Consider the following 50,893-nt stretch of genomic DNA (forward strand, 5'->3'; position numbering starts at 1 on the left):
ATCTCTCGGGGCTGGGTGTGTGGGCTTTACAGTCTGTCAGTGATACTGGCTGGCTGCTTGGGATTTCAGAACTGTCAGTTTTAACCATTTTGCTACAGCAATATTTAAAAAAAAAAAAAAAAAGCTATAATTCCAAAGATACAGATCTCTTGTTCTGAAAGAAGAGGTTCATTGTCTTTTCTCTTTTTAATTATTATTAATAATTATTTTAATCTGAACACGAAAAAAAAAGTTCTGAAACTTTTGAGTTGCTTCTTCTCAATTTTTAATCCATTAACTGGTAGTCTTCAATTTGTTGATCACTTTTTTCTCTTTGACCCTTCTGTTTTGGAACCAGATTGTGACCTGTCTCTCTGACAGATTTGTAGTCGCCGATATCCTTCTCCGTTTGTCTTTGGTTATGAATTTATTTGTAGCGTATTCCCTTTCGAGTTCTTTTAACTGGACCTTTGTGTAAGGCACTCGTTTCTTTCTCCCACGCCTGTACGAGTTCGCATCCGAGGGATGCGAAACGACGTCTGGAACAGAAAAACCATGCAGGCAAGCGTTAGAAAATCGCTCGAACCGCTCAGGACATCTTCAAGTGGCACAGGGGTCAGAGTTACAGAGCACTCCTCCGCCTGCCCCGCTCCAGCCTAGCTACTTAAAGCCCGGCTCAGCACCGGGGATTCCTCTTTCCTGGCCGCCGCGGACAGCTTTTAGGCACGGAAAGGCTCACCTCTGTCAGCCGGACAAACAACAACAACAAACCCCGCGGAGCCCGGCGAGGGACTCTGGGGAGAATCGCGCGGGGGCTGCAGCGATTTACCCGGCCTGCGTGCTCCCGGGTTTAGGGCAAATAACACCGCAGACCTCCCCGCCGCCCTTTTCAGCTGTTTCCTCTCCCGGGGCCGGCGGCGGGGCCGGGCGGGCGAGGCGGGATGCGCCGTGCGCCGGCGGGGGGCGGGGGGCGGCACCGGGGCCGCTCCAGAGCCGCCGGGGCATGTGCGGGCCGGGCCGGGCTGGCTCCGGGGAGCGCGGGCGGGGCGGGAGAGGGTCGGCCCGGGGGTGATCCTGGAGCCCTGCCGGCGGGATACCCGGGAGGGGCGAGCGGGGGAGGGGGGGGGGGGGGGGGGGGCGCAGGGGGAGCCATGCAGGTGTATTACCCGGGAGGGTGGATTTCCAGAGGTGAGGCGGCTGGCTCTGCTCCTTGGGGCAGTACACTTGCCCGTTCCACCCGTTGGTGATGGCCCAGGGCTGGTAGCTGTCCATGGGGAGCAGGGGGTCGTGGCGCGGCTCGCCGGGGCCGCCGATGGCGGGCACCACGGGCATATCCAGGTAGCCGGGCACCGGCTGGTAGGGCCCGGCGGCGTAGCCCTGGTAGAAGGCGAACTCCTTGGCCCGCGACGTGAACTCCTCGCCGGAGACGGAGGTGTCCATGTACTTGTCGGCGAAGGTGGAGGCGGGCTGGGCGCAGGACTTGATGGCGTTGTGGTGGGTCATGCGGCAGGGGTAGTAGCCGCTGCCGAAGTAGCCGTAGGGCAGCGCGGCACCGGAGGAGCTCTGCACGGCGGCCGAGCAGGGGCTGCACTGCTTGACAGCGGGCTCGGCCATGCCGGCGGCGGGGGCCTCGCTGGAGGTGTAGGCGGCGGCGCTGGGGGCGGCCAGGGGCGCGGGGTGAGCCATCAGGTTGCGGCAGGGGTTGGCCGCCGCCGCCGCCGCGAAGTTGCTGCCGGCGTGAAATCCGTCCATGTTCTTATTGATCTCATCCAGGCTGTTGTCGTAGAGGAACATGACGGGCTCGATCCAGCGGGGGTGGAGGAGCACGGAGGCTGTCATAGCCCGCTCCGCATTGAGACTAGTGGCTCTTTTTTAAAAGCCCCAAAGACTGAAAAAAGAGATACTCAATCTCCGGGACTTGACCAAGGCTGACGCGCCAGTGTCGCGCCAGGCCGGCCCTCATTGGGCCGCCCGCCCCCACGTGATATGCAAAGCAGCTGATAAACATCTGAAGGAATAAAGTGGAGATAATTAAATAACGCAATAACCGCGCGGGGCCGGGTCCCGGCCCGGGGGCGCGGGCACGGGCGCGGGCACGGCGCGGTCCTGCCGCCGCGCGGGGCGCGGGCGCCGCGGAGGGGGGGGGGCGGGGGGGCCCGCCCGTCCGCCCTCCCTCCCTCCCTCCCTCCTCCCTCCACCCTCCTTCCTCTCTCCGGCCCTCCCTCCCCTCGCCACCGAGGCGTGAGCATTTTGGCCCCGTTGTTGCCGCGGCGCGTTCCTCGAGGTGCGGGGCTCCCCCCCGGCACCCCGCCTGATTTCTTCCCTGGGCCGCTTTGCGAGGGCCCTCCCCGCCCCCAGGGCCGCGGAGCCCCGGAAGCCTCCCTCCTCCTCTCCGGGGGGGCGGGGAGGAGGGAGATCAGCCGCACCCCCCCGACCCCCTTCCTCCCCCGGTCTGAAGCACCACCTCTCCCCGGGGAGAGCCGGCGGGGCCCCGGCCCGGAGGTGCGGGGAGCCCTCCGCAAGCTGCGGGCGGAGAAGCGATGCCCGGCCTCACGCCGAGCCAGATAAGGCTCTAGAAGCGGAGCCTCCCGGGGTCCTTTCTGGGTGTTTTCTTCCTTTCTTCCCGCCCGTCGAAAGCCCAAGACCCATCTTGCTCCTCTCGCCACAAAGCCTCAGAAATCAGATAAGAGGAACAGACCAGGAAATCCCGATTTTATTTATTATTATGTTCTAGGATGTGCTCGGGGAGCGGGAGGGTTAACTGGATCTGCATCGCAATCCCGCTGTATTATTTGTTGCTGTAATAATAAAAACCGGGGCCTACAACTCGGCTTGAATCTTTTTTGGCTGTAAAATATCACGTCGGCTTGTATAGTGTGCGCACGGACCCACGGCGCTTTTTTGTGCTGGGAAAAACTGGTTTATTGCCTGAAAAATCTTTTTCTTTGAAGGTCGTACCTCTCTGCAAGCGAAAGCTAGGAAAAAAAAAAAAAAAAGAAAAGAAAAAGCATTCCCTTTTCGTGATAAACGTGAGAATTTTTCATAGGGCGAATTAATTCCTGTTTTTACTATTCCCCACACCTCCCACCGGCGCGGATACGTTTCCCCCCAACATTCAGTTATTCCCACACAACCTTGAACTCAAACCGCTCCATCACTGAACTATCAATAAACTTGACCTAAATCAGCGTTCGTCTCATCGTTAACAGCTCTCAGCCCTCACGCGTGTGGACAAAACAGCCCCAAATACTCCCATCCTGAAAACTAAATTTTTTTTTGGTTGCAATCGCATGTTGCTTTGTTTTGCGCCTGACAGCTCGGCGTATTTATTGTCCTATTGTGCTTCCCATTGACGTTGGAGCATTGTTTTGCCCGCATGGCTACAAGCGCAGAGCAGTCCCGGGACGTACATTGTTACCGAGCAGGCTTTTCCTTGCCTGGCGCGGAGCTGCCAGCCATGAGAAACAGCCCTTTGGCGCCCACGGATTTTTTTTCAAGGTGCTTTTTCCATGCGATGGGTTGGGATACCTGAAGTCGCTGTCATTCCCCTGATCATTTGGCAGCATTTTAGCCGCTTTTTTTCCTTCATTGTAGCCAATAAAGAGTTCCCATTTTGACTTCGCATACTCTTTTCCGCATTCTTCCTCATGGCCAAAAGCAAATATTTATTCCCCGCATATTTTTCCTTTTCTTTCAGGCTCCAGTTTTGAAACCTGTGGATTCCCCCGGCCAAACACTGCTTGACTGGCATGAATTGGGTCGGTTTGTTTCCCTCTGGTTTCTCGAGGCTGCTTCTGAAAATCGAGTTGCAGCGGGGCGGGGGGAGAAGGGGGAAGGGAAGGCAGCTCTATGGGGCAGCGCTGTTTTACATACGGGTTAGACACGGCTAGAGGCCAAGGTCAAGTTGAAAGTTGCAGTCTAGCCAATGTGAGAACTGTCATTCACAGCCCGAAGATCTGTCTGATTTGTTAAAAAGCGGGTAGCCATGAAAACACTAATCTCCCCAGCTCGCCTCTCCCCCCCTCCCCAGCCAGCCCCCCTCTCCAAACTTTCCTCTCCCTCAGCCGCGGAGCGTTTCTCGCTTATCTGCCTCTACTTTTCAAGATCCTTTTCATAAGGAGGGAGAAGCCATGTGAAACCGTAGCCCTCAGCCCCGGTGCAAACTGTACAAGTGGTGGAGGGTTGGGGAGGGGGTGGGGGGGGAAACAAAGGGCGGGGGGAGGTATCCGGTCTGCTGAGTTTTGGTGGTTGTTTTTTTGTTTTGTTTACCCACTTGGGGCTGTTCCAGCCCTGTGTGCGAAAGGCAGAAGGGAGGTTAGATTAAAGGGCTCTCTTTTCCCCCTTCTCTGCATCTCTCCCTCGCTCCAGAGCTCTGTTTAATCATTAGGGAAGAGGGCCGTGCTTTTCACTGCTGATAAGAGCAGTGGTACAACTGTCCCCTTCCCCTGTTTGCCATGACGTGGGTGGGAGTCAGGGAATGGGACCGTTTCCTCAAAATAGGCAAAATGGCATCTGCAGGGTGCGTACGCAACACAAGAAAAAACAGTTATTGTCGGACACGGGGCTTTACGCCTTTGTTTTGCTTTCCGAATTCGACTGACTGTTAATAAATTATTGACACCGAGAGAGGAGGAAAGCCTCGTCAACTGTTTTAGATTCCTCCCCCCGCCCCGATACCCAATTTTTATTCCCCAGCTATAATTCCTTCCCGCCTTAATGGGTATCTGCCATTAAATATTAGAAAAGAACCGGGAGGGCTGAAGGCATCGAGCAGAACAGATGTTCTTCGAAAATCATGGACCCTGTAACGAACAGCAGGGATAAAAATATGCCCGAGCCTACCCCCCCGCCTCGAACATATACCATTCCCTACCAGTTGTGGAAAAGCTTTTATTTTTCGCAACGTTAAATCTTGGGATGCGCTGGATAAATTAACCAAAACTAAGAAAGAGATTACTTGAAGCCACTGATTGATTTGGCCATGCTCTACAAAAGCTTCATTTTGGAAAATTAGCTTGATAATTGAATGCTTCAACGCATGCAACCGACAAACCAATCGAGATTTCTTCCAAATATTTTTTTTTTCTTTTTCGCACGAAATACAGTTAGGATACAGCAAGAACAAACTTATGTTAGAGCCTCAGCATTTTCCAAGAGATTTGATGCAAACCTCCGAACTGCTTTCCATTTATATAGTGTGTAAAATATCTTGGAGAGAAATACATCTGTTAAATCGTTTCCTCTAAAACGAGTATTAATTCCTTAGGGAGCAAGAGGATGAACAACTATGATCAGTGGGAGGATTTTCAAAGGTGCTGAATCCTTGCAGAGCCAGGTAATGTCTCACTGAGTTTCCTGTTGGGCGGCAGTCACCCTTCGCAGTGCACGGCCATGCCCATCTCAGGTATTACAAAAAGCTTCAGTGGCATTTTCTTCCCTTGTCTACCCTGAGAGTGGTCGGATGCATTTAACCCACCTCGCAGGTGTAAGCAAGGGCAGAATTTGGCCCTTACAAGTGCTTTCACCAAGTCACTGTGTGTTCCTGACGCCAAGAAGCCAAAGATAGTCTTGCCACAGTGAGAACTGCGGGATTTTGGCCTTAAAAGAGAAAACATAAATTATTTGTAAATCTCTCCCTGTAACAGGAATATGGCCACTCATTTTCCTAAAGAGGCCTTAAAATTTCGCCTTTCTTAGAGAAACCAAAAGCACTTTCAGCTGAATGTCAGGTTTTGCAAATACGGAGTTTGTCAACAGAGTATCTAGAAGGCTGCTTTTTTTTTTTTTTTTTTTTTTTTTCCCTCCCCCTAAGCCAGCCTTTGTGTGATAACACACACACGCACCGTCCGGAGCCCTGCCGCGGGAATGCCCGACTGAGGGGAACTCTGATTTCTTGTAGGATAATCACAATCGTACGAATACAGATAAAAATCTGTCGCCCAAGGAATTCCACTCTTACTTCTCCATCCACTGCTTAGAGCTAATTAATGAGTATGGAGGGGGAAAAAAAATCGTGGCTGACTGCTGAAAATATATGTTTGTCACAGACCTAAATCCGTCTAAACCCGCTAAAAGATCTCAGTTGATAATGGGGGAGCTAGAGGGTGATCTTAGTTACTAATAATAATCTCCGTTCTTCAGATCCCAGGAGTCTTGGAAGACGCGGGAGTAAAGTGATAGCGGGAGCAAGAGCCTTAATCGAATTTGATTTTCATGAGCAAATGAAATTTACCTGCCAGAAGGTTAATTTGGAGCAGTACTGTCACCGCTGTTTTCTTCCACAATTTCTAAAGCATCAAGGATTGAGATAAACATTCCTGAGTCCGTTTTAAAGACACTTTGTATTTCAGGATATTCATGTGTTTCTAATGGAAGTAAGCAGCTTTACGAGCAGGGTTCGCAGGACATCTTAACTCTCTCCCTCCCACTGCGTGCTGGGGGGGGCTGAGATAATTGCAAAATAAGAAGTATTTGTAAAAGCAAATGCAGAAGGGGAAAAGTCCGAGAAGATTTGCGAAGAGCTTAATGTTGTATTTCTCTCAGGTATGAAAGGCGTCCTAAAAATCCTCAGGCGCACACTAGATACGGACCTACCTAGTTCAGTCCACCCAAACTCTCAAACTGCACCTCCTATAAATAAGGTGTGCTAGAAAATAATGTGATTGCTTTCACCCGAAGTGTGGGATACGGACTAGTCTTTATGGAGCGAGGTCTCAGAAGATCGCTTCGCTCTGTATTATTTTTTTCTGTTTCAGTTCTAGAAAACACGCTGGAGGTATTTAATGTAATTAACTGAAAAATGGGAATGATCCTGATTTCTGTCTCACGGACAAGGTCTCTTTCTGATTTTTTTTTTTTGTTTTGTTCTACTTCCCCCCCCCCCCCCCCCCCCCCCCGTAATATCTTCACAAACGTATTTCCAGGAGGGTGCAATAATTTTCTGTTTATATTTGGCGGGTGAAAGCAACAGAAGTCTGGCGCTTCGCGTCAGCAGAAAATATTTTTTCACAACTTAAAGTGTTGTGAAAATGCAGCGATGAAGAGAAGCCCTCGCAGGCTCTCTGTCAGCCGCAGGCTTCTTGAACGCAGTGATAGTTCCCCCTACAATTTCAATTAATTTTGCCATGCAAACTGAGACGGATTTCTTCGCCATCAGCTCTGCTCGCTCGCACAAAGGGAGCCAAGAACGCTTTTATTTCACTCGTAGTAAATTCTGATAAGCGAGGAGGCCAGGCTGGCCGTGCAGATGTCCACTGCAGTAGTTTATCGGGTCGGTTACATCTTCCAGTTAAAAAATGTTCTAGTATGAACGTGTGTAGATAACAAAGTGATACTCAGATTAATCTTCCTTGATTTTGTTGGGCTTATCCTTCTGTTTTCAGGATTTAGCATTTTGAGGGTAAATTAATTTCTCGCCTTATCTACCAGTAGGTCACGATTTTGGAAAAAAGAAAATAAAGGCAGGGTACAGTGAGCTGCAATGGCATATCCTCTCTATTTCTGCTGGGAGCTTGTAATAATTGCTACCACATGATCACATGGTGTATTGTTGCAGCCTGATTACAATTAAACTTATCCCTCCACCTTTTTCATTAGGGAAAGAAAAAAAAAAAGAAAAAAAGTTCTTCCTGAGCTTCAGGCCCACTTTGTGCTGTTTTATTTCCCTTTGAAAAGCTGTCGGAGAGAAGCCGAAGTCGCTCTTTTCTTTACAATGCGAGAGAAAGCGTTTCCACAAAGCCCTTCTCAACATAACATTCCTGTAATAGCGTGACATTTACACGGCGTCGGACCAGGAGAGCTCAGGGGCAGGAGTGGACGCTGCTGCTCTCTGCAAGAAGTTGCAGGGTCTTTTTTTTTTTTTTTTTTTTTTTTACCCCCCCCCCCAAGCCGTATCTTCACCTAGGGAAACAATAAGGCGCCTGTGCGCAGTGTCTAGAGAAAGAAAGGGGAAAGAGGAAAAAAAAAAAATCATACAGGAAACATTGGACATGTTTGCCTTTACTGGAAGACAGCTGTTTGAGTACATTCTCCAAGAGGGTTTTTTGGTTCCCTTTTCAGAAGTGGTTTTAGTGATTAAAACATTGACTTGATGGAGGCAGTTTATCTCTAATGTCTGGGTCTGTCTAACAGCTCTTTTTCCTCACTTTTCCTCAGATGAGACTGTACATACCCGGGGCTCTAATTGTGGCTGTCTTAAGAAATATCTTAAGAGATATGGGGACTCACCGCACCAACGGAAGGGGAGGGTGACTCTAGCTGGACGTTACCTGCGCCACGAGTGGAGATCTGTCCCGCGGAGAGGGAAAAAAAAACCCCAACCCCCCAAAACCCCCCAAAACACGCCGCATCTGGCAGAGCCCCGCAACTCTGCCCAAGGTGGTGGCGAGCGGGGCAGGGTTGGCGGCGGGAGGGCCATTCCCTGCCCCGTGGGCTCCTCCAGCGGGCTGGGTGCCCGTGGGGCTCCCCCGGGGGGTTCCCCGGGCCCCCCGCCGCCGCCCGGCCGGGCGCTGAGCTGCCGGCCCGCAGGCCCGGGCTGGGCCCTCCCGCGCCCGCCCGGCGCTGGGCCGCGGCTCGGCAGCCGCCCTGAGGCACACCTGCGGCCGGGCTGCCGGCTCCTAACCACCGGCCGCCCTGACGTCCCGCCTCGGGACCTTCCCACAGCTCCTTCCAGCCCCCGGGGCTCGCGTTTGTGTTCTTCGGTTTTGCGGTGTTTTTTGATTTTTTGTTTGTTTTTTTTTTTTTTTTTTACCCCTTGGCCCATTTCATCTGGCGCTCCCCGCTCCGCGGGCGCGGAGCGAGGCTTTTGCCGGCAGCGGGTGAGAAGGGAGGTGCGTGGCGGGGGGGAGGCGCGCACCCACGCAGGCAGCAGGCGCGCACACCCGAAACGAGTCCCGCGTCCCCTCGGCGCGGCCGGTGGGGGTGCGTGTGTGACCGCACACGTGCCTCCCGCCTGGCGACACGTTACGCTCATCCCTGCGCTGAGAGTCGTGGAGGGGAACGGAGGAGAGTGGGGCGCCCCTTGGCCACGTGATGGGGTTCCCATCAGTCCTCCTCCACCCCCAGTTGCGCCCCGCTTCGAGCTCGGCGAGAGCCGCCTTCTCTTCTCGCGCGGGTGGGACCCCGCAGGGGCAGCCCTGGGGACACGCTTCACCAGGAGTGACGCACCATCTGCGCGGATCTGCGATCAGATTCGGGCAGAAAGAGCCAGCTGGCCTCGGCCGAGTCCCCAGCACTGCTTAACTGCCCCTCGTCCACCTCGGGGGTGTTCCCACTACCAACCGCCTCCCGGCAGAAAGCTACTCGACACCGCGTTACGATCCCGCGTTCTCCAATGAGCTTTACATTTCACCAAGCACACGCATTTCTGTTAAAAATTTCTTCGGTAAAAAAACCCAACCCAACAACCCAACAGTAAACCCGGGGTCTAGAAAGTGCTTTCTAGCGCCTGGAGTACATTCCTCAGGTATATATAATACGTGCTGTCTTTAATAACGAAAGACATTTGCTACTCTTCATGTTAGATGGAACTAATGTCTTTCTATCCGTACCGTGAACACATTCTCTAAATAGGAATTATACAGTATTTTCCTTTAAACATAACACCGGCCAAATGCAGACTAGCTGATAACTTGCATCTCTGGGTAAGTATATTACTCCCTTTATTTTTGCTGAATCATGAATTTTTCCGAAGCTTATTGTATTTTATGTCTTCTTTAGATAAGCGGTTACATATGTGGCCCTGTTGAAGGCTAAATCCCATTCTTGCATACGCGACAGCTGACTTGTCCTTCCAAGACGCTTATTTCCTCTGGAATCGGCTTAAAGCGCTGCGGTCGAGATTCCTGGTTCGTCAGGAAAAGGGGGGAAAAGTGGGCTCGGCCCCCCGTTACCCCGCACACCCTGCGCTCCAGCACCTCCCACCTGCCCCTGCCTGGCCTTAGATCTTCTCGTCTGGGGTGCACCAGGTTGGGGTCCCTGAGGGTGGCGGTCAGCCAGACCATCGGCACCGCATGGTGATGCCACCCTGTGCTCCCACATCCACGCGCGGGAGTGGGCGTGGGGGCAGAGACTCTTCCACCCTCTCCAGGGCCAGGGGGACGGGAGGAAGGTTGCAGTGCTGGGAGCCTTCTGCGGGATAACGCGGGGAGCAGAAGCCAGGTTGGTGCCAAGGTGCTGGCGCGGAGCTGAGGGCACACGCCAAGGTTCCCACGCCCCGAAGACAATTCACGAAGTCCCGGGAGCCAAAGTATATTTAGTCCAATAATGGCACAGAGAAAAGGGAGTGGTTTCATAGCAACCCCTCTGACCCGCAAAGTAATGAGCGGCTAAACAATAAAGGTTAGTCTCCAGCCAAGCATGCCCCTGCTCTTCCAGCACCGGTACCTAAGGGAAGAAATTCCCCCGTCCCCTCGCACGCAACCCGAGGCCGCTTCCCTGCAGATGTAGCTGCCCTGGTGCCAGCGAACGAGTATCCTCGCCCGGAGCCGCTTCCTTCCCATTGTGGGGAAGGTACTCGCTGCCCGCCGGCAATTACCAATTGTCACCCAGTTGCACAAGACCTTATTTCTTTGCAATTTCTCTTGCCGAGTGTGGGGACGGTGTCAAATCATCTGTCATCTCCTGGCGCAGCCGGCTGCCACCTCGCCCCCCCGAAAAAGAAAAGAAGAAAAAAACCCCAGCTGGGTGTAACATAAAGCTGCGTCTCGTAGGTCGTGTTGCAAAGGAAACATTAAGGCTGGCGTGGCTTTGCTCAGCAGAAGTCCCCGTGTCCGCCGGACGCCGGTTCTCCCCGTTCTCAGCCCGGGGGCTCTACCCAGAGCAGTACGGCGCGCCGTGTGGACACGGATCGGGTCTGAAACCTGGTGTGCGCAGCCACGAGGAGCCGGCCAGGTTGAGCGGGTCAGGCCAGAGGGGTAAGGACAGGCGGGTGCCCCGGCGGGGCTGGGCAGAGCCCCTGGAGGAGCTGGGGCGCGTCCCGCAGCCCCGGCCCGGGAGCCCGCCTGCTGCTGGGAGAACACTCCGCTCCCGTAACCCGTCAGGAAGTTTTACCCACAAGGAATAATTCCACCATGAGGTGATGAAGGCACGAACAGACACGTCATCACCACTTTGGGTGATGTAAATATTTGGCAAATAAAGGAGAGGGAGCTTGTCTGACCTATTAATTTTAGCAGGAGACTGGAGGGAGAGGGGTTCCGGGTCTGCGACTACCCTGGGGGTCACTAAAAGAGAGGTCAGAAGTTTGTGTTGAGGTTCCTAGGAAGTTTGGACACTACCTAGCTAATCAAGTTATCGCCATTTTATAATCAGCTTTCGGTCAAGTTCTCATCTTCGGTAGGATGGCAAGACCACGGCAAAAGAAAAAAAAAAAATCCCCTTTGACTGGGAGGACGACATCATATATACAACTACCCCAGTCAGAGAATTAAGATTAAGTTGCATTTATCGAGGGTTTGTGTGTGTGATGGATTGTACTACTCCTTTAACAATAACCACAGGATCGAAACCTTAAAAACTGTGAGCAAGAATATCCAAGCTGACATAAAAGTTGCCTGTATATAAAAAGAGAACCCCATATAACTCCACAGCGGAAATCGGTTAGCAAGTATCTTCTGTCCATTCGCAAACATCAAATGTTCCTGCCATATGTCCGTTCTTATTTGCATACCAGCTAAGAAACCTGAAACGTATATAAGCGATATTAAAATAAAACATGAAAGATTTTCTCAGAAATCTGTGAGAGGGAAATGTAGGTCTGAGGCGGGGGTTAAAGGAAGTAAAAAAAAAAAAACCCAAACAAGTGATGCTATTGCCAAAAACTTTAATATTGAACAACACAGCTGAAGCTTTTATCACGGTACGAAATTTACAGCCTAATAATTCAAACCTGTGTGCTCATTGCAAGATGTCTCTTCCCCTTTCTAAGTACCCAAAGGGACGGTTTTGCTTTCCGAGGTGAGGAGCATCCCTTCAAGCCAGGGAAGTCTTTGGGAACGGCAGGTGACCGGCAACTTGAGGGAGAAGGGAGAGGAAGAGGAAAGAAAAGATGATGGCTCTTTAGGATCGGAAGATATTTCTGATACCTAAGGTGGAAATCAAAATGTGGCCTCTGTGGAAGGAACAAAACGACAAGGAAACCCCTGCCTGGTAAAAAGAAACCGAGAGAAAAACGTGTGGGCTGGAGGACAGTAGTTTGAGTCTTCACAAGGTGGAGGAAATCTCCGAGGCTCCCCCTCTGCATCCTCATCATTTGGGCAGGTGGTGGGGCTCCCCACATCCCAGCTGCCACATGATTAGGTACCAGCTAAGAAGCTGGAAGTGATCTGAACTCCTTGGAAAAGGAAGAAAGGTGGGACGGGAGGACAGCACCCAATTTCGAAAATATCCACCCAAGTCCCCCCAGAATAGGATCACTCCTGGCACTGGGTCCCACTGCGGCTTGGAAACGCCTTTCGTGCCCAGGGAGAAGCCACCTGTTACACGGGGACCGCCTGGGAACCCCCCCGTCACGGGAAGGTCGGTCGCTCAGGTGCCAACACATGTTTCAAAGCTCAAGGTCAGCACCTCCCCCTCCCCTCTCCCACCTTCCCCGGATACTCCGTCCTCTCCCCAAAACCCGCGGGTTAAAGGAAGACGTGGATTTCTGCCATGGCACCGGGGAAGCCTGGAGCCGAGCTCTCCCGTGTGGTTTAGCCAGCCCCCCCTCCCCGCCGAGATCTGTAACACAGGAAGGAGCAGAAAGGGTTTCGGTAAGCTCGGGTGTCCGCCAGGAGCGGCGGGGCGCAGCGCCCGCGTGTCCCGGCTTGCTCGGGTGGCTCCGCCGGGCGCCGGGGCAGGCTCCTCTGCCCTCCCCTCCCCTGCTAGCGATACCCACCGGGTATTTGCAAGGGTAAACAGAGCCTCGGAGGCTGCGGGGCGGGGTGGGGGGGTGGTGGTGGGGGGATATCCTTGCCTGGGTTTCGAGCACCGCCGGTGGAAAACGGAGCAAGGCACCGGGCGGAGCAGCACGGCGGGTTACGAGGCCGCCGTTGTGGGCCTGAAGCCGACCGGGGGCCGGTCTGGCCGGGGCAGGACCCGGGCGGGGCCGGGCCGGGCCGGAAAGGCACCGGGAGCCTCCAATGGGGACGAGCGGGGGCCGCGCCGCGGGGCGCTGCCAGCCCCGCTCCGGGCTCCCGGGCTCGGCTGCGGCGGCGACCGGCAGCGGCCGGAGGAGAGGAGCGGAGAGGAGAGAAGGGGAGCGGTGCGCCCGAGGAGCCGGGGTAAGCGCCTTCTCGCGGGGCGGAGGAGGTTGGGGTGCAATTGCGAGGGTTTCCCACTAGATGTCTGCACAGCTAATGATAATTGAGGGCTCTGTCCTTCCCCGGGTGTGTATCCCCGAGAGCCCGACCCTCCAGTCTCTTTGAAGTCTGCCACCCCCTTTAAAAATTAAATCCCTTTCCCCCCTACCATCCCGGGGTTTTTTCCCCCCTTTGTTTCCTTCTTCTTTAAAGAGCGTTCTGGAGCTTAGGCTAGAATAAAATACGGACTTCTTCACAGAGAAAGCTCTCTGGTGTACGACTCATGCTATTGGAATCCTTTTATGACCTTTGATGTGTTTAAATAACACGGTAAAGCTGTGCACACACCTCGGATTAAACTTTAATCATCCCAAGTCAAGGACAGCCAGGTGGTAAATGACTTTACTTTGACATTTCTACTTTAGAACAATATATGATCCCAGTCGCAGGTCAGAGAGACGTTCCCAGCCTTCTCATCCTTAGAAGCGCAAATATGCTTTTACCCAGAGATTAGAAACTCGTCACTCCTGTCACCTTATTTAAAAAAAAAAAAAAAAAAAAAAAAAGAGAGAAAATCAAACCCAAAAACCAAGGCTCCCGGGATTTTATTTCTATCAGGTACCTACCGACTTCCCACAGGGCTGGGAAAACGTTCCCCTCTGTTAAGCACCGTTCTGCCTCTCCCGGGGCACGTGTGTGTATAATGATCCATACAGGAATCTAGACAAGTTTTCTTATATATATATGTGTGTGTGTGTGTTCCCTTCCCGCGAAAAGTTATGCTGTAGTTGATTGCTTTAAGGAAAAAAAAAAAAAAATCCTCTGCAGACTTTCTCTCTAGTCCCGGTGCGGTGAGAGCAGCCCCTACGAGCTCGAAGTGAACTTGGTTCCTCACGAACAAAAAACCCTAACAAATAATGTAAGTATGTTTAAGAGAAATCTGGAACTCTTTATTTGCTCCGCTGCTAGCACCTGGTTTTAAATCATACAACTTTGGGTTAACACGTACAAAAGAGAGGGATTTGTGGGCCTTTTTATTGTCAATCAAAATTAGTGACAACTAAATTTGGCGTTGATTTTTACCAATAGGTCCCTGCTCAGCCTCGGCTTATGCTTGTCTTGGAAGCTGTGGAGCGCAGGGAGCTAAAGCCAAGCCTTTTGCATGGAGTTTTAGGTCCTGAACTTAGTTGTAGGAAAGGCCTAAGCATGGGAAATCCCATCCTTCTTTTTCATTCCTTTTCGTTTCCACTTTGACCCACTGAGACTTTACCCCCGCTCCGAAGAAAATCAAAATATGATTAAATACGAGATAAATTTTAAGGGAAACTGGCAGCAGGGAGGTGGGCTCAGGCAGCTCTTTGGGGCAGTGTGTGTGTTAGAAATAGACGGGTCCAGGTAGGTAGTGCAGTCTCACGGGGGAAGGGGTGAGATTTCAGCTCCACTCGGGAGTGGGGCAAGTTCAATTCCTCGGAAGCAAAGTACTTGCGACCTTTACAGCCTAAAAAATGAGAGAGTGAACGGACAGTGAGCCCTGGAGGCACGGCAGGAGGGAAGAGAAAAGAGTAGCGACACCTTCGTCCTTGGCTCTGCCCCAGCCCCACCGGCGGTGGAAGGTGCTACGCTCCCCACGGCTGCCCACGGGAGGAACAGCGGTGCGGGGGGCGCCGGGGGGGTGGAGAGGGGTAACGCAGCTGGTACAGAGAGCTGGGGTCGTGCACGGACCTTGCGACACGCCTGAGACTTTGCTCATTTCCAGAAGTTTGGAGGCATTGAGTGAGAAATAAGCATCTTTGCAAAATTTTTCGGGATTTCGTGAGCTGTGGGAGAGAAGAGCTCTGCTCCCCGCTTCCTCCCGGCCGCCGGTGGCACACAGCCGCCTCACCCGCCCCGGCTGTGCCAGCCGGCGGCACCGCCTCGGGTACTGCTGCGCCTGAGCGGAGATAATCTGAGCGAAGGGGACACGGTCGCCATAATCGCGGCTCCCCAAAAGACAAGAGGCTGTTCTTGGGTTTTTTTCCCCCCCTCTCTAAAATCCCCGAGTCTAATTATTTAACTGTCCGCTCTCTCCTCCGCTTCTAATTATGAACTCAAGATGTTTAATGTTGGAAAAATACATCAGTTGTTTTATACCCGGACAGAGCCTTTACTTGTGAAACTCACTTCTAAAAAAAAATAAATCTGGAAATAATTAACTCGTACAGTTGAGAACATTATGTTGCTTATACTGTAAACGTGTCCTTACACCTTTACAAGACGTTACAGAGGACTTACTCAACTAATTGAAACTGTTATATAGCAGCGTTATGTATTCAACATACTCGTTACATTTCATCTTTATGGACTTAGAGTTTTATTCCTTTCACAGTCTTGTGATTTTTATTTTTTTTTTCCCCTAGCAGCCGGTCGTTTAATCCGCAAGAAAGAGAGATGCTCGAAAAGCTATGAAAAGAGAAGCAATCTAGCGTTATTGTCTCTATAGCAGAGTGAGACGGATCACGCCATCGCGGACAGAGTACTGGAAAAGGAGCTAGCTCGGAAAATATCAGAGCCAAACATTTCTCCCCCATCCCAACACCCCGGGGAGAAATGTATATATGCGTACCGGTTAGTTTCTACGGACCTCTTGCTTCCCTCCTCCCCCTAAAAAACCAGAAGAAATAATAGTAATAATAATATTATTAGTATTATTAATAATAATAGTAGTAGTAAAAAAGCGACTTAAGGAGCCTCTTCAGCTGCATCCTTGAGAGGGGGAAGCGGAGCAAGGTGAGGCCGCGTGGGCAGCGAGATGCACCCATCCCGCGGAGAACCAGCGTGGGGTGGCGTTGGGCAGCCCTGCCGCACCACCACGGGGATAACCCTCGCGTGGGTCCTGGGAACGGGCACGGCAGCGCGGAGAGTCTGCGTGTGTGAGTGTGTCTGCGTGAGGGCGCACCCAAAAGGAACACCGGGGTCGCTGCTCCGCGGGGTCCCACGCGCGATCCTTCCCCCCCGTACCCCCTGCCCATCCTCCTCGCCGCTCTGCAGTGTCCCTGTCCCGGCCAAGGCGACTTGCTCCCGCCGACAGTTTGCCCTTCGTGCGAGCAGACAGCAAGCCCACAAGGAACCGTTTTTCCTACTCCCACCAGTGTCACGCCTTCGGGAGGTGATGGAGACTGTTGTTGAGCCTGGAATAACTAGCACTCACATCGGCAATACAAACGCCCGATTCACGGGGCCGCCGGAACAGGGACCAGGATGTGGGCTGCGCTCTGGGCTCGGATTTGTGTCGAAGACACAGTCCTGCAATTATTATATTATGTTATTTTCAGTGCAGAGGGCAGGGGCTACTTCGGATGAATAAATTCCTCTCCCGCAGAGATCGCCCCCAAAAACTCTTCCGCGGCTGATATTTAAAGGCAGAGCCTGACATACCAAGAAGGGCAAACTGAAGAAGGGAAATCTTCTAGTAGCAGAAAGAGTCGCTCACAGGGGGGGACATGTGCATATTCTCGCACTCACGTGTGCGAGCCAATACGCCCGTGCACTCACGGCTGTGTTTGTAGGTGTCGGGGGGTGTGCGTGCTTGAAAAGATGTTTTATGAGGAAGTGTTTCCAGGGCAGTGCTGCCGTTTCAGTTCTACAAGCAGGGCTTTCCGCCCAGAAATCAGCCCGCACCCCTGTCCCTGCCTTCGGCTGTCAGAGCCAGGAACCGCCCCGGCGCGCCGGAGCTAAACCCGCATCTATAGGCTCGTCCTAATCCCGCGTGTTGCTCGGCTGCGGCGGCGGGCGGGCCGCGCTGCCCCGCTCTTCGCGGCTGTCCGCGCAGGGCCCGCGGCCGCCCGGCGGCAGGTGACGCGGGGACGGCGGCGCGGCCGCGGAACCATGTGCGCTGCGCGCACGGGCACCGTCTCCTCTTGGCAACGTGGATGCGGGATGAATGCCTCCCGAAGGCTCCCCCAGCCCTGCTCCCCCTCCCTTTTTCTCCTCCCCTCCCGCCCCCTCCTCCCAAGGTCCTTCGCTGGTTTCAATAAAAGGCAGGATCTAAGCTTTCTCTCCTTCGAATCAAAGAGGTGTTACGATTGGCCGAAACGAGGGGCAGATGGGGTATTTTCAAAGATATTTCCAAACAATATGCCGCCGAGGCGCCCGAAGTTTCTCGGGAAGCGAGCATTGTCTAGTAAAACAATGACGGTATATAAATCAGTCATCGGGGTCCCCGTCGGGCTCCTGGGGGGCGGGGGGGCAGTTAACCCGGGTGGGTGACTCGCCTTCCCCGGCTCTCTGCTCATTAGAAAATTAATAGGAGGCGCCGGAGATTTACCCCGGGGTGGCGGAGGGGGGGACGGGACTGCCAAGGCCGAGGCACCGCGGAGGCCTTTGCTAACAGCCGGCTGGCAGGCGGGACCGCGGGTGGCGGGGAAGCCCGTGGGCACCGCGCCGCGCCCGGCAGCGCCCACTCCGCGCCCCCCCCGCGGAGAGCACGGGGGGCTCTGCCCAGCCCCTCACCGCCGTGGCGGGGCTGGGCGGGCTGTGCTCTCCCGGCTGTTTTGCTGTGTCCGACGCTGCTTTTTTTGTCCCCCAGAAAGTTAAGCGGGTGCAAAGTAAGATTTATAGGCCTTTGTGAAAACGTGAAAATGAAAACAAGTCTTTCAGGTATAAAATACACTCCTGAAATAAAGTTTCGAGATTTATTTGCTCAATTTTTAGTTGATAAACTCCGTATTACTCCGAAGGGAAAAACTTCTCTCGCTTACCGTGTGCACAAGGCAGGATTTACACTCGCACAGAGGAATCGTATTCGGAAAGAGATGGTAAAGTCCTTTCGAACGCGACCTATTCAGCCCCGCAGCTGACTGTGCCTTTAGAACAGCGTGAATTTTCTGCTGCCTTGGTTAAAGGGAAGCAAAAGTTTTTATGGCCTCCACCGCGGCTTCAGTTTAAAAGTTTTGCATGAAGGACGGAGAGATTAGTGCCCCAGAGCTAGATTTTCAGCTTGGGAGCTCGGAGTCCTGCACAGCCCCGACGTTTTATAGTCAGTATGCTTTTTACTGCAGAGCTCGTGTGCTCTATCGAAAGCGATTCCTGGAGGGGTATTTTTGCACTGGGTTTCGCTTTTACGTGGTCACTCGTTCTAAATCTTGAGAGGCTCAAAATCAAGGTATAGCCCTTTAGTGAAAAATAACCCGCCCCAGCTCTCTACTGTTAATGAACAGAAATTTTTCCACTTTCATCTCGCCCCTCAGAAATATTTTTACTTAGAAAGGGCTGGCTGCTAATTGGGGTGCACAGTTGCCTTTAATCTCTAACACAGTGCTTGGAACCTACCCAGAATGAATTAAAATAAGTCTGATAAACAAGAAGTAAACATGGCTTCCCAGTAAAACTCGTTTTATGATCACAGCTTGTGTGCCACCTCGAAATATTAAGTTTAGGCATTCAGGGCATAAAGAATAAAACCCCTTTCCAAAGTCACTAATGCTCACATTTGGTCCTGCTTTAATCTTCTCTATTAGAAGTACAAGGGAGGAATACCTTTTGTTCTAATGAACTATGGATGGAGTAGAAATTTGCATGTTTACGTGTACTTTCTACCCTGGAATCGTCCCCTGAACCTATGGATAAATATGTCTATTTCTTTCGAAAGCAGACGGCGGGAGATTATCAGATCGTCGTCAGCGCAGAAGTGCTCTCTCCTGTATTTCTGCTAGTAAGTAGAAAGAGCAGAGCGTGTGTGTGTAAGGATGTGTGTGTGTCCAAGTGTGAGTGTGTGCGTGTGCAAGTGTGTGTACAGGAGGGAGCTCTGCCTCACAGTTGTGCAGACTTTCAGATTTATGCATAGCGAGATGGGTCGATTTGTGGGAATTACAGCAAAAAAAGCTCTGGTTGAGTAAGCTGTAGATCACGGTTTCATGATAGCTCAGCGGGTTACCAGAAAAAAGCCCCCAGACGTGGAAATGGCTCTGATACAGTCCGTGTCATATGGCTTGCCGTGCAGAAGTATACGCTGCACTGAACACCTAGGAGCCCCAAAAGCGCCAGACCCTATTACCGACGGAGAAACTTCATCAAGTTGCTATGGTGGGAAACGCCATTTGCTTGTTTGTTTGCTTGTTTGTTCTATTTATAGCCATTCCTAGGGAGCTTATCCCCGGAGCATCTGCGTGCTCACTGGAGCCAGATCTGGTTTCCTGGGCGAAGCCCCATCCTTATTCAGCAGCAGAGTGTTGGAAAGATCTGCTAAAGAAGGAATCAACCCGCCTGCAGCCTGTGGCGCTCCCCTTAGGGACCGGAGTCTGCTCCCCTCCCGGGATATTTCCACACAGGAACACAAAATAATTAAATGAGCCTGAAAGCCACTCGAAACAGCAACGGCGAGGTGAAATGTCCCGTGTTTGTCAAAGGATTTCAGAAAACAGGTGAAGAATTAAGATAGGACTTAATGCCATGCATATCGCATGTAAATGAAATATTTAATCTGCCATTTCATCTCTCCTGTGTGCTCAAACACCTCCAAAAGTTCTTTGAACAAATATTTAGTTTCCAAGCTATAAATTCGTCTTATGCAAAGAGAAAGCTTTTAGGATCTCCAGTTTAAACTCGTTCCTACCACTTGTTGTGGTGCTGAGAATTATCAAACCGGTCAGCTTACATTTCCCACGAGTGATAATTAAAAGAGAGCTAGGGGGTGTGAGGGGCGGAATAAAAGAAAGAATAACAGCATTTTAAAAATTGTGAGCTCACAGATTGTGATTAGCATCCTTCCTACTTAATTTCTTTCTTCAATTAACTCTTGATTTCTTTTTTTCCTATACCCCTGCAGCAGTTCTGTGTTTATAGTAACCCTGTAGCATATTAAGAACCCTTAATAATGTCATTGTCAGAAAGGAAAATAGAGAAGTGAAACTGTTAAGGAGAGGACCTGCTATGGTATGCTCCAGTCTGTCAGAGGAGCTATCTAAAATGAGAGCATCTTTGCCATATTCTCTCCTGAGATCCAAGAAAAGCACACAGGACTTGACTGATATTTTAGTACACTGAGTTGGGATGAGATGGGGTGGGATGGGAAAGGGAGAGAGGGAAGGAGGATCCTTCTGAAAGGCTTCCATGGAGGTAAGTTCTCTCCACTTCCAGGGAGGAGAAAGCTGGCCATGGTGACAGTGAGTTAGTGGCTTTTGACAGGCAGGTGAGGGGCCCCTTTCCCAGCCACAGTCTTTAGGTGGGGGAGTGGGAGGGGGAGCGGGAACCTTTCCCAGCGACCCTACACTACTTAGACAGCATTTATGGACGGATAAAGCTGAACATTGGACAGGACTCCCTGAAGGAAAAGAACCTTTCAGTGTAGCCATCAACCTGTCATCACTGCAATAAAGGTGTAACACACAGGAGTGCTGGTAAGAGCCCAGGGTTTATTTCCTGGCCCTGTCACATGACATGGGCCCAGGGTTACCAAAGGTTACCCCCTCACATGGAAAGGATCAGTGGCCATCGGCCCCAGCAGCTGCTTCTCCCTCCTCCTGTCCCAATTTTTTATTCAACTCATGCATGTATCTTGTAAAAAATGCAAACCCAGCAACTCTGTTCAGCTACGACCATACGGATGATGAATCACACATTTACCCGCAGCCCTGTAACACCAGACGGGTCACAGCCAAAGGCTTGCACACCTTTCTGCACCCACCTCACGTCCCTGGAAGAGTTCCTCTTCCCAACTGCTGAAGACATATCAGGGAGTCATATCCCAACATTGCAACACTTTTCCAAACAAGTTATTTGGTGTCTTCCAAGCCGGTCCCTCTGCAATGACCTGCGTACCCACTTGTGTGAAATGGAATGTTTTTTTGGCTGGGTATTGCAGTGTCAGACTTTTCATGTGTGTGGCACTGTGAAACCAGCATCAGGACTTCTGTGGGAAAGCTAGACAAAGACTTGGGCTGTATCATTTCTTGTCATGCAATTCCGTGTTACATGAGAGATACGAGCTCTGTTACAGCCTCCTGGCTAGTGCACAGGGGCACCATAGGGTCTATGACAGGGAAGGCCTGGAATCAGGGAAATTGAATGGGAGTAACCAGAGACTACAGAATTAATAAGAAAGGCTGTTTTCCACAAAATGTTGGTTATGATGGCTTTGCTGTGGCTTCCTCCAGACAGACATTTGTCAGACAACACTGTCCTACCCAGGATGTGGGTGTAGGTAAATGGTTTTCTATGAAGTCTTGCAATAAAATCTACAACAGAACCTAAGAGAGCGCAAAACATTGGTTACAGATCTTGGAGGTTTACATTACTTTTATAGAGGGTTTGGGTTATATTTTAGATTTACTTAGTGTTACAGAGCCAAGCAGCGGTGTTGCAGACAGAAAATATTTGCCACCTCTAAAGAGCTGGAACTATGGCTGAGCCCTTTGATTCAACTTCCTACCCCACTCTACAAAATATGGGAGCAAGAGTGGCCAGGAATGCCTGCACTGCCCCTGCACTGGAATGGGCCTGATGCTCCCCGTGGTTTAGTCAGACCCAAACTGGCTTTGTGCAGGCTGATAGCAGGAGGCCTCCAGGCACTGCACCAGTGGGAAGGAGTTGTTAGGGCTAACGATCCCATAACTGTATCTTTTCATCATTATTATTACCGTTGCTCCTTAGCACTGTAAGCAGGACTCAGTTTGCGGAGTGTGGAGAAAACAGAGAACATGGAGATGTCCCCTGCCCTGGAGAGTTTTACGTTTACATGTAGGAAAAGAAATGGTGGCTGCACACTGGAGAGAATTGGGAAACGCAAGACATCAGCAGCTTACCTGATCAGCATCTGCTTGAGGAGCCAGGTGGCTTGGAAAAGAGCTGACCACAAAGAGTCTTTTTTTCACGAGAAAATCTTGAACAACAATATTCAATCTGCAGTATTTTGGGAGTTTCATTTTGATTTCCTGAGAGGGAGAAAGGAGACATTTCCTCATAATCAAAATGGGGAAAAAGAGAAAGTGGTACAAAATAGAAGCATGAGAGAAAAATGTGAAGCTTGTCATTAAAAAAATAGAGTTTTTCTTCCAGTCAAAATCTGTTCTAATGAAAACTGGGTTGTTTCCACTTGAGATGTTGCACAGCAGCTGTATAATGCCTGGGATGCCCCTAAGCAGATGAATTGGATTACAAACTGGATTTGTCCCTTTTCCAAATAGAGGCTCTTGGAGGAGTACTGTAAAGTGATCCTGATGAACAGGGTAAGGGGGTGGGTTGTTCTTATCTTGTTACCCTCAAATATAAATATGAATAACAAGGACATTGTTCCTCTTTAAAATACTACAGGCAACAATATTCCAAGTTATTTTACCATAGAAAAACTGTTAACTGATCACTACTGCAGTCATCAACATGAAGTAACTAATATTACCCCTATTTTACAGGCTGGGAAGTGGAGTCGGAAAGATTAGGGCTTGCCCAAGGCCACAGAGGCAGCAGTCAGGCAGGAAGAAAACTCCAGATTTCCTGGCTCCCACTCTCCTCCTAAATTCATCATCCACACTCCAGTGACGTCTAAACAGTGGGGTTTTTTTCTGAGATAAAAAATATCCTGCTCCAAATGGTTAAAATATGTCATGAAGTTCTGCCCAAAATCCGTGTCACGGAATCAGGCACTGCTGGAATGTGATTTAGCGTGTTTTAGAGCAGCTCTGCGGTACCTTGAACAACAGGACACAATGTGTGAGTGTCATGTAAACACAGCCGCAGCCTTTGCTCTCTGAACTAACCAGAACGGGCTACATGGGAGAGCTGCAATGTGAGACAGTGAGAGTCAGAAATGGTGGAAGAACAAGGCTGCAAGAGCATGTATAACATCGGAGAGGATTTGCTGTGGAGGATTCACACACTGACCATAGCAAGAATGTCTGTCACATCAAGTAAGGTTTTGCCCATCCAATTGCATAGGCTGAGTGACACATAATGTTTGGTTAAACTACTCAGTAGGTGACATACTCACTCCTGAGCCATTATAAAGCCAGCATATCAATTCCCCTCTAGCTGATTAAAAATCTGTTTATACAGAAATGAGATACTTAAGTGGGAGCAATCACCTAAGCAGGAGCATCCACATAACAAAGCATTTCACTGAGGGATGTGATTGATGATTCATCTTGGATTTAGCTGATGTACATGAAGAAGTTACTGCTGTTTTCAGTCTGGCTGTAAAAAAGGGGGGTACACATTCCTCAGCCATGGTGTCTGGTGTGTTAATTTAAACTGAAATCATGTTAGGTTAATTAATAACAGTAGCTGTGAATGAAGCAGCTGAAGGTAGAGATCTCTTCTGCCTTGTCAGCAAAGCTGTCAGGAATCAGAGACACTAATTAATGTGTTCCAGCAGTGGTTTCTATAAACCTATTTTCCATTTCATTGCAATGGACTAAGAGGTGCTGCGTCCATCAGTTGTGCTGTCATAGCTGTGAGGTGGTAACTTACAGCTGAGCGCATCACCATCATTGTTTAAGTTGCCTATCAGGCACACTGAGGGTGACCTGGTCTTCCATGCTCAGGTGAGGCCTCCTTGATTTCAAAGGATATTAGTTTCAACACTTTATATCCAACATCTATGCAGAAGTGGTCTGGGTTGTGGTTTGAACTGGGAATCTACATGGAGACTTACGGGAGCCCTTTATCCCAGCTGAGTTTAATTTAATTACATTTAGATTAGATGAACATAGTGCAAACCAACAGAAGAGATGGTGAACTAGGAAGTTATTGAAAAGGTCACACTGTGCTAATGAGCGTCTACTCTTGAAAGCTCATGCAAACTAAGATAGAATCTGAGTTTAAAATACAATGGCCCTCCCTGAATACCTCCAAACGTGAACATTCTTGTTCTGAACAAGTTCCTGTGTTCTTCCTTATCTCCATTGGGAACTTGGGTTTGTCTAGCCAGGAAATTCACCTGGGCTGAGATGGGGCGTGGATCTGAGGTGGAGCAGCAAGTCCTGTGTGGATGTTCTTAAGCTTTTCCATGATTCCCATGTATGAACAAGTCTTTACCCTCCAGTCACAGACTTCATCTAGAATAGCTCTGTGTGTTGACCTGTATCATCCAAGTTCTACAGCTTACAAAGTACAAATTACTGTGAACTTGCCTGGTTCGTAGGTCAGATCCACCTTCCTCTTGTGTGGTAGGTAGGCACATGAAAGTCAGTGCTCTGGTGTCATTTTATATGCAAACCCTCTGAAAGGTGTCGGTTAGCCGAATACAATGCCCACCACTCTGGGTGACTGTGAGGTGTACTAACCATGAGAATGGCTTTGATTAACTTCTACTGTACAAAGGGTGTGCAAAGCCTTCCAGGCAGGAGGCAGAGAGAGAAGGAAGGTCTAATCCTTTAATTAGTGCACCCAAAGTGCATCCTGCTCTTTGGTGTTGATAGGAGATTACTGCTCTTTAGGAAGGATCTCTTACTAGTGTGAAGGCTTGATGCCATGGAAAATACAGTCTGTGGGCAGCACATCTGCCATTCATGTAGTGCTGGTGCCTTTCACCTCCCTGCAGGGCTGGGAAGACACCATATTTTCATCTGCAATATCCTTAACTGATACACGTGCTCCTGTCTCAGAAATGAGGAACTGGCTTCTGTTCCAAACCACTTTCACAGGGACACATGCAGAACTTTTATCTGCCAGAGGTCTGAGGAAGGCCCACTTGCTGTCTTTTTGGGATTTACCCCATGGAGCTCTGTTGCAGAGACATTTCTTGTGGGGGTGGTAAGGAGGCTCTCATGAAATGTTGTGCTATCAGCAGGAAAATACTTGGCAAATACACAGCTATGGAGGAGTACAGTGGAGTAACATGCCTGTAGAGAGAGATGAGTTGAGAATTCCCTCCTACTCAAAGAACTGTCAGGTTTAGGACACTTCTTTCCTAATTCCCTGTCATCATCACTATTGACATTTGTTTCCCTTTATCTGGTGATGGCTGGATTGGGCCCTAACCTTTGGATAACTCAGACCCTTCCCCGCCCCCCCCCCCCCCCATCCCCCAGCAGCTGCTCTTCCACTGTCCAATTTTCATGCTGATATACCCATTTGATTTCATCCTAATCCACACAAAGTTCGGATTTCTTAGTGCTGGGAGAGTTTTGACCTAGCAGGCACCAGAGTGGTTATTATATGGGATTAATGCATCTGCCATGCAAAGATTCTTTCAAGACTATGTGTTTTTTTGGGAGTTTGGGGTCTTTTTTCCTTTTCCCTTTTATAGCATGCACGTTAAAAAATTTTAACCCTTCTTTAGGCGTGACTTTGGGTGTGCATGTGTGCGTGTGAGTGTGTGCCTAAACCCCTAACGTGGGTGCAATCAGTTAAGGGGTTGGTTTACAAACCCACATTTCCAAAGCCCTCGATCTTGCACGGATCTGGCACGGAAACCTCAGAGAGCAGCCAGAAATCAAGTCCTCTCCACTCCCGCCCTTTTTATTTCTGTGAATGAGTATGTAAGAGACCTATAAATCTAAAACTGTGCAGGCGTGGAGGAAATCATAAGAGTCAGCCTGGTGATATTACCGCGGGGAGCTGTGAAATCACCAAGGATTTATACAAGCACACACGGCGATGTTGTCATTAAAAAGAAAAAAAAAAAAAGAAATGGGAGGATGGTTGTTTTTCTCTGTGCTCCGTGTGGCAGCCACCTCGGACACATGGTTTTGGTACCTCCCCTCTGTGCTCTTCTGGGGGATGCCAATCCGAGGGCAGAAAGTTTTCCAGCCCCATCAGCAGTTTGGAAATCAGCTGTTTCTTGGGCCGTATAAAGCAAACCAGTTCTGGCTTGGTGTCTTTGTCCTTTGGGGAAGGGCTTGTGGGAAAAGGAGGTAATTTCTGCTGCAACACCCAAAGCCAGGGGGTCATGGAGGCCAGGCTCTTTCTGGGCAAACTGGTGCTGGGGCCAACTGCACAGCCAGGGCACTGGTCCATCACCCTCAGTACTCCTGGGCCAAGAGGATGCTGCCAACCATCCAAGCAGGCAATGCGGCTATTGAAGGGAGGTGGAGGGCATTGAACTCCTGCTGCCTGCCCAAGGATAGTCCCATAGCTTTGGAGGGATGGGATCTTCATAGGATTCTTTATATTTACAGTATCAGCGATTATCTTTCTACACTGGGAGTGCTCGGGTTCCTGACGGGGAGACTAAGGCCCTGGGCAGCCAGCCACATCTTCCCCTGGCTGCCAGGGTGGGGGACTGGTGCAGGGAAAACAACTGTGTGTTGCTGTACTCCAGCAACTGCCCGGTGGGAAGGGGGACGAGGGTTGAGGAGAGAGATGTCTCCCTACCCTTCTCCATCGCAAAGCCGCTGTGGAGCTGGTCCACTCTCCGCTTTTGCAAGAGGGTCCCTTATAGGGGATAACGCCCCGCTGTCAAGGGGGGCTGCTTGCTCCGCAGCGCTATGCCCGGGGCCGGGGGAGGCAGCAGCCAGGAGCTGCTGCGGACTCCGGGGGTGGCCGGTTCCCTCCCGGCCGGGGCCAGCGGCGCGGCGGGGCCGAAGGTACCACCGGAGCGCCCGGTGGGAAAAGAACGCGGCAGGGGCTTAATGGCACCTCTTGCCTACAGCTCCGGGAGTTTTGGGGGAGGGGGAAAGATCCGAACCGTCTCTCTGTCTCTGCTGAGGGGAACGTGGGAAATAATAACCTAATGCAATTAAAAGTACCACGTCTCCCGCAAAGCCGGGCGGCTTCCCCGCCGCTGCCCGGGGAGAGGGTGCCCAGCCCGCCCTGTCTGGAGTCCGCTGCTGCTCGGTCAAAGTGGATTTGCGGTTTGATCTCAGCCGTGCAAAATCCACGCGTGTTCAGCGGCCAGCGAGGGGGCAAACCGCGAGCCCCCACGCCGCAGGCTCTCCCCTCTGCAGCCCCCAGGCATGCTGCTTCCCCGCGCTGGGGGGTGGCTGGGAGCCCACGCTCTCAGCTTTATCCCATTTCAGTGTCTCTCCTGCACCCAGCCTGAATGCCAGGAAACGTTTCCCTCTTCGCAACTTTTTATTCGGCTTCTCTCCGAGTTGCGAGGGCTTTTTAAAAATTTTCTTTTTTCTTTTGTTTTTCCTTTTTATTTTTAAAATTTTAATTTTATTTTTATTTTATTCTTCCCTTTTATTTTTTCCTTTTTTTTTTTTTTCCCCTTTTCTATTTATTTTTCGTAAGAAATACACCGATTCCGAAGGATAGGTTGGGGTCTTGCTGAAGAACTGTAGTGCCCGAAATGAAACGTATTTGGGAAGCAGAAGTAACCCGGTCAGATTTACTTCCCCCCCCCCACCTTCTTCACAGAGTGCTTATTTGCGATGGGGGAGATGGGAGCGGGGAGAGGATCCGGGGTGCCTTGGTGAAGGGTGGCTCCCCGCAAACCGGGGCAGGCAGGGCGGCCTTCACGCGTCTCAAGGGCTCATCAACCTGCTGCCACGCAAAAGAAAGTGAAAACGTGTCTGAAGCGTGAGTGCCTCCGCACGCGTTTGCTGGAGCCCGGCTCTGCCCCAGGGACTGAGCTCCGGCTCCCGCCTGGGGGTTGGACGCGTGCGGCGGCGGGTCCCGTCGCCCTCCCGGCCTCGGCTCGGCCCCCGGGCCCGGGGGAGCCCCCCCGCTTCCTCGGGGCTCCGTCCTCGGCTTCCGCTCTTTCCAAAACGTTGGCGGGGGCTGAATCCCGTGGTCCTCTTCTAGGGGGAAGAGCTACAGCGGGGGGAAAACCCTCAAATATAAAGGTGTTTCAAAGTTTTCCCTACAGAACCATCCTGCCACAGTGGTGCCCAGGGAAGGAAGCTAATCCAACAAAGTCATTCCTGTTTCCTACGGGGCTAGCTAGAAAAATGGTAAGAAGGGCGTATCCACGCACCAAAGGAGAAAGAAGCAACCCATGGGATGTGTTCCACATGCTTTGACTATTTTATTTTTTTTTTAACTGCTGGTTGGCAGCAAGACTAAAAGCATTCAAAACGAGTTTTGTGGATTGGAAATGAAAAACTCCTACAGTTTTCCGTGTACCCATGCTAGGAGGCATGTACTGGCGCATCGGTGTAGTCTTTCCGGATTTGAGCAGATTTTTCGAAAATGGGTTTTAATGGGAGAACGAGGGCGGGAAGAACGTGTCTCTACGCAGACATGCCATAAATATGTGCGTGTTGGTATATATGTAGGTACATATATGGGATAGGATGTGGTATATGGCACACACCATGGATCTAAACGGGAGCGCATATTATGTTTTAGAAGTCGACCAACGCGATCAAAACACAGAGACGTATTTATTTCGCTGTATTCAGGCTCCGTACATTTAAATCCTTGGCCGGCCGTGGGAAACACCGATTTTTCGAAGACCTTACGAGAGCAGCAGCGAGTACCAGGCTGCTCCGGCCAAGCTACTGCCATGTGTCTCGACTTTCCCCGGGCACCGCCCTAGAAGGACCCGTTTGAGTTCATCGCCTACAGGTTTTACCCGCAACAGCGATTTCTCTCTCTGGGCGTGTTTTCCAACGGTTTAAAGTTAGACTGGGCAAAATGTTCTTGACCTCGAGGGATGATGATGGTGAGGATGATGTCATCTCCGAACGAACCAGCGAATTAACCGTGGGCTGAGGAGTCGTGCCCCCGGGGGGGAGGCGCTGATGCCACCCGGCCGCTCGGGAGGCCGTTGCCCCCATGCCTCCTTCCCTGCCCGCAGGGGAAGGCGGGGGGAACCTTCCGCGTCCCGGCACCCTGGGTGGGAGCCGTCGGAGGTGCTGCCTGCCCGCCGTGCTCCTTCTCCCACACGCTTCCCTGGCACGACCAAAAAAAAAAAAAAGGAGGGAAAAAAAAAAAAAAAAGGAGCCGCCGCGAGGGCGAGCGGGCTGGCTTAGCTCCTTTCATCTCTACGGCCCATCAGCAGTGGGGGGCGCAAGAAGACAGCAGTTAGTGTAGGGCCGCGGTGATCACAGCCAGGGACCGCCGGCCGGGAGGGGGGAGGGGGGAAGGAGGGGGGATGCAGCGATCGGCGCTGCGGGGAGGACGGATGCGGCCAGGGGAGGTGGGGGGCGAGCGGGGGGCCGTGCGGAGGGCTGAGCTGGCCGGGGCAGGCAGGGAGCCCGTCCTCTCCCGGACCCCCACACGCCTGGGCCTCGGTCGTGTTCCCTCCTCGTCTCCTTTGTGGATGTGACTTGCCCGCCGGGACTTCGGGATCAGCCCCCGGGAGATGAGCCGGTAAAGGCGAGTGCGCAGGCCGGCAGAGAGCGAGTCCTCCGGCGTGGGACACGGAGCGCAGGGAGCCCTGGAGAGAGGGGCTGAGCCCGCCAGTGTGCCATGGCTACCTGCCACAGCCTGCGTGCTATTAGCAGTGCCTTGCCCAGTGCTGCCCTGCCTGAGAAACGAGCTCTTGCCTTCCTCTGCCAGGGTTTCCCATTTCCTCTTTCGGAAACAGCGAGGGCACTTGGGCTTCGCTTCTAACATTATCTTTTCTCACGCCCGTTCTCAGGCAGCAACACAACACGCAATTTCATGAACATGTCCAGATTTTTCTCCCCACGCAATACCGATACGCCCCCGATTTCCAGCAGAAACGGGATGATCTGTCTCTCAGGCTCCCCGCGGCTGCAGCGCCTCTTCCCGCGGGCCAGCACCCCCTCCGCATGCCGGGCATCCCGTGGGACCACCTGGGGAGAAATTCCACCCCGCTGGTCGCCCACGCGGGCCGCAATTTTCTCTCCGAGTCTGGGAGCAACACGGTCAAGGTCGGGCCCGCCTCGGGATCCGTGGGGAGCCAGATTTTTTCCCCGTTTAGCTCACCCTGGGAAACAGGAGGTCTGAAAGACGGGGCCTCCCCGGCGAAGGGCGCGGACACCCCGCGGCGCTGCGCAACTGCACCCCGGAGTAGGAGGGGGGCAGGCGGGCGTGCACCCGGGTGACATGCTGCACTGCGTGCTTCAAGGGGTTAATGCAGTTCTGTCGCAGCGGTGGGTGACTCAGGTTGCCTCCTTGCCCTCTTCATCCTGTCACCGTTTCTGGCCCTTGGTGACTGAAAAACTCAGCTGCAGAAATTATCAGAAATTATTGATACTACACGGCAGGAGATAGGATCAAAAGTTGGTCAGTAGTTCCAGCGAAATTTCTGGGTTCCTTCTAAATATGCATCAACCAAGGGGGGGAGGGGGGGGCCGAGAAAAAAAAGAAGAGCATAAACGAATCTGCTTCTAGACATTTCATTTGCCCTGGTATAAGTTTTTTTAGACAAATTCAGAATTTCCTACTTGTTCCTGGGCCGAATTCAGTGCTTTCTGGCAGAAGCTCATGACTTGTGAAAGTTTCCTACATCTCTGCTTTTGCCCTGATCACTATCTCACAGGCCCAAGAGTCATCTGAGACGTGACGTGGATGGTGGGCCCAGAGCTGAGCTCTGAGAGCACAGAGGGCAAGAACGGGCCATGGGAGAAGGATCCCATCAGCACAGTTCATCGGGGTCACCGGCTTTGCTCAGTGCACATTCCCTTCTGCTCCATGCTCACCTTGGCTATCAGTCACCTCTGTCCTTGTCCAGGGGACCACGAATTTCACAGACAGGGGATGGAGAGGTAGTACTCAGACATTGGGGCTCCAGCACCCAGGATGCAAACCTGGGCATTTCTGAGTGAGGCAGCAGTGCTGAAGCACTTGAACACTGCTCAAGGAGTCGTGGACATTTTGTTTCTGTGGGACAGACCCAGCCTGTGGCACATCCCCATTCCCGAGGGCCACGCACAGAGGTGCAGCCAAAAATGAACCAGGCAGCCAAACCTGCTGTTAGGATGCACTGTGAAAACTGATGATGCCATCTCAGCTTGGCTAGCTGTAGATGAAGTTTCTTGCAGGTGGGACTGGAGGTTGAGGGGTTAACTCTTCATAGTAAACTCTAGTAAACTCTAGTAAACTCTACTCTTCATAGTAAAACCTAGGTAAGATTTTCCTTCAACATGCCCTCCAGGTCCATATTTCAGTTTTTATTTGTGTTTGTTTTGGGGAGAGTCTGAATGAGGCAGAGATGGACAAAAACTGAACAAAAGCCTTCTGCACCACTGCAGCTGCTTTTCTTTTCAGGACACTCAGCCTCAGTGAAGAGTGAGGGAATTGCCATTGAGATGCCTGTCTTAGGTGGCTGGGTTTTCCCTTTTTTTTTTTTTTTTCTTTTTTCTTATTTTTTTCTCCTTTTCATTTGTTTGTTTTATATATAACTTCCCAATCCTTGTCAGCCTAAATGGAGTCTCTTTACACACGTCTGTAGCTTGTTCCCATGGGGTCAAAGCTGCTCCTTTTCAAATCAAATCACCCTTTCCTTACAAGAGGTGCACAGCTGGGCCTCTGAAGTAAGATACCCACTTCTGGCATTTCCCTAATTGCGGGAGGTCCCTCGGCAGATCCTGTACCCCTTGGAGACTCCAAAGGAATCTTCGTAGGGATTTCTTACCCCCTCCCTCAGGGTGGAGAGGGTCTCCAGGATCCAGTATATGAGCTGGGACTTTGGCATCCATTTTCTCTAAGCAGAGCAGATGGGGGTTCAACTCCCACCTCTTAGGGTCAGTCTCCAATGCTCTGAACCACAGCTCCGCCCCTCTCCGCACTTGCTGATAAGGCTCCGTGTAAAAAATAACCTTCAGCCCTGTGAAAATACCGGGATCTGGCCTACCTGGAGCAGAACCAGGCCGAAAGCTGCCAGCACGGCTGGAAAGGGGCTGGGAGAGGGCGCAGACAGCCGCCGGCTCTGACCATGCGCCGCCCGTTCGCAGCAGCCGCAGATGACACCGTGCACGGCAACCGCCCCTCGTTCCAGCCATTTCCTTCCGGGAAGGGCCGGGAGGGGCTTTCTCCGGTGCTCTGCCGCCTGCCCCGGCCCGCCGGCGGGGGGAATAGAGGGGTGGCCCCGCGGGCGGCCGGCGGCGGAGCCGGGGTGGGTACCGGCGCCCCGGTGAGGCGGGCGGGCACCCCCCGGGGTCCGCGCCCCGACGGGCAGCACCGCTCCTCTCGGCCCAGCCTGGACCGCCGGTTCGGTTTAACAAAGCGGGACGCGGAGTTTCAGCAAAGTGAGCCCTAACACGAGTTCGGGAGGGTGGGTTCCCCCCACCCCCCGCTAGGTTAGCTCCTGCTGGGGGCGAGGGGTAGGAATCCAATGGGAATAAAGGAGGCGGGTTTGGGTACGGGAGAGAAACACGAGCAAAACACTAAATGCGGTGAAAGGCTGCGTGACATTCCTGCGTTTTTTTCTCGGTGATACTACATCTCCCCTTAAGGCTCTTCTTTTGGGCACCTAAAGAGCCACTGAAGCCCCTCAGTGTGTAAGAGATGCTTGGGCGCACCAGCTCTCAGGCGCCGCCGTCACCCGCGGGCGGGTTTCGCGAAGACACACAGCACGGAGGGCTGCGAGCTCCGTTCTTGTTAAATCAAATCTAAATTTAAATTAAAAAAAAAAAAAAAAAAAAAAAAAGGCCGTCACAGGAGCCACTGAAATACTGTCGATTTTCATTTACCTGTGCCTTCCACCGAATTAAATTCGCACCATAAATACTATTCTGCTTTCAAAACAGGGAGTTTGCCACGCAGATCGTGTTTCTGCTGCTCGTTCTAACATTAAAAGATTGCCGCAGTTTTATGGCTCTCGACGAGTCTGGAAGCGATAGCAATTGAAATCGAAAGCCCAAATTCCTGCAGGATTTACTCACTGCAATCAGTAAAGCAGCAGATCTAGTTTCCACAGACAAACTTGTTCTGAATGTCCTAGGAGCAGGAATGGGCCCCCACTCCAACCCGCCCCTCCCCGGTTTTGATCTAACGAGGTAAAAGTCTCCAGAGCCTCCTGCGGTGGCAGGGAAACGCTGCTTCGGGCATCCAACAGGTAAAAAAATATCAAGAACAGGCAGATGCCTTCCGTAGAGATGCCGGGATCCGATGTTCCGAGCTACAGGGAGGCAGAAAGGCGTCCTGGATCGGCCCCTGTAAATACCATTACATGCTCTCCTAGGCACATCCTGCTCACGGCTCTGTCCTCTCTCTCCTCAAAGCCACTTACCCGTTATGTGCTGTCATTGTACCAGCTTGTCTTTACACCCCAGAATAATGCGCCTATTATTCTCTTCTCTCCCAAGCTTCCACCTCTAACCATGTCGTAAAAAATAGCCTTAATAAAACAGTGATAATTACGCCATTATTGTTAACACTACCCATTAAAAATTTAAAAATAGGTTTTCTGGTTTGGTCACCCATTTGCACTGCGTATCAGTTTTTGCGGCACTAAATCGTTCAGCGATATGCCCAAACTTTCGTTCTTCTTTAAAGACGACAAGACTTGTTTTTTTAGAGAAACTGAAGGCGCAACGTGGGTTCCCAGTTGGACAGTATCGGTCAAAAGTTATCGACACACTGTTGACCAGCGAAGGAAAATAAATATCCCGCGGGTAAGGAGTGTGTGATGTGTCTTTCCTTCTCCAGGCTTAGCGCTTTCAAGGAAAATGCTTGATTTATGAGCATATCACTCTAGCAATGTTTTAATGTCCCCCTATTATTTCCTTGTTTTGGAAAGGGGGGTGTTTCGTTTGCTTTTCGTAGACGGGGCACCTTTCAGCAGCGGTAAGGCTGAAATCGGCGTATGACCCTTTTGAACGCGGTCGTCCTGATCTCGCCTCGGTCGTATATCAGCAAGAAAAGCTGTAAACTCGGAGAAATAAATCAGTCTGAAAAGTTTTGAGGATACTTATGACATCCTGACTGTGACCAAACGAGCGAGAGAGACTTAATAGGTTTTAAATCTCGGTCTGGAACAGTCAGGGGAAAAAAAAAGGGCGGGGGGGGGGGGGGGGAAGAAAACCCCGTGGAGATACACTTTCCAATCTGCCTGGAAATTAATCCCAAATGAGGGAGTCTCCTTCCAAATTCGTCTTGACAGATCTGTGGGAAACACTAGACAGAAGGCAGAGCGCCGGACCCCGCATTCCCGGCGAGGCAAAGCTCCGCCGCCGCGGCGGGGAGCGGGACGGGGCTCCGCGCTCCTCCACGCCGCGCCACCGGCTTGTCGACGTGCGAGGGGCTGTCGCGGCGATACTCTTCCTGGGTGATGTAAAAATAGACATTTGGAGAAGCCTTTACTGATCCAACCTAAACTGACCCCAAAACTTCGAGTCCAACAGAGATTTTCTTTTCTTTTTTTTTTTTTTTTTTCCTTAGCCTCCACTCGGGCCTTTAACAACCTGTGTTTACCCTTGGCGAGTAACCGCGTGTGTATGTGCGTGGGGGTGTGAGTCTGTCCGTGCGGGCGTGCACCGCAGCCCGTGTTGCTGTGGACTGAGTCGGACCGTCTGTGGCAATGACCATCATCTCGGGCTCAACAACACCTCCGACCGAAGGTACCTGACGGGTGACGTCCTGGTGGGAACGGATTAAGAACGGGGTGAGGAAGGAGGCAGCAGTGGCTTGTAAACGAAAATGGTAAAATTTGTGGGGGTCAGCCAGCATAATCCACGGGAACCATCCCCAGGGCTCCCGCCTGCTAGAGACAGGATTTCCCGTCAATTTCCCCGCAGTCGTCGCCATCGCCCGCTCTGGGAGCGCTCCCTCGTATTCTGAATTCAGCTCCCCGTGACTGTTATATTTCGAAAGAGATATGAATATCCCTCTTCTTGCTGCCCCCAAACTCGTAGTAATGAGAAAATCCTCTCCGTCCGCCACAGACAACGGCCAGCCTCCTCCGATACGGCTACTTGGCCGAGCTGGGAAGGAGGCTGGAGGGGAGTTTCCCCGGGAGGCTGAGGCTACCCTGGGCCTGGGGGGAGGCCGAGCCTTCACACCCCCCCGCAGAGGTGCCAGGGACCAGAAACCAACCCCCGAGCAAAGCGAAGCGACGATGCCGCCAACCGTGGGAAGCGGCGCCAGCGCGACACGGGCACAGCGCTGCCTGAGCGCCCCCGTCCCGCTTTGCCTGGCCCCACCGCCCTGCTCCGCGCTGCTCCGCGCCGCTCCGCGCAGCGGAATCGGAGCTGGCCCTCCGCCCAGCCGGAGCAGGCGCGCCGCGGCCGCTGGGCAAGAGGCGAAGCCGGACTGTCTTGTCCGTCCGTCCGTCCGTCCGTCCATCCATCCATCCATCCATCCATCCATCCATCCATCCATCCTCCCCTCCACGCACGCACCCACGCACCGCCTGCTCCTCCAGCAGCCGGACCTGCCGCTGCTGCCCCGGCTGGGCGCTCGCACAGCCGCGGAGCAGAGCCTGGCTGCGGCGGCGGTGGGCGGCGGGTCCTCATCCGGAGCTGGAAGGGCACACACCGCTCCAGGGGCTGGCAAGGGAGACAAGGGAAAGGGAATTTAACAGTGATTTTGCAAGAAATTGGCGAGCTTCGGAGTGCACGCACCGCACGTGTGATGGAAAGCAGCGCGGTCTGGAGCGCGGTGTGAGCGTCATGTGCGTTTGCGCGGAAACCTGCGCGCGTGTCTACACGGGGAGAAAGCGAGACCGCTGGCGATAGCCCTGTAAAAATTCCTGGTTTATCTCCCTGAAATCGGGATGCTTATTGCTGGGAACACACCGCAATCCATGCATCCAGCAGACCGGGAATCCCGTTTGCTTGTCTGTCTGTCTGTCTGTCTGTCTGTTTGTTTGTTTGTCTCCCTGCATCGCGCCCGTCTTGCTCATGGGGCTGGACGGAAAATCCCAGCGTGTTTCCTATTGCGCTGCCTGTTCCCCACCGAAGCAACGTCACCTCAAATATGCCAGTAAATTCCTTACCGAGTTGGGAGCGTAATTGGTTGAATGTTTTCTGTAACCTGACTAGCCAATAACACTCCGAGAAAAAAATTTAGAACAAGCTAGTTACGACAGATGGTGAAAATGACTTGACACTACACGTGCGAGTCAATATTAACTGGAGAGAAGATACTTGCCGCACTCATTAGAAATACCATAATACGCCAGAGAGACCGCGTGTGCTGCTCTATTTACGGTACAAGGTCCCTTGTTTTCAGACAAGTGCTGTCCAAATGGTTGCCCTTGTCATTTCTGTTTTAACAACATCTGCTAGCTAGCGTAAGCTCTGGCCTTGATAACTTGCGTTTCTCTGAGCCTGAATTATTCTTGGCAGACATTCTTCTTGCAGTTTTTCCTCCTGAAAACAGACAATAATTTAAGCAAAACAATTAGTTAAAAAGAAGAAAGGAGAGGAGGCGTAAAACCCTTTTAAAAGCGCAAGAATCGCGGAACAAATGGAAACTGCGAAGGAAGAAATAAGAGTAAGCGATAAACAGCAGAGAGCCAGAGTAACTACAGTTACGAAAAGTGAAGAGTAGTTGTGCCTTTTCAGCTGTAAAACGCAATAAATATGTAACCGCATTTCCGAATTTTAAGTAACGTTTTAATCTCAGTCAATAGGAAGCAGTAACAGTTACACGGATAGGAACCGATACCGAACCAGAACAAGAAGTCAAAGCTATTTCTACATTCGAATGCCAGCAGCGCATTTCCTTATCCTCAAGTTTGCAAAGGATTCTTAAAGTCTTGTATATGCAGTGATGCGGAAGCTGATTGCCAGCAATAAATAATGCATCCGAGGAAGAAGCTTCAGTACGTATCTTCTCACTTCCAGGATGCGGCTAGGGATCTTCGCCTCAATTCTACATCAAGGTTGTGGCTTAAAGCAGTCAAAAGGCTATTTAATTGTCAGGCAAGGCTTCCCCCTGCGGAACTCTCCCCGCATGTTACAACCTCTTTGCAGCTCAGCTCCATATGCATCTCTTTTTCACACTTCCCTCTCCATCTCGGGCTCCTACACCTGGTGCATCACGCATTGAGCCCATTAGCTCCAGCTCTTCCTTTCATCTTCCCCATGGCAGACGTTTCTATTTATCCACTGGCAATCAATGCGTGGCGTCACCGGTGGTACTGTAATGACGACTGCACCATTGAGGATGACAGCTTAGAAAGAAGAGGGCAATGGTGATCCCTCCCAGAGCAGCACAGCAGAGTGTAGCGCTCGCATCACAAGGTCACCCTATCTCACCGCTTGCTCCTCTGCATTGCCAGGAGAGGGTTGCTGGGTTTGGACAAGACTGGGGCGGGAGCCGGAGGGAGGGGGGGAAGAGATCTGGATTTTTTTCCCCCCTCCCTTAGGCAAAGCCACAATGGAAACCAGGAAGGAGATGGTGATGTTTCTGGAAGGGACACAACTTGGCGCTCTAGTTGGCAAGAGGGCGCCTAATTTGTCCGAAGCAGTGGGGAGCCCCGCTCCGGAGCCGCAGGAGAAGATGATCCATCGGAACTGCCTCAGCCCCAGACCTGGCCCCTTATCGTCCCGGGAGAGAGGAGGAGGAGGAGGAGGAGGAGGTGGCGGAGGAGAAGACGAAGAGGAGGTGGAGGTGCTGCCAGGGACAGGGACGGTGCCGGAGAGCCGCTCGGCGGCGGCAGCACTGCTTTCGGCCGGACAGCAGCCCCCCGCCTCGGAGCCCCCCGCCAGCAAAGGGCAGCAGAGCAGCTCGGACACCGAGTCGGATTTCTATGAGGAAATCGAGGTGAGCTGCACCCCGGACTGCGCCACGGGGAGCGCCGAGTACCAGCACAGCAAAGGTACCCAACTCCTTCCCATGCCTCCAGCCCCCCGCCCGCTTCGGGGCTGGGGGGCAGCACTGGGGGGGGGGGGGGGGGGGCGGGGGGGGCTGCCGGAGGGGGTCTTCCCCTCGCCAGCTGAACGAGGGGCAGAGAAATCAGGAGTGAGGGGGGGGTGGGGGTGGGGGCGAATCTCCTTTCCTGGCTGATTCCTCAGCTCCCTGCCACCGGGAGGCTTGTTTGGGAGCCAGAGGACACGACACCGGGCAGCACCCGCGTCCCTGGAGGGGAGCCAGGCTTCCCGCCCTGGGTGCCTTGGGTCTGCAGCTTGTCCCGGAGGACCCCCGCGGCCAAGACCACCACCCACTCTCCCCCTCCATCTTTTTTGTTTTTTTTATTCTTCCCCATCGCCCGGACAGTGCATGCTCCAGGAAATCCCTTCCGATCCTCCCCACCGACGGGGTTTTTTTGTATGTGTTGGCGGGGGGGGTTGGGTGCGCGGGACGGGGGGCAAGATCAAACGGGTTTTCAGGCCGAGAGCTGTTTGTGGTTTTGCAGGGTGAAATGTGCCCCGGCGAGTGCGGAAGCGCCCATAAAGACCGTAAAATCGCTCGCCGACTCCTGCCTGCCCCAAGTGCGGCAGCGAGGTCCTTGTTTGCACGTTGGGTTTAAAAAAAAAAAAAGGGGGGGGGGAAGAGGAGAGATCCAAATTACCTTGTCACTTCTATGTCTCGGTGGCGCCAGCTCGGAAATGGTCCCAATGAATTAATTGCCTTTGGTCTCGGGCACAATGAGGGAGAGTTGCATTTGAAAGCAAACGCAGCGGCCAGGCCCCTTTTCCCCCTGCCCCCACTCCTTATTCCCACCTTCCCAGCCCGGCAGAGCCCCCCCCTACCCCGACAACAACCCACTTCTCCCCCCTCCCCATTCCTCTATCACTTCTAGAAGAAGCCGGGAAGCGCGGAGAGCGCTGCCTGCCCTCTCTCGTCCCTTAGAGGCTCGTTGAAAACATCCCATCCTGGGCTTTGGAGGCTGAGGGGAGAGTCCCCGAGGCCTCACCTCCTCCTCGGAGGGAGCGGGGTCCCTGCCTGCCGGCTGCTCCGCTCCTGGGCCCTTGCTGGGCTGGAGGAAGGGCCCACGGAGCCGTGCGGCGCGGGCGGTGGGCACACCTGCCTTCCCCAGCCGCTCAGGGTCGGGGGATGCTGCGCCGGCCGCCTCCGGCTTCACCGTGCGGACAGCGAGCGGGGGGACGCGGAGCGGACACTCCCAGGGTGGTGTGTGTGTGTCTGGGGGGGTGTGTTGTGTGTGTGTATGGGGCGCAGGTAGCCCTCCAGTCGGAGTGAATAAGCACCCGTCAAACCCTTAATCGGTGCTGCATCCCCTTCCCCCCTTGCCCTCCCCCCCGGGTCCCTCTCGGATGCCTCCCCAGCATCCTCAGCACACCCGGGCAGTCACAGAAAAGGCGAACGGGGAGGGATGGGGGGAGAAGGGGAGCTCTCTGGGGAGGCGGCCGGCCAGCATCCCTCCGTGGCCTCCCGCCTACGAGCGTGTGTCTCTGCTCCGGGGTCCCCACGCAGGGCCGTGCTCCGAGGCGCTGGCCGGCAGCCCCAGCAGCGGGGGGGATCACCCCAAGGGCAGCGGAGGCACCGGCGGCTCCCAGGGCTCGCTGGCCTGCAGCGCCAGCGACCAGATGCGCCGCTACCGCACCGCCTTCACCCGCGAGCAGATCGCCCGGCTGGAGAAGGAGTTTTACCGGGAGAACTACGTGTCCAGGCCCCGGAGATGCGAACTGGCGGCTGCTCTAAATCTGCCAGAAACCACCATCAAGGTACACACAGCTCGGACATGTTTCCAATTAGCACGATATAAATCTATACGGCCAAACTTCCTTGCAAAACTCGGGAAAGCGCTTCGCCGGCATAACCCTCCCTCTCCCTCTCCCGCCCCCCCCCCTCCCCCCCCCTCCTCCCCCTCTCCCCCGCCCCTTTCCTGGCCCTGCCCGCACCCTGCAGCAAGCAGCAATGCGGGAGAGTGGGACACGGCTCCCGAAGCCATCCCAGCCAGCACGGCTAATCCGGCCTCTCCCTAGCAGATTATTTTTAATCCTCCCTTCAGTGCCGTCCAAACCTGGCTCAGCTCTTGGGGGAGGGCAGAGGAAGGCAGTAGCAGCTCTTGTTTTGATCTCGCTTTGTTTTGGCTTTTCAAAACCATTTGCACACGAAAATAAAACCGATGACAATAAACCCAGGTAGTTCCGGCTGCAGAACGGCAGCGAAGAGGCAGAGCTGCCGGGTTTGCCCGGAGTCGGGGTGAGGGGGTGTCAGCGGGCCAAGCCCCAGCAAGTAGAAAGGGAAAGAAGCACCCTAAAAGGGCTGCTCCGCTGGGTCTCCCTGTAGATTTATAGGGGCTTAACTGATCCCGCCGTACGTGATGACAACTCCCTCTGGGAGGGAGAGCTGGCGCCGGTCTCCGCTCGGCGGCAGACCCGCTCCCGCCCGCGCCGCCCCGGGACCGGTGCGGGGCCGGTGCCGGTGCAGGTGGGCGGGCGGAGCGGGGCGGCGGCGGGTGACGGCTCTCGCCTCCCCTCTCCCCGCAGGTTTGGTTCCAGAACCGCAGGATGAAGGACAAGCGGCAGCGCCTGGCCATGACCTGGCCTCACCCGGCCGACCCGGCGTTTTATACCTACATGATGAGCCACGCGGCCGCCACCGGCAACTTGCCCTACCCGTTCCCGTCCCACCTGCCCCTGCCCTACTACTCCCACATGGGCATCGGCGCCACCTCGGCCTCCGCCGCCACCCCCTTCAGTGCCCCCCTGAGGCCGCTGGACACCTTCAGGGTCCTCTCCCACCCCTACCCGAGACCAGAACTGCTGTGCGCCTTCAGGCATCCCTCTCTCTACCCCGCCCCGACTCATGGACTCAGCAGCGCCGGGGGCAACCCCTGCTCCTGCCTGGCTTGCCACAGCGGCCAGTCCAACGGTCTGGCGCAGAGACCCTCCGGCTCAGACTTTACCTGTTCGGCCACGACCAGGACTGACTCTTTCCTCACTTTCACGCCCTCTGTGCTGAGCAAAGCCACCTCAGTTTCCATGGACCAGCGAGAAGAAGTACCTTTAACGAGATAAACCTTCGTCTCAGGGTTATTAAAAACTCGCCCCCTTCCCGGGCTTCTCCTCGAGTTCATGTACCTACAGCCGATGTTTATTTAATCGTGTTCTCTCCCGACAAGTGGACACCTACGGGAAAAAAAAAAAGACTAAAAATAGCTCAGTCTTAAAAGGATTTACATTCCAAAGGGAAAAAAAGAAGAAGGAGGAAAGAAAGAACTAGTGGTTTATCTCTGAGAAGGATGTTAGGCACGGAAGAGGAAGAAAACCAACCCAAACGAAATACACTTCGGTAACCTATAGAAACGAGGTGGGACTTTCTTTTCCATGGATAGACTTCTTACCAAGGGCTGGGGCTTCTGCGGGTCACAGCGACAAACCTTATGCACAAACCTACGAGACGGAGAAGGAAAATCTGAAATACTTGAAAGAAACATTATCCTGATAACGAAATGGCTTGTGCGCATGAAGAAAGCAAAGATGTAACCTACCAGAGTGTTCAGAAAATAAAAACAACGAGCAAACAGCAAAACCAAAAGGTTTCTGGATTGCAGCTCAACAGTATTGTCCAGTTGTCTCTATAGAGAAAAACAATGCTTTACCGTAAAGAAAAACTGTCATTCTGTACATTACTTTCGTGGTTTAATTGCATTCTTTACTCTCCCTTGTCTCCTCCTTCGTTTTGAGCAGAAATCCAGCGTTTCTTCTCCTCTTTCACTCCAACTTTTATTTTCAAGAGGCAGACTGGAATTGGCAGGGAAAAAATACGAGCTCCTGCCTCTTTATGGGTCAGAGCTATTTGTCCTTTAAATAACAATGTCCTATTATCAGTCGCTGAAATGTGCACACACTGACGAAATTAGCAAGTGATGTATATGTAAAGAGGGTTTTTGAATATCGAATGTATAATGCTCTGTGAGCAGAGATCCCGTGCCAAACGCTAACAAGCCGCCAAGGGAAGAGATTAGGTGACAGGGAGCACAACTCCTTCAGACAATCACCAGTCTGTAAATTGGAGCAAAGGCGATTTCCCTTCCTTTGTAGTTCAGCCTTCAGTTCTCTCATTGACTTTTCTTCGCTGCGTCTTCGTCCTTTTTTTTTTTTTTTTTTTTTTTTTAAATTATTTAGTTCACGCGTTGGGTTTTGTTTCCTTCCACACCCCTAATCTTTGCATTTGTATGTGTCCTTCACACTGGCCCCTCTTCCTTCTTAAGGAGTATTTCTGTCACAAGCTGCCCCCGCCCCCCCCCCCCCCCCCCGGCCTCCTCTTGCAGGTATTTCGAAAGGAGGTAGCATCGTTGCTTTGCTTGGATTTCTGTCAACCTAAAATTTAAAAAAAACCATGGACACAGGACTGGGTAGTAGTTTCTTCGAAAACCGGAATTGTTTATTTCATCCTATTTTAAAATAACCCAAGGAATACATTGCCATAATTTGTTACCATGTCGGAATAAAACTTAATAGCAACAACACCACCAACAACGATAATAACAACAGACATTTTAACAACATATCACACATATTTTTGTTGTGCTTGGTTAAAAAAAAAAAGTAAAAGTGTTGCTTAAGACGAATTTCACCTTCGTGCAGTTTCTAATAGTTACAGTTCAACAAGCAGGAAAATAGATGCTGGACAGAACAAAGACGTGTTGACACCTCCGCTATCTACTTTGTGTTAAATTGCTGAGGAGCCTCTGGTTTATTGTCACACCGGAGACTTTTTGTCCTTAGGACAGGGAGTGAATAGCAGTGCTTCCCTATAGCGGATGGAGAGCAGGGAAGAGGCACGGGCGTGCCAGGGTGTATTTTTCCAATCAGAAAAAATGTGTTTATTAGATTTTTTAAAAACGGATCCAAAGTCACCATCTTTAAGTCATTAAGGGCAGATTGTTCCGCTCTGTATGAGATGTCCTCATGGACATGGAAACCGATGGCCCTTTTTGGACACTCACAAATAGATTCTACACCACCCCCCCACCCCCCCCCCCCGGAAACAACTGTAAACAGCGTCCAAGGGCAGCGCCGAACAATATCCTAGCTTTGCAAGCCTTTCCCCTCCTTACTTTGTCTTTTAGCAGCCAGGAGAAGAACCAGCCCGACAAAACGGGAGCCAATGCCTGATACACCCCCCCCCCCCCAGGCGGCCCCGGGAGAAGGGAGCGCTGAAGAGGCCGGGGGGCAGCTGAGGGCTGCCCAGAAAAAACGGGGGGTCCTAGATGGCCCACGATCCCCCCTTCTCCGCCCGGACGGAGGCACCTGCTGGGCCGGGTCCAGCCGGGGCTGCTGCCGGGCGTCGCCTGCGGGAAGACGGCGGCAGTTCGCCAAATGCCGTCGGCAGGGCAATATATATAAATATTCCTCCCCCCCCCGATATAATTTCTATCTATCTAGGTGTGTGTGTGAGAGAGAACGTTTAGCCCGCCGTGTACCGCTTCCACCCGTGCAGGGGACACCTCCCCCGTAGCGAGGGGCGGCCGGGAGGCAGAGCCCGGGCGCCCGGGGCGCGGCTCGCCCGCAGCCGGCGCGGCCCCCGCTCTCCCCCGCCGCTCCGGGCGGCCGTCGCCGCCTTCCCACCCGCCCGTTCTTGCCCGTTCTTGGAGGATGCTGCGGCAAAGGGTGGCTGTGAATTTCTCCGTGGCTCGGTCACAGGGCAGAGATTGCCTGCGACAGGTAAATAGGCTGCGGGTCGCAGTAATGCCAAGAGTATTTTCAGTTAATAGGGGAGGGAAAATGAGGTGTCTGAGGCGATATTGGAAAGTACAAGATCGATGATCCGTCCTCGTGTCCAATCAGCAGCCTTTAATTGACTGTATTTTCTAGGTAATTGAGCCGCTGTGCTCCTAAATTGAAGTGGAAGATATAACAATACATCTCACTGGGAGGAATTACTCATTACTTCATAATGAAATTTTCCTTTTGCTGCGTGGGGCCGGTGCCGTTAACGCCTTCGCCGCCGGCGGGGGTACCAGCGGCCCCAGGCGGGGCATGGCCGGGGGCGGACAGGGGGCCCCCAGCCGGCAGCCGGCTCTGCCCCTGGCCCCGAGCCACCGCCGCTTTCCCTCGCCTCGCCCTGGCCGGGGAGGGGACCCTGAGAGGAATTAGGGTGAAACCCGGGGGGAGCCGGCTGTGGGCACCCGCCCCCTTGTCACCAGCGGGCGCGGAGGTGTCTTCGAGGTACCCCATGTGCCGTACTGGCTCCGCTTCTCAGCCAGCCCAATTCAGCTCCGAAAGGCCTTCCCCGCCTTGTTAGCGTGTGATTGATTGCCTTATTAAAGCGTGTTCTTGTAAGTGTGACCGAGCTGATTGCACTGCATATGTTTGGGATAATGCTCATTTTAAACAACTGAATAATAATAATACTAATAAAAAAAGGACCAGAAGAGGAAGAAGATGAGCTCTAGAGAACGGGTTAAGCCTAAACGATCCCGGGGAGCAGTGCTGTAACTCGCGCATTAAATTGTTCCGTTACTATCAAATCACTCAGCCCATCTTTGTTGTGTTTTATGTGTCACCTCCTATACCATTAAGTGAGATAGCACCGAGACTGCCGCTTACTTTCCCGTCTCAGACTATATGTTTTTATTAAGGCTGTATGATTAAGCTGGATCGGATCTGCTTTCCCAGCACTATTCTTTACTCCAGCGCCCAAATCATTAGAAAATCGGCTCTCCATATTTCACATTTTCCTGCTGGGTTGTTAGGTCGTTTGCCGGCACCTGCGGAAAGGCATGCGGCTCCTTTAGCTTTCTGGTTTGTATATCCGAAGGATCCTTTTGTTTTCTATTATTCTCCTGCTCGCCTGGCTACCTTATTTTACTACTGAGTTTAAGCCCCTGAAAACACCCTGAACCATATGTCACCCCAAGGCCCGCTGTCCTGCAGCTTACAATAGTGTCACCCTGGGGTAAAGCCAACGTCGGGATGAGCTGGAGTCTCGTTACCACAAATGGCTTCATTTAGGCGCATCAGGTTCCTGGCTGGGTGTAAAGGGGGAAGGGAAAACAGCCCTACGTCCTTTTGCTGCATCCTTCTCCCCGGAGCCCCTTGTTTGTTGCCTGCACCCTCCAGATCTTCTCGCTGCTCCTTTTGTGAGGCGTGAGGGTCCCGTCCCCTCTCCGCACCCGCGGATGTGCTGAGCACCATGCGGGCCTGGAGAGCTGGTACCGGGGAAAGAATGCGCTTAAGGTCGATTAGGGTGGGTCCCCACCCTGTCTTTGGAAAGTTTTTCTTATTTTCTCTCTTTCTTTTAAGTAGGGGGAAGAAGATGTAGCTAGTTCAGGATCTTCAAACAAGAAAACAAATATATCACAACCTCTGGCCTCCAATTCATCGTTTTTTGTTTGCCTTTTTTTTTTTTTTTTTTTTTTTTAAATCAGTTAAAGCGAGTGTACCTACGACCAAGAACGTAGCGCAGGTTTACACTAATATTTTCAAACCGCATTTTAAAGAATCTCCATCGGTGTATCGCATGCACATATACACACACAAAGCAAACACACGAAGGGGTTTTCCCTGCTGCCCTCTCTGCAAAGAAGTGCCTGGGACTTCAGAGACAGAAATTGCCACTTAAGAACATCTCATGAAAGTATTAAGTAATTATTTAAAACAAGGCTGTTTAGAAAAATATTTGTATTTATTGCAGCTGCTCGATTGGCCTCGTTAAAGCTGGGGAGCATTTAAATTGTGTTACAGTCTCATTTAAATCCAGTTTCGTTCCAGCAGGCTGCAAAGCCTGAATAGAACCAATCACACCATAATGATGATGAATGAGAAATTAATTCAGATACAAGCAAGACAATTTAGGCCTTCATCTGTTTAAATAGCCTTCCAAGATTATTCGCAATTGCAGGTCACAGATTTAATCAATTGTCCAATCTTGTGAAAGTCATATCCTTGCATCTTCATCGAGATTATTTATAGCGCGGCGGAGCCCAGTGAAAGGTACACGCTCTTAAGAGGAACAATTACTTAAAGGGAAGCGTTTGCAAAATGAAAAACAAATGCCTCCGTGGGCAGTAAATGATCAAACACCTCCCGGTCCATCCTTCCCGGCCCGGGGAAGGGAGCGGAGCTGCGGGTGGGGTGTAAAGGGCGCCGTTGCCAAACTCCAGCCCTGCGGTACCGGCTCTTATGCTCCGCAGCGAAACCACCCGCGCCGGGCGCCGCTCCTTCGTGGGCCGGCCAGCCCTACCTCCGCGGGGCCCAGCTTTGCTCCCGAGAGCCGTGCCTGCGGAGAGACACCTGGAAAAGCAGCTTTTTCACCACGCTGTAACGCGCAAAGTGCGCTGCTGCTCAGCCTGGGGATGCTAACCCCGGCTGCGGGGAGCACTGTCGTTTTCTGCCTCTGACTGCCCGTTCGAGATATACACCTGTAGACGCACCGCCGGGCCTGCGTCTCCCCCAGCCCAGCCTTGTACGCTACCGACCCCCCCCTCCTGCCCCCCCATCTCCGCGGGCGGGGGGAGCCGCGGCGCGGTGCCCGCCTGCCTCGGGGTGAGGCCGGCGGAGCATCTCCGCTCCTCTCCCGGCGACGCCGGCTCTGCCCTCGGGCTTAGGCGGACTGCACCTGGAAAAGCCCGAGGTCCCGAATAACTAAGGGTTAATGAAACCTCTCCAAAAGTTGAAGCGGGCCGTTTGGTAACCGGGAGAATTGTTGCATTGCTCGAAGAAGGGCTAGAAAGCAGGGAAAAGACCGGGTTTACTCGTCAGTATCCCAGTGTGTAACTGCTTCCTCCCTCTCCTCACCCCTTTTCCAAACACAGACCTATTTACCTGAAGCCCTCACCCTCCCCGGCCCCGAGGCGCTGCCTGGAAGGGCCGTTTCAGGCTCCTGCCCGAACTGGAGAGGGGGGTCCAGTCTCGGAGAAAGACCTGCTGCCCCAAAGCGGCTCACCCCAATGCGCAGGGAAGGCAGCCGGAAGGGAGCGCCTGGGGTCTGTTAGGGGTAGGGCCCGGCCCCGCGTCCCTGAGTCCACGGGAGCCTGAGGTGGGAGCTCTGAGCACCCGTGGGCAGCGCGGGTCCGCCGGCCCCATCTAACTCCTGGGGCCGAGGAGTCACCGAAGCCCCCCCCAGGGAGCCACCAAAGTTTGGCCGCAGAGAGGGGTGGTCACGGCTGTCCACGGAGAGGTGGGTTTCCTGGGTGGGAGTGTGCGAGGGTCAGCGGTGCCACGTCCTCCCGGTGGGCCGGGAGCTCCGGGTCAGTGCAGTTCTTCCGCCCCTCAAAGGGGAGCGTGGGGCGCACCCAGTCACGGACACTGCTGGGGCGGGGAAACGCGGGGGTTTCGGGGAGCGGCGGAGCCGGGCGGGCGCGGGCTGTGCGCCCCTGCTCGCCCCTTCGCCGCCCGACACGGGCACCTGGAGCAACGCCGGTGCCTAAAACAAAGCCTGAGGCGTCCGGAGCTGCGAGGAGCCGGTCTCAGCGGCGGACTTTGATGTATCGCTGTCCAATTAAGGCCTTTAATTGGTGTCCTCCGGGACGGGCAACCCGGTGGCGGGGGTGGCGAGCGCTCTCCCGACAAGCCCTGCCCGCCCGCAAGGTGCCAAATAAATAACCCGGCCGGGCGGCACCAGCCCCGCGTCCCTCCGAGCAGGAGCGGAGAAACGGGAGACCGACGGCTTGCGGGGCTCCGTGTCCACGGATACTCGTGTGCTCAGGCGGAGGGGGGCGGGGGCGCGGGGCGAAGCTGCTCTCATCTTCACCCCAGCCTCGGCCATCAAACCCTCTCTCGCCGTGGAGGGCGTGGGGGGGCGGTCATCAGCGTGGAAACGGCGCCGCTTAAAACATCCCGCACGTTCCTTCCAATCTGGCTAATGAAGGTCGCCAGTTAAGCGTAATTTTAGAGGTTAAACGAGGCTGACTGCAGATTTAAAGAAGCTTGATAAAACGTCTTGTTTAAATGACACGTACTGTATATATAGATGCCATTACAGCCGTCTAGATTTACCTTGGGGGAGGAGGAAACAAAACAAATACACAAACAGGCAGGGAGGAAAAAGCGCCGCCAATTTATTCCGAACCAAAAACACTCGGTCGAAAAAGCAATTGATCGCTTCATCCATCAAACGTATAAAATACATTTCTGAAATCAGAAGTCACTCGGAAAGAGAGAGACAGAGGCAGGGGAAAAGTTAGTACTTGACAAGAACCCCCAAAAGGGGCGTGCTAGGAAAAAAAAGGGAATAAAAGACAGCTGTCACTGGAAGAATTGACGCAATTCTGTTTTGGGTTTTTTTTTTTTTTTAATTTATTTTTCCTCGGGTAGTCGTACAACGCTTTACGAGAAAAAAAACCCTGAAGCCAGAGGAATATGACACTTTTTGATTAATAAGGAAATAAATTTAGCAGAACGGAAAGCGATGCTGACTTCTCAAACTCGGTGTTAACAGAGGGGTCTCTGGGGAAGGCAGACAGTTCGAGACTGTCTCGGGAGCCATCAATCCCCGGTATCCGGGTACACCTCGAAACTCAGTCACCAGACTTTTTACGGGAAAGCATCTCTGATCGATATCTGTAAGCAGAACTATTTTATTTGCTCTTCTGCATTTGCGTTTTCAGCATTAAAATACTGTCATTTTGCCACACTTTTTCCGAGTGGCAATACAGTGTCACATTAGGGACATCTTTTACGTCCAGTCCTACATGTGTGTCATGCATTGCCACCAAAAGTCACAGCCTGAAAATGCTACTTCCCCACTCTACAGAGAGACCTTAATTTGCACCGGGATGAGGGCTTTCAATTTCTTATCCAAGAGAAAAGACCCTAACAGCCTGTTCAGCCAATTTTCCCAACAGCTTAATTTCACCTTGCTAAATTTTCATTTAAAAACTTCTATGCTTTCTACCTTGTCTGCCTGGGACCAAATTCTGAAGGTCCTAATTTGTCCCGAAATGCATTTTTGCCTACTTAGGGGAAGTTTGGTTACTGCTATTGCAGTGCAGGATCAAAGATAAATTACAGAGCAAATAAAGCAACTATTACTAGATCCACACAATTAATGTGTGGCCTCGTACTCCCATAGACTGTGAATCACTCCTGGGAATTATCTTACAATTATTCTAACGTTTACTCAAGCCTGTGTACTTCAAGAAGGAAAGTTTTCTCTCATGTGGAGATACTGAGTCATAGGTTCCAAACCCACTTTCCACAATTACCTGATCTGAAGTAAAATTTAATCCAAAACCTAAAGGTCTGATTTACTAAGCCTTCAGCTAACAAGGAGCACAGATTTGCCTCCTCTGACAACTACAAATTAAGTGGAAAGTCATACAGAAAAGAGAAGGGGAAAAAAAAGAGGGGGGAAACCCCTAGCTCTGTCAATGTTTACGCTCTCCTTACAGGCAGCTGAAATGCGGACTGGGATCTCTTCTGGAGGCAGGAGAGCACTCAGCCAGTTGATGGGGGTTGGTTTGGCTCCAGATGATGTTCCTAACCTGTTCCTGGTTCAGCAGTGATGTGGATTTGGACGAGTGGACAAGCCCCAAGCAGTGCGTTACTGCCCATTAGCACTGGCTCACGCGGTACAAGAACATAGAGAGTGCATGACCCTATACCCCTCTCCCTCTGCTTTGGCAGTTACAGCTTCCCACCTGCGTGTCATTTGGATCACAAAGGCAGGTTTTTAAAACAGAGCTGTACTGCAGCACCGAGCAACTGAATCGTGCAGTGCTGGTAAGGAGGCAGTTACTCGTGCATCTACTTAGCCCAGTTAATCTAATCTAACTTCAGATCATGACACCAGGTCCTTCAAGAAAAAAAAAAAAAGGCAGTAGCATCGCTAATTACAGTTCCCTACTTTTGATGTCAGTAGGGCAGCTGATACCCATGTCTCTGACACACCCACTGATTTTTGTATTACAACATATTCCAGTGGGCCACTTGTATCTCAAGGACTGTGCCCAAGCATTTGTAAGATAATAGTGCAAGACAGGGAAAAAGGCATCATGACCTCCATTTTCTAATGCTGTTCCACAGAGGAAAAGTCATATTCAGCAGTGGGAGTTTGGTGTGGGATCTCCAGATCCAGATGTAGGAACCAGAGATGCTGATACTAACTGTGCTGGCTCCCAGTGCTGATCTCCCTGGCACTGTCCCAGAGGGTTTTCCCCAAACCAGCATTCCCCAGCCAAACCTAAATTGCACTTAACACCACATAGTCACCTGAGATGATCAGCCATATCATGTAATTTTAACATATTCAGAATCTTACACAATTCCTACATCTAATACAAATTTTGTACTTAGTTTGTCTTCAGTGCCAGACTCCCTCTTTAGTGAAAAGAAAGATAATCCAAGGTCTGATTTTAAACTTCTTGATACCCAGGTAGGCAGTTAGGGTAACATTTCTACACCGTGATGTACGGCTTTATGGGGATACGGCAACACCATATCATTGGTATATAACTCCATCAAGGGCAAAATCACCTACCCTGATAGCCCAAATCACTTTTTTATGCAGAGGCATAATTCTCACAACAACCTTTACTTGAAAAAGCGGTTGTAAAGTTGAGCATCTGTGTGCATGTTGTTTCAGTTTGTCATAACCACCCCTTCTGCAAGGGATGTTACTTGATGTCTACTGTAATCTGCCATGCCAGTAGAAATTAAAGAGTTGCTGTTATCCCATCATACTGATGCTTGTTCAGTAATTCTCCAAGAAGTTACTTCTCAGACTTGTTAAAAATTTGCTTTATAAATTAATAGTTTAATTATAGAAGAACCTACAGCTTGATCTGTACATCACAGTTAGATTTCTTCCACTTGATATGATACAATTGACAGCAAAAGATTTTCAAAACAGGTGCCTGATGTGACCTGACATATCAGCTTATGGAGAATCTTGGTAGTATGTGTCAACCATGATTCACTGGCAAAAGCAAAGTAGACCAGAAAAAAAAAAAGAAGCCTCCAGTTGTCTTTATTTCTAATAAAAATTGTTCAGCAATTTATCCTTCTGTTCCTTTCAGCTAAATTACTGAACTTCTATTATCCAGTATTTTCCATGAAAGAAGTTTA

General features: G+C 52.1%; 2 protein-coding genes across 2 annotated transcripts in view; one reads left to right on the top strand and one right to left on the bottom strand.

The window, feature by feature from the left end:
- Positions 1-1,818, bottom strand: part of HOXA13 (homeobox A13) — a 2,393-nt gene extending 575 nt beyond the window's left edge. Inside the window, exons 1-2 of the mRNA XM_074849478.1 lie at positions 1,146-1,818; positions 1-518 (exon numbers count right to left, since the gene is read on the bottom strand). The exon at positions 1-518 is cut by the window's left edge and continues 575 nt beyond it. Coding sequence (XP_074705579.1) covers positions 274-518; positions 1,146-1,818 — 918 coding nt within the window. The 3' untranslated portion in view covers positions 1-273. The remainder of the gene's footprint in view (positions 519-1,145) is intronic.
- Positions 1,819-37,349: 35,531 nt separating this feature from the next.
- Positions 37,350-40,960, top strand: EVX1 (even-skipped homeobox 1). Its single transcript, XM_074849490.1, has 3 exons — positions 37,350-37,791; positions 39,348-39,598; positions 40,367-40,960. Exons 1-3 carry the CDS (start codon positions 37,350-37,352, stop codon positions 40,895-40,897), a joined length of 1,224 nt encoding a protein of 407 aa, XP_074705591.1. The 3' UTR covers positions 40,898-40,960.
- The last annotated feature ends 9,933 nt before the right edge of the window (positions 40,961-50,893 follow it).

The sequence above is a fragment of the Strix aluco genome, chromosome 1, assembly GCF_031877795.1.
Source record: "Strix aluco isolate bStrAlu1 chromosome 1, bStrAlu1.hap1, whole genome shotgun sequence".
Lineage (NCBI taxonomy): Eukaryota > Metazoa > Chordata > Aves > Strigiformes > Strigidae > Strix > Strix aluco.

Excerpts from the sequence above, each read along its gene's own strand:
- EVX1 (XM_074849490.1), top strand. The coding sequence starts at position 37,350 with ATGGAAACCAGGAAGGAGATGGTGATGTTTCTGGAAGGGACACAACTT. Across the intron at positions 37,792-39,347 it reads CGAGTACCAGCACAGCAAAG|GGCCGTGCTCCGAGGCGCTG; the intron begins GTACCCAACTCC and ends GTCCCCACGCAG. Across the intron at positions 39,599-40,366 it reads TGCCAGAAACCACCATCAAG|GTTTGGTTCCAGAACCGCAG; the intron begins GTACACACAGCT and ends CTCTCCCCGCAG.